This window comes from Enhydra lutris, unplaced genomic scaffold (genome assembly GCF_002288905.1).
Source record: "Enhydra lutris kenyoni isolate GAN:26980312 unplaced genomic scaffold, ASM228890v2 scaffoldscaffold8, whole genome shotgun sequence".
Lineage (NCBI taxonomy): Eukaryota > Metazoa > Chordata > Mammalia > Carnivora > Mustelidae > Enhydra > Enhydra lutris.
In genome coordinates this window covers 18,250,678-18,322,766 of record NW_019154092.1, presented here as the reverse complement: position 1 = coordinate 18,322,766, position 72,089 = coordinate 18,250,678, and positions in this window count along the sequence as shown.

The window sequence follows — 72,089 nt, the reverse complement described above, 5'->3', positions numbered from 1 at the left end:
ACTTGCATTCCCACAAACAGTGTAAGAGGGTTCCCCTTTCTCCACATCCCCTCCAACACATGTTGTTTCCTGTCTTGCTAATTTTGGCCATTCTAACTGGTGTAAGGTGATATCTCAATGTGGTTTTAATTTGAATCTCCCTGATGTCTAGTGATGATGAACATTGTTTCATGTGTCTGATAGCCATTTGTATGTCTTCATTGGAGAAGTGTCTGTTCATATCTTCTGCCCATTTTTTGATATGATTATCTGTTTTGTGTGTGTTGAGTTTGAGGAGTTCTTTATAGATCCTGGATATCAATCTTTTGTCTGTACTGTCATTTGTAAAAATTTGTATGAAACTAAAAAAGACCCTGAGTAGCCAATGCAATTGTGAGAAAGAACAAAGCTGGAGACATCACGCTTGCTGATTTCAAACTATATTGCAAAGTACAGTAATCAAAACAATATGGTATTGATATAGATCAATGGAAGAGAATACAGAGCCCAGAAATAAATCCACACATATATGATCAATTATGACATAGGAGCCAAGAACATACAATGAGGAATGCATAGTCTTTTCAATAAATAGTGTTGGGAAAACTGGACAGCACTATGAAAAAGAGTGAAGCTAGGCTGCTGTCTTATACATAAACAAAAATTAACTTAAAATGCATTGAAGAATTTAAGGGCTTAAACTGTAAAACTCCTGGAAGAAAAAAATAGGAGGAAAGCTCATTGATATTGATCCTGGCAATGATTTTGGGGGGGGGGATTTGAAACCAAAAACAAAGGAAACAAAAGCAAAAATAAATAAGTGGGACTATATCAAACTAAAAAGTTTCTGCACAGCAAAGGAAACCATCAACAAAATGTAAAGACAACCTACTGAATGGAAGAAAATATTTGCAAACCACGTATCTGCTAGGTGATTAGTACCCAAAATATACAAGGAGCTCATACAACTTGTAGCAAAGACCCATAAAACATAAATATATATGGGCAAAGGACTTGAAGAGACATAAATAAATAAATACATGCTATGGAGAAATCATTCATGAAAGGTGCCAAGGTGGATCAAGTCCCACATCTGGTTCCTTGCTCAGCGGGGAGCCTGCTTCTCCCTCTCCCTCTGCTGCCTTTCCCCCTGCTTGTGCTCTGTATCTCTCCATCTTTCTCGACAAACAAGTAAATAAAATAAAATTTAAAAAAGATAATATAATTTTTACCTTTGTTACTTTTGCTTCTTAGTGTTTAGGAGGAGAAAAATCCTCCCTGTAGCAGCTCAGTTTAAGCAAGCAGATTAGCTGATTAGAATTGGGTTTCAATTCTAAATCCCCAGGAAGGAGAACCAGATTGACAGATGTTAGATTATATATCCATCCCTGATCACTCAGTTTTGGCCAAGGTCAGGTTATTCAGCACATAGCAGGCTGATGGAGCCCATCTTTGTTGACCAGAGGCAGTTTCCAGTGAAGTGAGAACAGGAGCTGGTCAGTTACCTTAAACAATATTTACCATTATAAAATTGGTGTAAAAACTATTTAGAATTAAATAGAAAAGAGAAATATGGTATATTTTCCAACTTAATTCCTAAAACTAACTATAGTAGTAATAGAATAAACCCTTGAGAATTTATGACTTAGAAAATTTTACGATTGAAAAGACTTGAAAGAAAAAGAACTTGAAATGGGTATTTTATATCTATATTTAATGTTGGAGTAATTGGTGTGCTTAAACATCCAATATGAAGTCATAGAACTACAAAGCAAAATGAATTTATGGTTAAATATTGCATCTTGCTTTGTCTGAAATTACCTAAGTACTATATAGGTGTTAATGAATTCTCCAACTTGAGGAGACATGTAATGAAAATTGCATCATTCTTTGGTTCTGAGTGCTGCTGTAAGCAGTGATTTTTTTTTTCCACCCATACTTTTTTCCTTTAAATTGCTACCTTGTGCCAAATTAAGAGATATGAACTTGCAAATAGCTTCACTTTATGTTCTGCAATAATGACTAGACTCACCAAGGAAAGGTAACCTCAGCCACCTTTATGAAATTTCATATTTCATATTTCTTTTTATCACTTTATACTTGTGTCACTACAATTTGTTTTTTTCTTTGCCACATGTTAGAAGGAAATATCCTATGTCTGAGGGTGTCATGACCACTGTGTTTAATGCCAGAGAAGTTGTGATTAGCTGGCAACATGCCTGGAGGTCGTATTTTCTAAGTAACAACATGTCTTTACTTCTGGTTGGAGGGCAGTGACAAGCTTCTCTTTTTATCCTTTCAATTCTTTTCTCCTGGGCATTATAGTATAGCAGTTAGGAGTCTGGGTTTCAGAATGAGAAAGGCCTGAATTCAAAACCCTGTTCAGCCATGTACTAGTTGTAAATTCTTAGGTAAATTACTAGGCTTCTGAGCTTAGTTTCTTTATCTGTAAAGAGGGATAATAAGATTATTACAAGGATTAAATGGGATAATATTTGCAATGTGCTTAGAAAGAGCTTGGCACATAGTAAAAAAAGTAGTAAGGATGGTTAAAAATAATACTTACTATTATCTTCAGTGTTAGTTCTGGGGAAACAAATATGCACTAAGGCAAGGTCCTTGTCTTGAAGGAAGTCATAGACCAACAGAGTAGGGGACTCAGAAAGTATCATTGTAAATGTATCTTTATGTTGGAGAGGCGCTTCCAACTTGATAGTTCTTGATATGTCCATTAAGATCTACATTATTATTATTTAATAATCTATAAATAAAATTTATTCTTAACTTTAGATTTTTTTAAAAGATCGTATTTATGTATTTGACCCAGAGAGAGAGAGAGAGAGAGAGAACACGAGAGAGGGAACACAAGCACAGGGAGTGGGAGAGGGAGAAGCACTTCCCGCAGAGCAGGGAGCCTGATGCGGGGTTTGGTCCCAGGACCCTGGGATCATGACCTGAGCCAAAGGCAGGAACTTAACAACTGAGCCACCCAGGTGCCCCTTAACTTTAAATTTTAAGAGCATTATACTTAGAGCAAGTTATTGTAAATGACTCACTAAAACTGTAGGTGCTGGCATTCTTTCCCTTGTCTTAGTTCCGTTCCAGTCACACAGGCTTTCAGGCTCTTTCTTGAGTACAAGGGAGAGATAAAGATTAAAGAGAAGAAAAAAAAAGAAAGAAGAAGAAGAAGCCTAGTCAATCTAGGAGATTGCCCCTAGTACCAGATTTGGAGGTGGAGATGAGGGACTAAAATGTGAGATGCAAACCCAGGCAATCTATCTAGAATTGAGGCAAAGAGAAACAGGGTTAAGTCATTCAGTTGATACCCAGAGCCAGATGTTTTCCAGGCACCTGTATCTGGGGAAGAGGGAACAGAGACACTAGGAATTCCAGAAGTCTGGGTAGAAGTTCAAGCCAGCAGCCTGATCCTCTCACACAAACAGTTGAAGCTGGGGGTTAGGTGAGAGAGGTAGAAAGAACAGCGCTACCACTGCTTTTGCCCAGTGGTGTCCAAGCCTTTCTGACTGTTGATCTTTATTTATTTACAAATTATATATAGGTACCTGTATATAATTACTAGCAGCATATTAATGCATAATAAAGTTCTTTGTTAATGACAATTGCAACTTGAATTTTTGTTAATGACAAATTTGCAACTTTGTTAATAATAGTTACCTTTTTTGTAGTAAAAAGATTATTAAGAAAGCTTTGTGCAATTACTTTAAATTAAGAAGTAAAAAAAGAAGTAATTTAGAATTATTTTTGGCTGGCTTCTCAGCAGATTTGATTATACGGTTACTGTTTTTAATGAAGATAGGCTGATGAAGAAGAGATTGGGTTGCTTTTTGATGTTTGGTGTTGCACTTGCTTTGTCAGTGTTATATTCAATTTGACTTTGTATTTTAAAGTCATCATGTGAAGGTTAGGTTAGTAATTCATAATACACTTAATTGAGCTCACAAAGACAGAAACAAATTTCTATATACTGAAATTTAGTGAAAATTAGGGTTCCCTTTTTTTCTCTTTTAATTTTTAAAGCTCCTTTCCCCTCATATGACCATACATCTCATAGGGAACTTCTTCTTTTTTTTTTTTTTAAGATTTTTATTTTTTTATTTTTATTTTTTTAAAGATTTATTTATTTATTTATTTGACAGAGAGAGATCACAAGTAGACAGAGAGGCAGGCAGAGAGAGAGAGAGAGAGAGGGAAGCAGGCTCCCTGCCGAGCAGAGAGCCCGATGCAGGACTCGATCCCAGGACCCTGAGATCATGACCTGAGCCGAAGGCAGCGGCTTAACCCACTGAGCCACCCAGGCGCCCAAGATTTTTTTTTTTTTTTTTTATTAAATTTTATTTTTTATAAACATATATTTTTATCCCCAGTGGTACAGGTCTGTGAATCGCCAGGTTTACACACTTCACAGCACTCACCATAGCACATACCCTCCCCAATATCCATAATCCCACCCCCCCAACCCCCCTCCCCCAATTAACCCTCAGTTTGTTTTGTGAGATTAAGAATCACTTATGGTTTGTCTCCCTCCCAATCCCATTTTGTTTCATTTACTCTTCTCCTACCCCCTTAACCCACCATGTTGCATCTCCTCTCCCTCATATCAGGGAGATCATATGATAGTTGTCTTTCTCCGATTGACTTATTTCGCTAAGCATGATACCCTCTAGTTCCATCCACGTCATCGCAAATGGCAAGATTTCATTTCTTTTGATGGCTGCATAGTATTCCATTGTGTATATATACCACATCTTCTTTATCCATTCGTCTGTTGATGGACATCTAGGTTCTTTCCATAGTTTGGCTATTGTAGACATTGCTGCTATAAACATTCGGGTGCACGTGCCCCTTCGGATCACTATGTTTGTATCTTTAGGGTAAATACCCAGCAGTGCAATTGCTGGGTCATAGGGTAGTTCTATTTTCAACATTTTGAGGAACCTCCATGCTGTTTTCCAGAGTGGTTGCACCAGCTTGCATTCCCACCAACAGTGTAGGAGGGTTCCCCTTTCTCCACATCCTCTCCAGCATCCGTCATTTCCTGACTTGTTAATTTTAGCCATTCTGACTGGTGTGAGGTGGTATCTCATTGTGGTTTTGATTTGTATTTCCCTGATGCCGAGTGATGTGGAGCACTTTTTCATGTGTCTGTTGGCCATCTGGATGTCTTCTTTGCAGAAATGTCTGTTCATGTCTTCTGCCCATTTCTTGATTGGATTATTTGTACTTTGGGTGTTGAGTTTGCTAAGTTCTTTATAGATTTTGGACACTAGCCCTTTATCCGATATGTCATTTGCAAATATCTTCTCCCATTCTGTCAGTTGTCTTTTGGTTTTGTTAACGGTTTCCTTTGCTGTGCAAAAGCTTTTGATCTTGATGAAATCCCAATAGTTCATTTTTGCCCTTGCTTCCCTTGCCTTTGGCGATGTTCCTAGGAAGATGTTGCTGCGGCTGAGGTCGAAGAGGTTGCTGCCTGTGTTCTCCTCAAGGATTTTGATGGATTCCTTTCTCACATTGAGATCCTTCATCCATTTTGAGTCTATTTTCGTGTGTGGTGTAAGGAAATGATCCAATTTCATTTTTCTGCATGTGGCTGTCCAATTTTCCCAACACCATTTGTTGAAGAGGCTGTCTTTTTTCCATTGGATATTCTTTCCTGCTTTGTCGAAGATTAGTTGACCATAGAGTTGAGGGTCTATTTCTGGGCTCTCTATTCTGTTCCATTGATCTATGTGTCTGTTTTTGTGCCAGTACCATGCTGTCTTGATGATGACAGCTTTGTAATAGAGCTTGAAGTCTGGAATTGTGATGCCACCAACTTTGGCTTTCTTTTTCAATATTCCTTTGGCTATTCGAGGTCTTTTCTGGTTCCATATAAATTTTAGGATTATTTGTTCCATTTCTTTGAAAAAAATGGATGGTACTTTGATAGGAATTGCATTAAATGTGTAGATTGCTTTAGGTAGAATAGACATTTTCACAATATTTATTCTTCCAATCCAGGAGCATGGAACATTTTTCCATTTCTTTGTGCCTTCCTCAATTTCTTTCATGAGTACTTTATAGTTTTCTGTGTATAGATTCTTAGTCTCTTTGGTTAGGTTTATTCCTAGGTATCTTATAGTTTTGGGTGCAATTGTAAATGGGATTGACTCCTTAATTTCTCTTTCTTCTGTCTTGTTGTTGGTGTAGAGAAATGCAACTGATTTCTGGGCATTGATTTTATATCCTGACACTTTACTGAATTCCTGGACAAGTTCTAGCAGTTTTGGAGTGGAGTCTTTTGGGTTTTCCACATATAGTATCATATCATCTGCGAAGAGTGATAGTTTGACTTCTTCTTTGCCAATTTGGATGCCTTTAATTTCCTTTTGTTGTCTGATTGCTGAGGCTAGGACTTCTAGTACTATGTTGAATAGCAGTGGTGATAACGGACATCCCTGCCGTGTTCCTGACCTTAGCGGAAAAGCTTTCAGTTTTTCTCCATTGAGAATGATATTTGCGGTGGGTTTTTCATAGATGGCTTTGATAATATTGAGGTATGTGCCCTCTATCCCTACACTTTGAAGAGTTTTGATCAGGAAGGGATGCTGTACTTTGTCAAATGCTTTTTCAGCATCTATGGAGAGTATCATATGGTTCTTGTTCTTTCTTTTATTAATGTGTTGTATCACATTGATTGATTTGCGGATGTTGAACCAACCTTGCAGCCCTGGAATAAATCCCACTTGGTCGTGGTGAATAATCCTTTTAATGTACTGTTGAATCCTATTGGCTAGTATTTTGGCGAGAATTTTTGCATCTGTGTTCATCAAGGATATTGGTCTGTAGTTCTCTTTTTTGATGGGATCCTTGTCTGGTTTTGGGATCAAGGTGATGCTGGCCTCATAAAATGAGTTTGGAAGTTTTCCTTCCATTTCTATTTTTTGGAACAGTTTCAGGAGAATAGGAATTAGTTCTTCTTTAAATGTTTGGTAGAATTCCCCCGGGAAGCCATCTGGCCCTGGGCTTTTGTTTGTTTGGAGATTTTTGATGACTGTTTCAATCTCCTTACTGGTTATGGGTCTGTTCAGGCTTTCTATTTCTTCCTGGTTCAGTTGTGGTAGTTTATATGTCTCTAAGAATGCATCCATTTCTTCCAGATTGTCAAATTTGTTGGCGTAGAGTTGCTCATAGTATGTTCTTATAATTGTCTGTATTTCTTTGGTGTTCGTTGTGATCTCTCCTCTTTCATTCATGATTTTATTTATTTGGGTCCTTTCTCTTTTCTTTTTGATAAGTCTGGCCAGGGGTTTATCGATCTTATTAATTCTTTCAAAGAACCAGCTCCTAGTTTCGTTGATTTGTTCTATTGTTTTTTTGGTTTCTATTTCATTGATTTCTGCTCTGATCTTTATGATTTCTCTTCTCCTGCTGGGTTTAGGGTTTCTTTCTTGTTCTTTCTACAGCTCCTTTAGGTGTAGGGTTAGGTTGTGTACCTGAGACCTTTCTTGTTTCTTGAGAAAGGCTTGTACCGCTATATATTTTCCTCTCAGGACTGCCTTTGTTGTGTCCCACAGATTTTGAACCGTTGTGTTTTCATTATCATTTGTTTCCATGAATTTTTTCAATTCTTCTTTAATTTCCTGGTTGACCCATTCATTCTTTAGAAGGATGCTGTTTAGTCTCCATGTATTTGGATTCTTTCCAAATTTCCTCTTGTGATTGAGTTCTATCTTCAGAGCATTGTGGTCTGAAAATATGCAGGGAATGATTCCAATCTTTTGATAACGGTTGAGACCTGATTTAGGACCGAGAATATGATCTATTCTGGAGAATGTTCCATGTGCACTAGAGAAGAATGTGTATTCTGTTGCTTTGGGATGAAATATTCTGAATATATCTGTGATGTCCATCTGGTCCAGTGTGTCATTTAAGGCCTTGATTTCCTTGTTGATCTTTTGCTTGGATGATCTGTCCATTTCAGTGAGGGGAGTGTTAAAGTCCCCTACGATTATTGTATTATTGTCGATGTGTTTCTTTGATTTTGTTATTAATTGGTTTATATAGTTGGCTGCTCCCATGTTAGGGGCATAGATATTTAAAATTGTTAGATCTTCTTGTTGGACAGATCCTTTGAGTATGATATAGTGTCCTTCCTCATCTCTTATTATAGTCTTTGGCTTAAAATCTAATTGATCTGATATAAGGATTGCCACTCCTGCTTTTTTCTGATGTCCATTAGCATGATAAATTCTTTTCCACCCCCTCACTTTAAATCTGGAGGTGTCTTCAAGTTTAAGATGAGTTTCTTGTAGGCAACATATAGATGGGTTTTGTTTTTTTATCCATTCTGATACCCTGTGTCTTTTGATTGGGGCATTTAGCCCATTAACATTCAGGGTAAGTATTGAGAGATATGAATTTAGTGCCATTGTATTGCCTGTAAGGTGACTGTTATTGTATATTGTCTCTGTTCCTTTCTGATCTACTACTTTTAGGGTCTCTCTTTGCTTAGAGGACCCCTTTCAATATTTCCTGTAGAGCTGGTTTGGTATTTGCAAATTCTTTCAGTTTTTGTTTGTCCTGGAAGCTTTTAATCTCTCCTTCTATTTTCAATGATAGCCTAGTTGGATATAGTATTCTTGGCTGCATGTTTTTCTCGTTTAGTACTCTGAATATATCATGCCAGCTCTTTCTGGCCTGCCAGGTCTCTGTGGATAAGTCTGCTGCCAATCTAATATTTTTACCATTGTATGTTACAGACTTCTTTTCCCGGGCTGCTTTCAGGATCTTCTCTTTGTCACTAAGACTTGTAAATTTTACTATTAGGTGACGGGGTGTGGACCTATTCTTATTGATTTTGAGGGGGGTTCTCTGAACCTCCTGGATTTTGATGCTTGTTCCCTTTGCCATATTGGGGAAATTCTCTCCAATAATTCTCTCCAATATACCTTCTGCTCCCCTCTCTGTTTCCTCTTCTTCTGGAATCCCAATTATTCTAATGTTGTTTCGTCTTATGGTGTCACTTATCTCTCGAATTCTCCCCTCGTGGTCCAGTAGCTGTTTGTCCCTCTTTTGCTCAGCTTCTTTATTCTCTGTCATTTGGTCTTCTATATCACTAATTCTTTCTTCTGCCTCATTTATCCTAGCAGTGAGAGCCTCCATTTTTGATTGCACCTCATTAATAGCTTTTTTGATTTCAACTTGGTTAGATTTTAGTTCTTTTATTTCTCCAGAAAGGGCTTTTATATCTCCCGAGAGGGTTTCTCTAATATCTTCCATGCCTTTTTCAAGCCCGGCTAGAACCTTGAGAATTGTCATTCTGAACTCTAGATCTGACATATTACCAATGTCTGTATTGATTAGGTCCCTAGCCTTCGGTACTGCCTCTTGTTCCTTTTTTTGTGGTGAATTTTTCCGCCTTGTCATTTTGTCCAGATAAGAGTATATGAAGGAGCAAGTAAAATACTAAAAGGGTGGCAACAACCCCAGGAAAATATGCTTTAGCCAAATCAGAAAAGATCCCAAATCGTGAGGGGGGAGAAAGGGGATAAAAAGAGGTTCAGAAAAAAGAAAAAAAAAAAAAAAAAAAAAAAAAAAAAGAAAGAAACAATTAAAAAAAGAAAACCAATAAAGAAAAAATTATAAAAAGGAAAAAAATATATATATATTAGATAAACTAGTTAAAAAAACGTTAAAAAAAGAAAAGGGTAAAAGTTAAAAAAAATTAGCAGAAAAAGAAAAATAAATTGAAAAAGAAAAAAAATTAACTGCAAGGCTAAAGAATCATGGGGAGAAAGTCATGAGTTCCATGCTTTGCTTTCTCCTCCTTTGGAATTCCGCTGCTCTCCTTGGTATTGAAACTGTACTCCTTGGTAGGTGAACTTGGTCCTGGCTGGGCTTCTTGTTGATCTTCTGGGGGAGGGGCCTGTTGTAGTGATTCTCAAGCGTCTTTGCCCCCGGCGGAGCTGCACCGCCCTTACCAGGGGCCGGGCTGAGTAATCCGCTCGGGTTCGCTTTCGGGAGCTTTTGTTCCCTGAGCGCTTTCCGTAGAGTCCGTAGGGCGGGAATGAAGATGGCGGCCTCCCGGTCTCCGGCCCGGAGGAGCCGAGAGCCCGGGGCCCCACTCCTCAGTGCACCCTCAGAGAACAGCGCCGATTTACTCCCGTCACCCTGCCTCTGGCCGCGCTCTGAGCTGACCGAGCCTGCGACCGGTTCAAGGTAACCCCGAGCTTAGAGTCACTCCTCGGCTCTGTCTCTGTAGCCGGCTTCCCTGTTCTAATACCTGTAAGCTCTGCGACACTCAGACACCCCCGATCCTTCTGTGACCCTGCGGGACCTGAGGCCACGCTGACCCTGCGTGGGCTTCACCCCGGTTAAGCCTCTGGAGCGATGTCCCTCAGCGGAACAGACTTTGTTAAAAGTCCTGCTTTTGTGCTCCGTTGCTCCGCCGCTTGCCGGGAGCCGGCCCCTCCCCCCACGGTCTATCTTCCCGTCGCTTTGGATTCACTTCTCCGCCAGTCCTACCTTGCAGAAAGTGGTTGATTTTCTGTTTCTAGAGTTGTTGTTCTTCTTCTCTTCGATCTCCCGTTGGATTTGTAGGTGTTTGCAATCTTTAGATAAGCTATCTCCCACTACCTGAAGTAGTCTCAGCTGCTACTTCTCCACCATCTTGACTCCTCCCAAGATTTTTATTTTTTTTAATTTATTTGACAGAGAGAGATCACAAGTAAGCAGAGAGAGAGAGAGAGAGAGAGAGGAGGAAGCAGGCTCCCAGCCAAGCAGAGAGCCTGATGCAGGACTTGATCCCAGGACGCTGAGATCGTGACCTGAGCCGAAGGCAGAGGCTTAACCCATGGAGCCACCCAGGCACCCTCACAGGGAACTTCTAAACTCACCACATTAGAAGGATCCTTTTGTTTTTTTCTGAACTGATGTTGGAAGACATTGGGAGAAGTTAAGGAAGTAACACCTTGCTTCTTAAAGAAGGAGGAAGGAGATGGTTTGATGTGCAGGGCTGCAGAGAAGAAGAAGAAAAAAGGGGAGGATACGGGAAATTACCAATTTTGCAATGGCAGAGTACATACAACACTGCACACTCAATATGTCTTTCCTTGCCCCTTGCCTGTCCAAATTCTGCTCAGCTCAAGATCTACTTTTTCCAATTAGCCTGTACCAGAACATTTTCTAACAATGGAGACAACAATATCTCCCATCCCACGTGATCTTTTCCCAAGGTGACCTTGACACTCTTCCATTCACTCAAGAGGTTATATAGATGGCAAATTAGTGCATGAAAAAATGTTCAACATCACTAGCTATTAAGGAAATGTAAATAAGGACTACAATGAGATACTCCTAACATACCTAATTCAATAGCTAAAATAAAGAAAATAGTGACAATACCAAATACTGGTGAGGATAGGAAGAAACTTTATGGGTGGGAATATAAAATTGTATGGCCACCCTGGAAAATATTTGGCAGTTTCTTTTTTGTTTTTGTTTTTTTTTTAAAGATTGTTACTTATTTATTTAACATACAGAGATCACAAGTAAACAGAGAGGCAGGCAGAGAGAGAGAGGTGGAAGCAGAGGCCCCGACTGAGCAGAGGCCCTGATGCGGGGCTCAATCCCAGGACCCTGAGATCATGGCCTGAGCCAAAGGCAGAGGCTCAACACACTGAGCTACCCAGGTACCCCATTTTGGCAGTTTCTTTAAAAACTAAACATATATTTAACATTTAATCTAGCAGTGATACCTGGCATTTATCCCAGATAAATGAAAATTTATGTTCACAAAAGAAACACTTGACATAAGTATTCATGGTATCTTTATTTATAATAGCTCCAAACTGTAAACAACCAAAATGTCCTACAATAGGTAATTAGCTATGGAAATGGTGGCATATTGATACCAGGGAATACTACTTAGCAGTAAAAAGGAACCAACTTTTGATAAATGCCATATTTTGGTTGAATTTCAAGGACATTATGCTGAGTGAAAAACATCAATCTTAGAAGGCTACATACTATATAATTTCATTTATATAGCATTCCAGGAATGACTAAATTATAGATATGGAGACAAATTAGTGGTTGCCAGAGTTTGGGGGTGAGGAGGGAGGGTGTGGCTATAAAGGGGTAGCACAAGAGAGTTCTTTGTAGTGATAGTTCTGCATCTTAATTGTGGTGATGGTTCTGTGAATATAGAAATATGACCAAATGGATGGAAAATGAAAATGTCAGTATCCTGGTTTTGAGATTTCTTGATTTTGAGTAACTATAGTTACTAAGATGTAACTGTTGGGAGAAACTGAAGTGAAATGTATGTCAGACATCTCTGTACTTTGTGTCAATCTATAATTATCTCAAAATACAAAGTTAAAAGAATGGAAGAGACTAAATTTAGGTTAGATCCTCATCAGCCTTTGTCTTCATTCTTTTCCTGACCCTAAAAAGGCCATAGAGGGGTGTCAAGGGGGCACATATGAGAAATATTTTATGATTTCTCTTGTAAATTTTTTATTTGATTTCAGTATTATGTAAAATTGTGTTAATTTCCAAATATCTAGAAATAATTTGATTTCTACATATCTTATTATAATTGATTTCAAATTTAATTTCATTATGTAAGATTTATGGAAACCAAGAGTCAGATGGGACGTGTAACTGACTGAGCCACCCAGGCAATACTCCTGTTTTTATTTTTTAAAAAATCTTTTTTTTTTTTTTTTGACATCAAGTTGGGGAATCTGGACTTTCATTATATTTCTCTTCCTAGATGGTTCTCTGCAAGCATTCTGCAGTGAGTGAAGGGAAGTCAAACAAATTATAGTGTTCTTTACATTATTTTTCTCATAGTTTTAGCAATTCCTTACACTTGCTAAGATTTGTTACACTGAGCCAAGATTTGTTATTTCATTTGTTCATTCAGCAAATATTTTATTGAGCAGCTATGATGAGCCAGGCACCCTTCTTTTTTTTTTTTTTAAATGAGGTATAATTGACATATAATGCTATATTAGTTTCAGGTACAAAATAAGGATTTACTGTTTGTACGTACTGCAAAATGATCACTGCAATATGTCTACTTACCATCCATAATCATACATAGTTGTAAAATTTCTTTTCTGGCAATGAGGGCTTTTAAGATTTACTCTCTTAGCAACTTTTAAGTATGCAATATGGTATTATTACCTATAGTAACATGCTGTACATTACATCCCTATAACTTACTTATTTTATTCCTGGAAGTATGTGCCACTTGACCCCCTTCACTCATTTCATTTACCACCACCCCCAGTCCCACCTCTGGCAACCACCAATCTGCTTTCTATATCTATTAGCTAAGTTGTTTTGCTTTGTTTGGATTGGTTTTTGTTTTTAAATTCCACATATAGGTGAGATCATATGGTTTTGCCTTTCTCTGTCTGACTTATTTCATTTAGTGTAATGCCCTCAAGATCCATCGATGTTACAAATGTCAAGATTTCATTCTTTTTATGAGCTGAATAATATTCCATTATACAATTTCTTTATCCTTTCATCCACTGATGGACACTTAGGTTGTTTCCATATCTGGGCTATTGTAAATAATGGTGCAGTGAACATGGAGGTGAATATACCTTTTTGAGTTAAACTTTTAATTTTCTTTTTTTATTAATTATTTTAATTAATATATAATGTATTATTTGCCCCAGGGGTACAGTATTTTTTTTTAAGATTTTATTTATTTATTTGAGAGAGAGCAAGAACACTAGTGAGCATGAGCAGGGGAAGAGGTGGAGAGGGAGAAGCAGACTTCCCACTGAGCAGGGACCCTGAGATTGTAATCTGAGCTGAAGGGAGATGCTTAGCTGACTGAGCCATCCAGGTGCCCTTAAAATTTTCATTTTCTTCAGATAAATACTCAGAAATGGAATTGCTGGATCATATGGTAGTTCTATTTTTAGTTTTTTGAGGAACCTCCATATTGTTTTCCAGAGTGGCTGCACCAGTTTACATTCCCACCAACAGTGCCCAAGTGTTTCCTTTTTTCCCCCCACATCCTTACCAACACTTGTCATTTCTTGTCTTTTTGATAATAGCTCTTCTAACAGGTGTGAGATGATGTCTCATTGTGCTTTTGATGTGTATTTCTCTGCTGAGTAGTGATGTTGAGCATCTTTTCATGAACCCATTGGGCATTTTTATGGCTTCTTTGGGAAAATGTTATTCAGATCCTTTGCCTATTTTTACATTTTTTTGTTATTATATGAGTTTTTATGTATTTTGAATATTAATCTCTTACCAGATACATCATTTGCAGATGTTTTCTCCCATTCAGTAAATTACCTTTTCACTTTGCTGATGGTTTCCTTTGTGTGCAGAAGCTTTTTAGTTTGATATAGTCCCACTTGTTTCTTTTTGCTTTTGGCCTTTGTCTTTGGTGTGAAATCCAAAAAGTCATTGCCAAGACTAATGTCAAGGAGCTTACTATGTTTCCTTTTAGGAGTTTTATAGTCTCGCATCTTACATTTAAGTCTTTAGTTCATTTTGAGTTAATTTTTGTTTATAGTGTAAGATAGTGGTCCAGTTCATTCTTTGGTATGTGGCTGTCCAGTTTTCTCACCACCACTTATTGAAGACACTGTCCTTTCCCCATTGTATATTCTTGAAGCACTTGTTATAAATTAATGAACTATATATGCATCAGTTTATTTCTGGGCTCTCTATTCTGTTCCATTGGTCTATATATCTGTTTTTATGCCAATATCATACTGTTTTGATTACTATAGTGTGATATAGTTTGAAATCAGGAAGCATGATGCCTCCAGCTTTTTTCTTCTTTCTCAAGATTGCATTGACTATTCAGTCTTTTGTGGTTTCATACTAATTTTAGGATTGTTTGTTCTATTTTTGTGAAAAATGTTCTTGGAATTTTGAAAGGGATTGAGTTGAATGTGTAGATTGCCTTGGGTAATATGGACATTTTAACAATTTTAATTCTCCCAATCCATGAGCACAGAATATCTTTATATTTGTTTGTGTCTTCAGTTTCATTTCATTAATGTCTTACAGTTTTCGGTATATAGTTCTTTACCTCCTTAGATGAATTTATTCCTAGATTTTCTTTGGATACAAAGCTTGGTTGTTGATTTGAGATTTTCTTGTTTTTTAATATTAGCATTTAGAGCTATAAATTTACCCCTCTGCATCTCTTTCCTGCAGCCCATAAGATTTGGTATATTGTGTTTTCACTTGTGATTTATTTTTTGATTTATTAGTTTCCACAGTTTTGTGAATTTTCCAGTTTTCCTTCTGTTATTGCTTTCTAATTTCATACTGTTGTGACTAGAGAAGATACTTTATGATCTCTGTCTTTTAAAATCTTTTGAGACTTGGGGCACCTCAGTGGCTCAGTAGGTTAACATCTGCCTTCATCTTAGGTCATCCCAGGGTCTTGGGATCAAGCCCTGCATTAGGCTCCCTGCTCAGCAGAGTCTGCTTCTCTCTCTTTGCCCTTCCCCCCACTCATGCGCTCTCTCTCTCTCTCTCTCTCTCTCTCTCTCCCTCTCAAATAAATAAATAAAATCTTTAAAAAAATCTATTGAGACTTAATTTGAAGCCTATCATATAATCTCTTCTGGAAAATGTGCATGTGAAATTGAGAAGAATATGTATTCTGTTATTGGTTAGGATTTTCTGTACAGGTCTGTTAGATCTAGTCAGTCTATCATTGTTCTTTAAATCTTCTGGTTTTGTTTTTTTTTTAACCTTATCTTTGGTCTGGCATTCTATCCATTATTGAGAGTAGGGTATTGAAGTATATAACTATTCTGTAGAACTCTTTTTTCCTTTAATTTTGTCAGGTTTTGTTTTATATATTTTGATGGTCTGTCATTAGTTACATAAATGTTTATAATTATTCTATCTTCTTGCTGTATTAAAACTTTCATTAATATATAGTGTCCTTTTGAGGCCTTTTTTTAAACTTTTTTTGATTTAAAGTTAATTTTGTCTGATATTAGTATAGATATCTCTGCTCTCTTTTGGTTACTACTTGCATGGAATCTTTTTCCATCCCTTCCCTTTCAGTATGTTTGTGTCCTTGGATAGCATATACTTGAAATGTGTGGTTTATCCTAATGCCAATCTCTGTTTTTGATTGGAGAGTTTACTCCATTCACATTTAAAATAATTTTTGATAATGAGGGGCTTACATCTGTCATTTTGCTATGTGTTTTCTGTCTTATAGCTTTATTGTCCCTCATTTCCTATATTACTATCTTCTGTTTTTAGTTAAAATTCTTTTCTCATTTGCTCTTGTATATATTCTATAGCTTCTTTATTTGTGGGTACTGTGGGGATTACATTTAACATCCTTAAGTGTAACACTGTATTTTGAATTTAAAGTAGGTTAACTTCAATAATATATAATTTCTCTGTTACAGGTCTGTCCCCACCCCTTTCAATTGTTGATATACAGAATGACGTCATTATACATTATGTACCCTAAAATGTAAACTATTAATTATTTTAAATGTATTAATCTCTTAAATTGAAGAAAATAAGACTTGGAGTTGTAAACCAAAGTTGCAATAATACTAACATTTAGGCTAATAATTATTTTTTCCTTTATATGTATTAGTCTTTTAAATTATGTAGGATATTAAAAGTGCAGGGGTGCCTGGGTAGCTCAGTCACTGAAGCATCAGACTCTTGGTTTTTGCTTGGGTCATGATCTCAAGATTGTGAGATTGATCCCCACGGCGTGGAACCTAGTGTGGAGCTCCATGTCAGGCTCCCTGCTTAGTGCAGAGTTGGCTGCAGATTCTCTCTTCCTCTTCCTCTGTCTGTCTCTCCTGATGAAGTCTTTAATTTTAAAAAAGTTCCAAGAAAAAAAAAAAAAGAAAAGAAAAAGTGCAGTTACAAATCATCATTACAACAATATTAGCTTTTATATTTGCCTAGGTACTTACCTTTATTGAAATCTTAATTTTTCCATGTGGTTTCAAGTTACTGTCTAGTACCATTTTATTTCACCCTGCAGGACTCCCTTAAGCATTTCTTGCAGGGCAGGACTAGTGGTTTAATGACCCCCTCAGTTTTTGTTTATCTGGGGATATCTTAAATTTCTCCCTCTCTTTTTTTTTTTTATATTTTATTTTATTTTTAAATTTTATTTTTTATAAACATATAATATATTTTTATCCCCAGGGGTACAGGTCTATGAATCGCCTCTCCCTCTCTTTTGAAGGGCGATTTTGCCAGATACAAGATTTTTGGTTGACAGGTTTTTTTTTCCTTTTTCCTTTTTCCTTTTTCTTTTTTCTCTTTTTTCTTCTTTCTTTTAATACTTCTTTCTTTTAAAACTTTTTTTTTTTGGACCCATCCCTGCCTGCTGTCTCCTGGCCTCTAAAGTTTCTGATGAGAAAACTGCTAGCTATCTTTTTGATGATTCACTTCTCTCTTGCTGCTTTCATGATTCTGTTTTTATCCTTTGAAAGTGACTATAATGTGTCTCAGTGTGCACCTCTTTGAGTTCGTCTTACTTGAAGCTTGTTGAGCTTGGTGGATGTTTATATTCATGTTTTTGATGATATTTTCCCTGCCCCTTTCTCTCTCTTCTCCTTCTGGGACTTCCAAAATGTGTATATTGGTCTGTTTGATTTGTACCAGAGGTCCTTTGTACTCTGATTACTTTTCTTTAGCTTTACTTTTCTTTTTTTCTTTTCTGTTCAGATGATAATTTCCATTTTCCTGTCTTCAAGTTCCCTGATTCCTTTCCCTGATCAAATCTGCCTTTGAATCCCCCTAGTGAATTTTTCATTTCAATTATTGTACTTTTAAGCTCTATAATTTCTTTTTGGTTTCTTTTTAGGTTTTCTGTGTATTGCTATTCTGATTTTTTCCCATATGTCTTTTTCTTGACTTTGTCCTCATCTTCCTTTAGTTTTGTGAGCATCTTTAAAACAGTTGTTTTAAAATCTGTTTTAGCAGTGATCAGAGCATAGATCCCAATATTTGGAGGACAGGGTCATTTTTGCTCACTCTGGCTCCCACAAGCTATGTGCAAGCTGCTCCAAGAACATGTGCACAGGGCCTGCCCTATGACTGGGCTGTGAGATAGGTAGCTACTATTATGCTAGGAGCTGAGATTGGCCAATGTTAACTGTAAGTCTTTCCCTGGAAGTTGCAAGCCTTTAACAGACTGCAAAATTCCAAAATAGTTACACCAGACAGATTCTGCCTGTGTAATTATTATCTGGGTTGGGAAGACAGATTCCTGGTGCTTCCTATTCCTCCATCTTTTCAGAAATCTCCATTATATCGTTTTCTATATTATCACTCTTACCATATTTCTGTGCGCTAACATTTTATGTATGTATGTATGTATGTATGTATGTATGTATTTTTATGTAAATTTTGTTAACATACAGTGCAATATTGGTTTCTGGAGTAGAATTCACTGATTCATCACTCACAAACAACAACTGGTGCTCATCACAACAAAAAACCCTCTTTAATACCCACCATCCATCTGACCCTGCCGACCTTCTTCCATCAACCCTTAGTTTTTTTCTCTATCTTTAAGAGTCACTTATGACTTGTTTCCCCCTCTCCTTTTTTCTCTTGTGCTCTATTATTTTAAATATCTTTTGTTAAAAGCATATAGCTGAATTTAAGAAAGTGCCAGTTTTGGAGTCTCTGTTTTGTGTTTCGTGAGGTATCCCACTTAGTGATTATTGGCATATTTAGAATTATTTTTATCATCTTATTTTGAACTTCATTTGCTCCATTTTTCCTCTGATTTTTTTTCCTTTCTCACTTTCCTTCAATTAATTTGATCAATTTTGTTTATTCTCTCCCCTTCCACTGTTTTAATAGCTGTTTATTCTATAATTTCAGTGGTTTTCTTAAAGTGTATGTATTTTTTTTAAAAGATTTTATTTATTTATTTGTCAGAGAGAGAGAGAGAGAGAGCGAGCACAGGCAGACAGAGTGGCAGGCAGAGGCAGAGGGAGAAGCTGGCTCCCCACAGAACAAGGAGCCTGATGCGGGACTCGATCCCAGGACGCTGGGATCATGACCTGAGCCGAAGGCAGTGGCTTAACCAACTGAGCCACCCAGGCGTCCCAAGTGTATGTATTTCTTAACAAATCTAAAACAAATCAGTATCCTCTTGGTAAACAACATAGGAACCTTAAGTTACTTTAATTCCAGTTATCCCTCTCCAATGTTAGAGAGAGAAAAGATAGATTGCTTATAAATGAATAACAGTCTGATGGAAAATTTCACATCAGCATCAACAGAAAACAGCTGTGAAATAATATCTTCTGAGACCTGAGGTAAACTGTTTACTTGAAGGTTGTAACCACCTGAAATATCATTTAAGAACAAAACTCACAGATCTTTTTGAAAGAACACTAAGTGTATGTACTTTGATCAGAAGAAAACCAATTGCAGAACAAAGAGTGGGATGTAAGAACCGATGTTGATCAAAGAGACGGGTAAATGTATTGGTAAATTTTTGTAAGCACTTACTGTAAGATCTAATCCTCAGAATAATCCTTAGTTGGCTCCCCCTTTTTACAGATGGAGAAAAGAAGGGTGGAGAAGCTAAGTATCAAACTTGTGTGAAGTCACACAGCTAAAGAAGACTAGTGCTGGGAGAATGCCCTCTTGTTCAGAAATGCCATGAGACTCAAAAAGCAATAGTAGCAATCTGTGTTCATTCTTTAAGCTCACTTGTGACTCAGAGAATTTTTGGATCTATGAGTTCTAGAATGTATAAGAAAAATTCACTCAGGTGTTATCCTTTGAATTAAGGAGAACATGGAGCAAGAAGACCCACCAAAGATAAATTGTGACAGTTTATCTTACTTGAAATCCCAGTTGTACAGAATAATTTTTCAGTCACTTTGCCAGATTACATAAACTTTGAGAAATATTAAATAACTGATGGTGATATGACCATGTTAAGAAACAAAGGTGGAGGGGACCCTGGTCGGCTCAGTTGGAAGAGTGTGTTACTCTTGATCTTAGGGTCATGAGTTCAAGCCCCACGTTGGGTATAGAGATTACTTAAATAAATAAATAATAAATAAAGTTTATTATTATAAAATTTATATTATTATAAAATTTATATATAAATATAATGTATAATATATAATATAAATGTAATATATAATTTATTATAAAATTTATTATATTATAAAAATAAATAATAAATAAAGTTTATTACTTAAATAAATAAACTTTAAAAAAAAAGAAACAAAAGTGGAGAGAGAAGCTCAATTGAATCAATAAAATTACTCTTTGTAAATAGCAAAACATAGAGTTCCTCTGTATTCTAAACAATAAAACACATGTGTGTTGTATTTTATTAAAGATCACCTGATTTGTTCTCAAACCAGGCTTATAAGCTACAATGTAATCTTTTGAAATTATAGGTAATTACAAGAAGGCACGTTAAACCTCAGTTAATCACAGTTGTTTCAAAAGTATGTCCTCTCTCTTAACAAAGCAGTAACACAGCCAAAGCTTGGATAAACTGGCATTTCCCTAGATCACATGTTTCATTCCTAAACACAATGCCCCTTGTGTTTCTTTCAGGTGTCCATACTTTCTCTGAAAAATAGATCTCCCCTTCTAAAGCTTGAGTATTATCTGCTCTTTGTTTGAAAATAAATGCATTGTTCATGTGTGGACTAGTCATGCAGGTGTTTTACCTCTCTTTTCCCCGTCAGGCTGATTCTTAAAACCTTTCTTGAAATCTGTGCAGTTTAGTTAAACCTCTGACATTCACTTCTCATTGCCATTTCCCTTTATAGCCATAATATAAGCCCCAAATACAACCAGATCATCTTTCATTCCATTATGTTTACATTTTAAAAATTATCTCAGAAGTTTGCCAACACTACATCCTTCTCAGTTCTTGAAGGCTAACCCCAGGGCAAGGCCAGAGTTCTGATCATTTCAGGTTGCTTTCATTTTCCCTAAACTTCCAACTGCCGCCTTATGGTACAGATTTGCTCCTGTCACTGGAAAGAACTATCTGAAAGCTTTGCATGAAATTAAACTCCCTGAGGTGTAACCAAACTGAATAAAGCCATAGAAGCGTGTATTGAAACAACTCTTTTCCTGAGTAGGGCATGTGAAACACTGACATTCTTAACACAGTGAGGATTGGTATTGAATGTCAGGTAACTGATTCTGTCTTCTGAAGTATAGGATTTCAATCACTCCTTTTATTTTCAAACAATCACTTTCATGTTATTCCCTAGAGAATGAGGATGGTATGAATCTCAGATCACTGGATAAACTATAGCTGAAAAGGGAAAATGAGGGGTGGGGGACAGAATTACTTAAAGACTTCATCTATTCAGTGCAAAAGATAGTAATTGATATTACTTATCAAAGTGTAACCTAGAGTTTTAAGCAATTTATTATTGTCATTCATGTCTCTAGATTTTTTGCATAATCCCCATTCTCTGTCATTCTCTGTAACTCAAGTGTACTTTAATAAAACATAGTGCATATTTTAACATTTCATTATTCTTATTGCTTTCATGGCTAAGAGTTTAAAAATTTCACATTCCATTGTAAATGTTGGAAAGTTTATATGAAAATAGTGAATAATTATTCATTTTCATAATGAAAAGAAGTAAAGAATCTGTCTGCTTTACTGTTTCTAATTGGAATATTTTGCTTAACACAATGTGCTCAATGTGTTGATTAAGGAGAATGTAATACACATATAGTGAATATTATCACTTCTTTTGCCCAATTAATCAAATGTGAATTTAATTGTGAAACACATTATCCTCTTCTGAGTATCTGTAGCATTCTTGTATAATATGGCAACTCTGTTTTAAAAATGAGTACACATTTCTTCAGTTGTTTTAAAAAGTGGTTTTATAGAAATTAGCAATCAACCTCAAAATCAATTTTGCTTTATGTTTTTGGACTTGATAATGCTATAGAAGATGTTAGACCAAAGTTTGGTATTCGTATTTCATGTGGCAATTCTCTGAAACATGGTGGTGTGGAGTTCGTATGGACTATACAATGGAAGTCAGCATTATGTAAAGATAATAAGATTTTACTTATGAGGAGGTGCCATGCTTCTGGCCTTAAAGAAAGTGTTAATCAAGACATTTCAGTATTTTGAGATTTTGATATCAATGGCTGAAGTGAATTGGCAAAACATAATCTTTTAAAAAAAAAGATTTTATTTATTTATTTGACAGGCAAAGATCACAAGTAGGCAGAGAGGCAGGGGGCGGGGAGCAGGCTCCCCGCTGAGCAGAGAGCCCAATGGGGGCTCGATCCCAGGACTGTGAGATCATGACCTGAGCTGAAGGCAGAGGCTTTAACCCACTGAGCCACCCAGGCACCCCTATCTTTGAGTTTTGAACGACATTTTATTGTGGACATTTTCAAGTGTGTGCAATAGTAGAGGAAAAATTAGTCTGAACCTTATGTGACCATAGTCCAACTCTTAATAATTTTTAGTATTTTGCCTTTCATTTATTTCCCTTATTCTTTCAAAACAAATTTTAATGTAAATACCAGATATAATATCATTTAGCCTATAAATTATTCAGTAAGTATCTCCAATCTCCAACAGATGACCTACAGTGATAACCACAATGCCATGATCATACCTTAAAAAATGAATGATAGTTCCCATATATGATACCTGATCTATGGTCAAATTGTCTCAGTTCTGCGAAAAGTGTCTTTTATAGTTGCTTTGTTGGAATCGGTATCTGTGACAGACAGAATAACACCGTTCTCCCCTCATTAAATGTCCATATTCTAATCCCTGGAACCTATTAATAAATTATCTTATATGGCAACAACAACTTTGCTGTTATCACTAACGTAAGGATCCTGAGATGGGAATGTTATCCTAGATTATCTGGGTACGCTCAATGTAATAAGGGTCCTTATATGAAAGAGATAAGAAAGTCAGAGTTAGAGAAGAAGATGATGGCAAAGGCAGATGTTGGAATGGTCCCATTGTTGGAAGGAGGCCATCAGCCAAGAAATAGCCTCCAGAAATGTGAAAAGGCAAGAAACTGATTATCCCCAATAACTTCCAGAAGAAATGCAGACCCAATACCTTGATTTTAGCCATGTATGACCCATTTTTGGATTTGTAAGATTTGTGTTGTTTTAAACCACTAAGTTTGTGGTAATTTGTTATAGTGGCAATAGAAAAATACATGATCCAGTGTATATATTGCATGAGGTTGTTATAAGTTTCTTTTAATTTGTGATAATTCTACCTCTTTTTCTTTTCTAATTTGTTGAAGAAACTGGGTCATTCATCCATAGAATCTTTGCATTCTGGACTTGGGCTCATTTTTACCTCATGTTGTCATTTAACTTGTTATTTTATACCCTGTGTTTCCTAAAAATTGGTTTTAAGTTATAAAACCTTGTTTATAATCAACTTTGATTTGGGGGTAGGGGTAGGATATTTTATAGATGATGCCTTGTGCTTCCCATTATGAGGGGATAACTAACAGTTGTCTCATTGTTAGTACTGCTAGCCTGATCCACCCACTAGAAAGTTTCCACTAACCTCTTATCTAGGGATTTACCACTGATTGATGATTGTTGCTTATATCTGTAATTTATGAGGAGTTCCAAAATGGTAATGTATTATTAGCTGAATTTCTGTAAGAAAGAACTTACCCTCATCAACTATTTGGTTACTCTGGACTATATTTTATATATGAAAGCAGGATAAATTCTTGATTCTTTTTCTTCACTCATTCATTTTTCAGAACATTAAATTTGTGTGCCTTAGCAAACCTCTAAGGTAATGATGGTTTTAAAAATTAATTTAATTACGAATTCATGGATTTATATGTATTTGTTGAGTTTTGTTTTGTTGTTGTATTTGTTGAGTTTTGTTTTGTTGTATTTGTTGTGTTTTAATCAGTTGACAACAAATTATTTTTTTTGCTCAAATTGTTCTTCTTTGGCCAGTAAAAACTCTTCCAGGTAACTCTTGTTCCTTTTGATGTTATAAACAAGGTACTTTTGTTCTCTTGCCATTTTCACTCTGTCCCCACCCCTGCCCCTGAATATTGTTTATATTTATTTTTAGTTTAGCTTTTCATTAATTCAAATTGGAAGTAAAAGGAAATATGTGTATATTTTAGTATTCCTTCCTTTTACACAAAAGTTAACATACTATATAATATGATCTGTTCCTTATTTTTTTCAGTTAATAATATCTTCCTGAGATCCCTACATATAAGCATATAGAGAGATGCCTCATTCCTTTTCACAGGTGCATAGTATTCCATGTTTGGATGGACCACAGTTTAGCAAATCAGTTCCATATTGATTAATATTTATGATGTTTATATTCTTTGGTAAAGAACAGGAGAATCATTCCTCCATATACTTGCTGTGATGTTTTAGAATCATTCCTCCTTGGGACCTGGCTGCTTCTTTATTCAGTGGGTTGTGGGTCTGAGAACTGGCTCAGGATTTGAAACCAAGCAAGGGATTGCAGCTTTTTACTGGTAGATGTAGTTACCTTTGGCCTCTTGTTTCATCCATCTTTGATTTCTTTTCATCATTTAGATTGAGCAATGCTTTTGTTGGCTGCTTATTTAACTAGCTCTATTAAATGTATCTGTGGATACATTTACTCTGTGCTCTATTATAAAATAAATAATCTTTATAATATATTTATTATAAAATAAATATATCTTTCTGTGGTTCAGGCCTCACCACCAACCGCTCCCCACCAACTTCCACAATGAACTTGTTGTTCCTTGTGATAATTGTGTCCATCTTGCCTCTAGCAGCTTAGCTTTATCACCTAGCCTCTGTAAATTGGAAGCCTGTCATCCCATTGCCATTGATAAAGCCTAGTTCTATAACACTCTCTTTTATTCTCAGCTTTGACTATAGAGGATGGTCAGCACTGAGCTTGTCAATCATTCTGGTGCTCATTCTTCATCACTTTGGAAAACAAGTTGTCCTCTAGGCTCTCACATGGAACATATTTAGTTCTGAGTTTTTTTTTATTTTTACAGTATATCTATTCTGGCCTATTTCTGAGTCTTTTGATCACTTTTTACAACATTTCCTAAGACAATTCTGGCCTTTCCACTTCACTTAGTGTCGGCCCTTGATTTTTCTGCCTCCAAGTTTTATCCTGCCAGTACCATAGCACTGTCTTCTGGGGTTCTAGCCAACCTGCTAAATCCTTTGTTCTAGGAGAGTGCTCCCATATTGAGAAACTGACCTTTGTCTAACCTGATAGTCCACTTCCACTGATCCTTTTCCCTCAGAATCCAGTCTTACGTGTACTTTCCCAACTCTTGCTGGTACACACTGGCTAGATCCTCCAAAGCTTTTAGCATGTGGTCCTTTTCCTCCCTTGGCAGGCCTAGAACTTCCTCTTCTGGGTTATATGAAGTCTGATCCTCAGTATTTGTGATGGTCATGAGGAGAAGAGGGGTTTGATCTTGGAGGGGAGGGCATACTTTGTCTCCAAGCAAGCATGGAGGGATGGAAGGCTAGTTTTTAACTGAGAGGATAGGGTATTTATCTAGGCCAAGAAGCTTCAGGGAGGTGATCAGAGGTTCCAAGGTTTTTGAGTGAATTAACTCAGATATCCTCAGATCTCAACAGGGCTCTGACCATAACATCTTTCTCCACCAGGGACTTTGACATGTCAGACTTTGCGGAAGTCTGACAAGGCACTGGGCCTTTCTCTGGAATTCTGCAGCTCATAATTAAATCCTGAGCCTGATCCTCAAATTCTTCTGTCCTCTGCATTCAGGGGATAAGATCTCTTTGTTTGCTATTCAGGAGGATTTCTGAGTTTCGAGTTTTACGTTTCTCTTTACATTAATAACCATCCTTAGCTTTTGATTGTCTTTTCCCAGTTCATCAATGGCACTCAACAACAGTGATTTGATTCAGTTGTCCTTATAATTAGTATTTCCACAAAAGCCTGACGTATTACAGCTGTGATTAAATTCCCTTCTACTGTTGTCCCATTCTAGTTTACCACATGCACTTTTAACAATTGCACTGCGACAGCATGCTAGATACTATCTGTGCTCCATCTACCAGCACTGATGTGGTCCTCAGCTCTAAAATCCCATTTCTGAGTCTGCTTCCTTAGACCATTCTGGCACCAACCAGTTGGGTTCCCTGTGAAACAGATTCTGAGCAGAGATTTACATGCAAGAAGTTATTGGTGAGTGCTTTTCAGATCACAACCTTTGCAGGTGTTAAGTAACTATCAGTAATGCTGGGCCTTGGGAAGAGTTGAATCATGATGGAGTTGCACCAAAAGCCTCAGCCAATCCCTTGGGGACCTCTAGGGCTAGAGGATTCTTTAAAATTGTTTTTTCTTGAAGCAAGGAAGCAGGGTCCTTATACTCCTGAATAGAATAGTCACTAGATGTGGATAGGATTAGGAGGAGGCTCTCTTCAGCAAAAGATAATTTTTAGAGAGGATCTCAGCTGAGAACTATCTGCAGCCACAATCACAAGAGCGGGATCAACCATAGCCTATGTCATAAAGAAGGCATTGGGGTAATCCACCACAGCACCCACTATAGTGTTTTTGCAAGTATATTTTTGTAATAAATTCCTAAAAATGTAATTGCTTGGTTAATGGGAAAACATAGATGTCATTTTGCTAGGTATTGCCAGATTCTTCTCCATAGAGAATTATTTTGCATCCCTACCAGCAATATATAAGAATGCCCATTTATGCCTTGCTGATAGGAGTATGTCTTCAAACTTTTGGATTGTCTATGTGACAGGTGAGAAATGGTATTGCAGTGTAGTTTTTTTTTTTTTTAAAGATTTTATTTATTTATTTGACAGAGAGAGATCACAAGTAGACAGAGAGGCAGGCAGACAGAGAGAGAGAGAGAGAGGGAAGCAGGCTCCCTGCTGAGCAGAGAGCCCGATGCGGGACTCGATCCCAGGACCCTGGGATCATGACCTGAGCCGAAGGCAGCGGCTTAACCCACTGAGCCACCCAGGCGCCCCTGCAGTGTAGTTTTAATTGCAAATTTGTTCAATAGCAAAAACCTAGAAACGACTGACTATCCATCAACAGGGAACTGATCAATTAGATTACCATAACTACCTTCCATGTGGTAAAATACAGTCTATGAAGTAGGTCTGTATGTACTACTGTAGCAAAATCTTTAAGATATGTTAAATCAAAAATAATTTGAGGATCAATATATAGCATATAACCTCATTTGTGTATAAACAAAGGATAAATATATTTATATATTTGAATTGTGTATATGTATATCTCCTATTGGTTCTATTATATTAATATATATAATATATATCATATAATCATATAATTATATGATATATATATATCACCTATTGGTTCTATTATATAAATATAAAGTTATCTTTATATATATAAAGTTACATTTATATCCTTTGATTATATATAAAATTTGATATCAGGAATTCACCCAGATGATTATGGAGGCTGAGAAGTCCCACAATCTGCTGTCTGCAAGGTAGAGAGTCAGGAAAGCCGGTGGTGTAATTCAGCCTGAATTTGAAGACCTGGGCAGCAGGGGAGCTAGGTGTAAATCCCAGTCCAAGAGCAAAAGAACACTGATATTCCAGCTCAAATTCTCTGGCAGAATGGGGGATTTTTCCCTTCCTTTGCATTTCTATTCTATTTAGGCCCTCAATGGGTTGAATGATGCCCGCACACCCTGGAAGGGCAATCTGCTTTACTCAGTCTTCTGTTTCAGATGTTACTCCTATCCAGAAATACCTTCACAGACATACACATAATGGTTTTTTTAAAAAAGATTTTATTTATTTATTTGAGAGAGAGAGTGAGTAGGGAGAGGAACAGAGGGAGAGGGACCAGCAGACTTCACACTGAGTGCAGAGCCCAATGCAGGGCTTTATCCCACGACCCTGAGATTATGACCTGAGCCAAAATCAAGAGTTGGACACTTAACCTACTGAACCACCCAGGCACCCCCACACCCATAATGTTTAATCTGGGCATCCTGTAACCTGGTCAAGTTGATACATTATCTATCATAAAGGATTAGGGTACTTTTACTTTTCAGTTTATGTCTTCTGCTGCTGTTTGAAATGTTTATGGCAATTGGTGTTCATTTTATTTTACTTTTTAAAAATGATATTGCTATTCAGCCAATGACCATTCTCCTCTAGATGTTTTGCTCTCATTTCATGCCTAATCTACTTATTCAACCCCCTTAGGAAAAGATAACCACCAGAGTTAGCCCTCTTGACCACAGGCACTAGTATGGAGAGAGGCAGGCAGAGAGAGAGGAGGAAGCAGGCTCCCTGCTGAGCAGAGAGCCAGATGCGGGGCGATCCCAGGACCCTGGGATCATGACCTGAGCCGAAGGCAGAGGCTTTAACCCACTGAGCCACCCAGGCGCCCCTGATTTAGACTCTTGACCAGACTCACAACATCTACTTAGCCTCAGTTCATCCTCCTCTGGAGCTCCAGTATATCTAGGGATTGTGGTGGCCCAAACAATGGCTAGGGTTGTGCTTTCTGCGCAGTTAGTACAGAGCTGTTGTTTTCTGAGGAATACAAAAAAGTTGTGGGCAGAATGGCTTACAATTATCCTTTTTTGGACTGACTTAACTTCTATTATTTGGTCAAATAATCCAATTTAGTGTGCAGTTTAGTGGGTATAGGGGTATCCATTCTTTTCCCATTTCATATAGCATCATTTTCTCAGCAGATAATCTCACTTTCAAAGGACACATTATGAAGCCCAATTTCATAGATGAGCACTATGGCCACTAAAAATGCTGATGAACCTCCTGACATTTTGAGTGGAATAATTTTTTGATTTGATTTTTAAACTAGTATTTGGAATTAAAATGTTTACAAAGTTGCCTGTAGGAGGCCCGGATGTCTTAGTCGGTTAAGTGTCTGCCTTTGGATTGGGGCATGATCCCGGGGTCCTGGGATAGAGTCCTGCAGCTCCCTGCTTACTGGGGAGTCTGCTTTTCCCTCTGCCTGCTGCTCCCCCTGCTTGTGTGCTCTCTGGCTCTCTGTCTCTGTCTCTGTCTCTCTCTGACAAATAAATAAGTAAAATCTTTAAACAAGTTGCCTATTATAAGCAAATAAATGGAGAATATGCAGGTTAACAACTCCCACTTCCTCCCCCCTGCCAGTGATGCAGCAAACTAGGATTCTGATTTTAATAACTGATTTCAACCTAATCTGATGTCTCATCAGTTTTTTCCCCTAGGTAAAGCAGAAAAAGTGCCCATCATACAAATATTAAATTAATAAAAATCTTTTAAAATCCCCAAATACTGTGTTTATTGAATAGATAACTAAAAGCTAACATTAAGCTCCTGATGGGATAAATTAGATAGTTATAGCTTGACATGTTTTTCGTTTTAAATTTTATTTATTTATTTGAGAGAGAGAGAGAGGGAAAGAGTGAGCATGAGCAGGGGGAGGGGCAGAGAGAGAAGCAGACTCCACTGCTGAGCAGGGAGCGCAACGCAGGGCTGGATCCTAGGACCCTGAGATCATGACCTGAACCGAAGACAGATGCTTAATTTACTGAGCCACCTCAGGGCCCCAATGTTTCTTGAGAGCTTTTTTTTTTTTTTTTAAAGATTTTATTTATTTATCAGAGAGAGAGAGGGAGAGAGAGTGAGCACAGGCAGACAGAATGGCAGGCAGAGGCCGAGGCAGAGGGAGAAGCAGGCTCCCTGCCGAGCAAGGAGCCTGATGTCGATCCCAGGATGCTGGGATCATGACCTGAGCCGAAGGCAGCTGCTTAACCAACTGAGCCACCAGGCGTCCATTGAGAGCTTTTCATTTTTTATATAAATTAGGTGTCCTGAGATCTCTGTTGGAAATGGATACAAGTTTCTCACTATTAAACACAGGTTAGGCCATTGTCCACGTAGGTCATTCATTAATCTGATATGCTTTATTTTGTTTACATAATACGGGGTAAAATTTTAGCTCTTAGTTTTACATTCTGTTTATTCTTTGCTAGGAAGAAACATTGTTTTCAGCATAATGTTGTTTGTTGGTCTTTAATGGAAACACATTAAGGACCAGTAATAGCCAATTCTGTACTGTAACTAGACTATCCACTTCAGCCATATATTTCAGTTACAACAAGCCTTTTTTTTTTTTTTCAAAGATTTTATTTTTTTAAGTAATCTGTACCCCCAACATCGGACTCGAACTCACAACCCTGAGATCAAGAGTCACATGCTCTATTGACCTAGCCAGCCAGGCACCCATCCCATTTAAAAAAAAAAAAAAGTTTTTTTTAAGATTTTATTTATTTATTTATTTATTTATTTTTTAATTTTTTTATTTGACAGAGAGAGATCACAAGTAGGCAGAGAGGCAGGCAGAGAGAGAGGGGGAAGCAGGCTCCCCACTGAGCAGAGAGCCTGATTCGGGGCTCGATCCCAGGACCTTGGGATCATGACCTAAGCCGAAGGCAGAGGCTTAACCCAGTGAGCCACCCAGGTGCCCCTAAGGATTTTATTTATCCATTTGTTAGGGAGAGAGAGAGAGAGTGCGAGCACAAAGGAGAGCACAAGCAGGGGGAAGGGCAGAGGGAGAAGCAGGCTCCCCACCCAGCAAGGAGCTGGATGTGGGACTCGATCCCGGGATCATGGAATCATGACATGAGCCGAAGGCAGCCGCTTAACTGACTGAGCCACCCGGGCATCCCCCATTTTTTCTTAAAAAGATTTTATTTTTTAAAGTAATCTCTACACCCAACAGGCAGTTACTACAAGTTTTGATTGATTGTCCCACTCACCAGAACTTAGTATTTTCTTATAGACAAGATATTGATAAGCATCTGTTATAGTTTTAGCATTGAGGCCATTTTCTAGATTTTCCTTCCCAGAGAGCATTCTAAGCTCTTGAACACTGGTATAAGAAAAAATTAAGGCTCTTTATTATTCTGCCTGTCAATACCCTCCTTGTAGGCACCAAATCTGGCCAGTGAGAGGCAGTTTAGATTAGACATTGCCTGAAGTTGGGGCTTTTAAGGGGCTATTTGGGAGGAACTTTGAAAATAGGACAATCTTGTTTTTACTTGCAGCAAGGCAACAAAATAAATCTTTAGCATTCACACAGGGAAAAAAAACCCAAAAGAACTAATATCAGACACAGCTGTTTTCATGATAACAAATAAACCTGTTGTTTTCAGACCAGCTTCCATTGTTCCCGTACCGGATGTCTTCCAATTGTACACTCTGCCTTTCCTCTCTACCCTGCTTTGGGCTCTAAGAGTTTGACCTGTTTAGATGAAATCAGTGATTTTCCAAGTGTGGCCTAGGGAACTTATTAGAAATGCAGATTCTCAGGCCCTACCCAGACCTACTGAATCAGAACCCTTTGGGGGTGGGTCCAGCAATCTATTTTAATAAGTCAGCCTGCAGGTGCTTCTGATGCCTGCTAAGGTTTAAGAACCACTAGACTGCATGTTAAGCTCACATACCTTGTGGCTTCTGGTTGAACTTTAAACTCTTTCCAGTTACCCTATTTGATGTTTGAGGGTTCCCGGATCATGACTGATAACAGTTCTAACGCCTAACGCCATTTTGTTTTTGCGATGTCCATGTAAATGACATACTTTACATTCATGAATATCCACTCTTCCTTTACTTACTTCATAAGGCTGTTAGGAGGGCTAATGTGCTTTCCACAGTGCCTGGCTCACAGACCTTTAATATATGGTAGTTGTTTTTTATAGAGGCACCATAAACTGAAGGTCCCCCCACCCCCGAAATTAAGTTTTTGAAACCTAATCCCCAATATGAGGGTATTTGGAGGTGGACGTTTGGGAGGTAATTACGTCATGATGGTGAAGTTCCCACCATGGGATTAATGCCCTTTAAAAAGAGACCCCAGAGAGCTTTCTTGCTCTTTCTGCCATTGAGGACACAGTAAGAAGATGATCATTCGTGAACCAGGAAGCTGCCTTCTCACCTGATGCATCAAATTTCCTGACACTTCAGTCTTGGACTTCTAGCCTTCAGAACTGTGAGAAATAATTTTTTTTTGCTTATAAGCAACCCAGTCTATGATATTTTGGCATAGCAGCCCAAATCGACTAAGACAAAAGATGTTACAGTCTTTACTGTATGCAGTGATGAGATTCCAAAATGTTAATGTCTTAGCACTATTGCTTTCTCTTACCCGTTTCACTAGTGTTAAAGTTTATTTCTATACTGATTAACTGATTTCAGATGGAGGAATTATCAGAATCATAGAAGGGCTTAAAGTTTGGGATTCACTTATTATTTAAATATTAAAACCCATTTTAAATGGTCTGACCCAAAATATCATTAAACTCAATAATTAAATAATGATTATTATCTAATTTATAAAATGTAGAATATTTTTTAAAATGTAGAAAGTTTTACTTATTTTTTTAAAAAATATTTTATTTATTTATTTGACAGAGAGAGTGAGAGAGCACAAACAGGGGGAGCAGCAGAGGGAGAGGGAGAAGCAGGCTCCCCGCTGAGCAGGAAGCCTGATGCAGGGCTTGATCCCAGGACCCAAGGATCATGACCCAAGCAGAAGGCAGATGCTTAACCGACTGAGCTACCAAGATGCCCCTGTTTTACTTATTATTTTCCCTTCCCTACTCCCTTTCCTCTTCCCCTTCCTTCCTTCCTTCCTTCCTTTTCTCTTTCTCTCTCTCTTTTTCTTTCTTTCTCTCCCTTCCTTCTTTCCTTCCTTCTTTCCTTCCTTCCAAGTAGGCTCCATACCCAGCAGGAACTCAATGTGGGGCTTGAACTCATCACCCTGAGATCAATCATCAATCACCCGAACAGGTAGAAAATTTAGCAGAAGGGTGTGAATGGGTCTTAACACTGACATTTGTCTCAGGGTGTGTGTGACTTTTGTAGTCACAGGGGCTCCTGCACTCAGATGGGCTTCTGTTTGGTTTACTGAAAGCTGTTTGTGAAAAAAAATTTTTTTTTTTTAAAGATTTTATCCATTCATTCGACAGAGAGAAATCACAAGCAAGCAGAGAGGCAGGCAGAGAGAGAGTAGGAAGTAGGCTCCCTGCTGAGCAGAAAGCCCGACGCGGGGCTCGAACCCAGGACCTGGGATCATGACCCGAGCCGAATGCAGCAGCCCAACCCACTGAGCCACCCAGGCGACCCTGTGAAAAATTTTTTTAATAATGATTTTTTGAAAGATTTTTTTTTTTTTAATTTGTCAGAGAGAGAGCACAAGTAGGGGGAGCAGCAGGCAGAGGGAGAAGCAGGCCCCCTGCTGAGCAAGGAACCTGATACAGGACATGATCCCAGGACTCTGGGATCATGACTTGAGCCAAAGGGAGATGCTTAACTGACTGAGCCATCCAAGTGTCCCTCTGTTGTGAAATTTTTAAGAATTTTTGAACAAAGTATTTTACATTTTGTATTGGATTCAGTAAATTATGAAGCTGGTTCTTACTCTGCCATATTTATATTTGTTCAAGATGACTAAGTAAATATGAGCACTCGAAGAAAGTAGTGCTGATTCTTACTATTATTATACCTATTAGTAACTGCTTTATTCATATTGGTTTCTAGGTACAAGGTGCTAAACCCCAGCTCTTACAGTATTAGACAAGCATGCCTCTCTCAAGGACTGAACAATAGTACACCAGTATTACCATTTCTAGTCAAATGTGACAGATAAGGAAACAAATGAGATCCAGCACACAAAGTCATCATGGTTATGACAAAAAGACTGAGAGGCGGACTTCAGGCTCTAACAGTAATTTCTGTTTTATTTCATCCAGCAACCAAACTGGCTCAAAGCTAGAGACACAAATGAAAAATGTTTTTCTTCAGAATATTTTTTTCTTGAGAACAAAATAAGAAATAGGAGATGTTCTTTGTGGCTCAGCAACAGGTAAATACCATCTAAACAATACCAGAAAGTCAGATACTCTCTTCCCTGAATAACCTAAAATTGTTTCTGGAAGTAGAAATATCATGGGTTTCAGAAGAAACTTTCTGTGGGTTTGAGATTTGGCTATGAAATTAGAAGTGATTTCTGGTTAAAATTTGTTTCCTGGGACGCCTGGGTGGCTCAGTTGGTTGGACGACTGCCTTCAGCTCAGGTCGTGATCCTGGAGTCCTGGGATCGAGTCCCGCGTCGGGCTCCCAGCTCCGCGGGGAGTCTGCTTCTCTCTCTGACCTTCTCCTCACTCATGCTCTCTCTCACTGTCTCTCTCTCAAATAAATAAATAAAATCTTTAAAAAAAAAATTTGTTTCCTGAAGGAATAAATATCTAAATCGTGACATAAGGATGACTCAGAATGTCACTATTTCCATTTTTGGCATCCAACACACCAATCTTAGAAAAGGCTACATGTCCCAATTAACAGTCTTTTCCCAACTTAGTGAAGAGAGTCTATTTAATTATGGGTCTGCACTGCAGTCTTTATCACCATCTTTACTCTGTCCAGTCCTAGTGGGACATGGCTTAATATACAATTGGGTGCATTCACATAATTTTCACCATTGTATGTTCATAATAGAACCTTGCCATGGCAAGTCAAGCAATCTCACTACCCAAAGCAGCTGTAGGCTAAAGGAATGTCCGGGCTTGCAGGGACAAATATATAAGAGGCTTACAATGTGTGGGTAGAGTTGTGAGCCCTCTCATGCTGGTGCTTGGTTACATCATCTGCTTTCTTACACTTAGGACTTTTCTCCTTGTATTCCTTGACTGGACTCCACTAGAGGAAACTTAAAACATTCAAACTTAGTATCTACTTTCTCACTGGGTGAACCACCTAACAAGGGTTTTGAAGAAAAAAAAAAATTGGAGTAAGTGAATGATAAACCATTCGTTCCTCATAAGTCACTAAAGAGGATCCTTTTTGTAGTACCTTTGAAAGCACAGAGACTGTGATTAAATGGGCTTAGGGCATCACCTAAATAGAAGATTTTCTGTCATTCACTAGACTTTTAAAGGTCTTGTTGTAGGCAGCTACCAATATGCATTAGCAGAAATCCATACCTAATTTATAGAATTTATTAGTATTCAAATTCCATATTGTTCTGGCAAAAGGGCCTTTGAGTAACTAAATACTCCACATATGATTTCTTTGCAAAATGAAAGAGTTAAGATGAAATACACTTAACAGTTTGAACCCAGTTTGTCTCACTGTATATTGGATTCTACAGTGTAAAAGTGTCTATCACTAAACAAAGTTGGGGTGCATCCCAGCACCCTGAAATGTACAGCTCAATGATTTGAACATTCAGCTCTTCAAAATACGAGTAAGTCTATAATGGTACAAGTTGTGTATCATTAATCATTATTATTAACATTACCATTTATAATAAATAATTGTTTATTAATTAGATATTAAACAACCCTAGGTTTTTTACTTAGTGGTTTAATTCTATGAGTTCTATGAGAAATGTTGTATTTGTAAGACACAAATGTAATTTTCAGAATGAGAAATACCAAATTTCATGGAAAGAGTATGCTAATTATGTACTACTTAAGATTAGTGCCTATTTCTGGGGCGCCTGGGTGGCTCAGTGGGTTAAAGCCTCTGCCTTCAGCTCAGGTCATGATCCCAGGGTTCTGGGATCGAGCCCTGCATCGGGCTCTCTGTTCAGCAGGGAGCCTGCTTCCCTTCCTCTCTCTCTGCCTGCCTCTCTACCTACTTGTGATCTCTCTCTGTCAAACAAATAAATAAAATCTTAAAAAAAAAAAAAAAAGATCAGTGCCTACTTCTAATAAGTGTACTTCTGCCTCTGGACAAGATTGAGATGAGAGTATATTTACTGTCCTGGCTGACACAAAACAACAACAACAACAACAACAAAATATATAAATAGACAGTTTTCAGACACCAGATATCCAGTAGCAAACCGCAGTGATCCTTGAGAGAAAGGCAACAAATGAGGAAAGCCCTAAGAAGGGAGGAAGGTCATGTGAAGATGGAGGCAGAGAGTGGAGTGATGCAACAGGAAGTCAAGGAATGCCAGGGATTGCTGGAAACCACCAAAAGCTAGAAGAGAGGCATATGACAGTTTCTCCCTCAGAGGGTCCAAAGGGAATCAATCGTGCCAATACCTTCATTTTGGACTTGTGACCTCCTGAACTATGACAGAATACATTTTTGTTGTTTTAAGCCCCAGTTTTTGGTAATTTGTTATGTCAGTCCTAGGAAACTGATACACACAGTTAGAAAACAGACTGGAAAAAAATCAACAGTCCATCAGTGAGTTGTGGGAAATTTCAAGCAGTCTAATATATGTGTACCTGGAATCCCCAAAGAAGAGGAATAAGAGGGAGGAATAATAATAATAAAAAAAACTATTTGAAGAAGTAATAGCTGAAAATAATAAACATAGAGATTCAAGAAGCTCAATAAACTTTAAGCATAAGAATTATGACAAATGCTCACCATAATAAAAATGATAAAGAGAAAATGCTGAAACACAGCGATAAGGGGAAAATATCAAAGCAAAGATAAAAATAATATAAACATCCAGTTAAAAAAAAAAAAAAAAGGCACAGTATGGGCCCTGGGTGGCTATCTGTTGAGTGTCTGACTCTTGATTTTGGCTCAAGTCATGATCTCAGGGTGGTGAGTTCCAGCCCGGCAATGGGCTCCATGCTGGGTGTGGAGCCTACTTGAGATTCTTTCCTTCTCCCTCTGCCCTTTCCCCACCCACCCCCAGCATGTACATTCTCTTGCTCTCTCACTTAAGAAAATAAAAAAAAGACACATTATGTCCAGAAGAATAAGGTATTCTTTATTGACAAGTGGACTTTAGTGATAAGTAAATCCTAAGATAATCATTTACACACACACACACACACACACACACACACTAGAACAAAGGATTGTAACTAAATATCAGGGACGTAAAGTGGAATCATAAAAATCAATTCAAAAACTATAAAAGGAAAAAAAGGAGGAAAAGGGTACTGAGAGTAGATGGGGCAAATATAAATAAAAAACCAAATAGTTGTTAACAAATAGTTAAACAACCAAATTAATAGTCATATTAAATGTAAATGATCTAAAAGAAGCTTACTTTAGATATAAAGACATAAAAAATATTAAAAATGAAAGATTGGAAAAAGTTATAGCATACTAACACTAATCAAAAGCAAGATATAGTGGCTATAATGGTATCAAACAAAGTAGATCTCAGAGGGAAGAATATTACAAAGGATAAAGAGAACCATTTTATAACGATAAAGGGGACTATTGTCAAGGGTACATAATAATCCTAAATATTTAAAAACTTAACAACACACTTGAAAACATACGAAGCAAAAACTGATAGAACTGACAAGTCCACAATTTTAGCCAGAAATTTCAATACTCTCTCCATATTGGTGGAAAAAGAAAAATACCATAACAATATAGAAAACTTGAAAATTGAAACAGAGGGAATATTTTCCAATTTATTCTATGAGGACAGCTCTATTCGGATACAAAAATCACACAGACATTATAAGAAAGCTATAAACCAATATCCCTCAAATACATGGATCCAAAAATTCTTAAAATTTTAGCAAATTGAATCTAACAATATGTTAAAAAGTTAATAAAATATGTCCAAGTATTCCAGGAGTGCAGTGTTGCTTTAAAATTTGAAGATTGGGGTGTCTGGGTGGCTCAGTTGGTTAGCATCTGACTCTTGATTTTGGTTCAGGTCATGATTTCAGGGTCATGAGATAAAGCCCCATATCAGGCTCCATGCTGGGTGTGAAGTCTGCTTAAGATTCTCTCTATCTCCTTCCCTCTGCCCCTCCCTCCCACTTGATCTCTCTCTAAAAATAAAATAAAATAAAATAAAATTAAATTAAATTAAATTTCAAGGTTAATAGATATATACTATCCATTTTCCTTTTGTACTCAGATATAGCACATGCCAGTTTCCTAGGTTGCTTCCTCTGAAATTACCATGTCTTCCTAAAAGTCTGACTAAACCTGAAAAAATTGTTCATCATAGGGTGGAATGGAAGTCTTTTTTAAAGACATTCAGGCTTTAGTCGGGCAAATCTTCTGGCTTCGCTTTTTTTTCTTTTTCTTTTTTTTTAAACAAGCATAGCAGGATTCAAGTGAACTAGTGAAATTTAACACATTACTGTTTAAGAATTTCTGCTGTGATACTCTTCTACTGCTTTGTAAAAATTATCACCAACTTATTGGGTTAAAATGGCATATATTTATTATCTCACACTTTCTGTGGTCAGGAGTCTGGGAATGGATTAGCTGGGTCCTCTGCTTAGGATCTCACCAAGCTGTAATTAAAGTGTTGGCTGGGCTGCATCCTCATCTGGAGGCTTGTCTGGGGAAGAATCTGTTTTCAAGCTTACTCAAGTTGTTGGCTGGATTATTTTCTTTGTGACTGCAGAACTGAGGGCCCTGCCTTCTTGCAGACTGTCAGTTGGAAGCCACCCTTAATTCCTACTAAATGTCTGCAGGTCCTTGTGGCTTCTTGCCACGTGAGCTTTACCAACATAACCATTTAATTCATAAAGCCAGTATAGAGAATCTCTAGAATAAGTCTGCTAGTAAGACAGAGTGGTACATAGCACAATGTAATCACAGGAGTAACAGAACATCTTCATTATATCCCATGATCTTCATTATAGTCTATTGGTTAGAAAGCCACACACAAGGGGTGGGTATTAGACAAAGTATGAACCCTAGGAGAGAGGATCATGTGCAGTCTATTCACAGTCTGCCTGCATGTAGGTTTAAAGGACTTCAAGCAACAACAGACTCTTTAAAACAAAACTGAAGCAATAATAAAGTAATAATAATTATAAATAAAATAAATTGAGAGATATAGGAATTTGGATTGAATGATAAATTTGTTGGGCTCAGTTTTGTTCAGAGATCATTAAAAAAACTATAAGTTTGATAAGTGATACACATTAATTGATTGACTATTCAGACTTCTATAATGGTCCTGCATAAATCTCATCTTTCAAATTTGGCTGCAAGTTCTCAAAAGCAGATCGATGCCATTTTCTACTTCTGTGGTATTCACAGTATCTTTTAGTATGTTAATGAGAGCATGTAGGAATTAAGTAATTTCATTTGAATGTTTACAGACACATAATGAATGAGTTCATTACACATTTAAAAACAAAAGTGCTAAAAAAAAAAAATCCCACCAAAAGTATTTGGCCTTATCTATTGGTCAATAAAATATTGGTTGAGTACAGCTCAGTTGGAAAATAATGTGATTTGCTAGATTTAGGATTCATTTTTAAAAAACATTTTTATTGGAAAAACAGAAACATATACAAAGTAATAGGATTAGGATTTATGTTTAAATTTTTTTAAGTTTTAGAAAATTTGCTTACTTTATGAATTAGCAAAAATTCAATATTATTGCTATAAAAATGTCACTATCATTTATTTGCATTCTTGTATGTTTTTTAAAAAAGGAAGTTGTTACCAGAAATTGCATTCCATCTATGCTAAAACCTATTGTGAATAGTCTTTTAATTTATTAAATTTTTTATGGTAAATTTCAAACATGCAAAAGTGGAGGAAAATAGTATAATAAACCTTCAAATGCCATAATTGAGCTTCAGTAATTGTCAAAACTATGGACAGTCTTGTGTCATGTATACCCTCGGTAACTTCTCCCTACCTTGTATCACGTTGAAGCCAATGCTAGGTCCTGTATAATGTCATTTACAAATGTTACAGTATAAATATCTCTAAAATATACTTATTACACTTAAAAATTGGTAGAAATTACCTACTATCAAATATCCAATTGGTGTTCAGTTTCTCCAAATATTCATTTTTTAAAAACAATTGCTTTGTTTGAGTTAGATTTCAAACAAGGTCCACACATTGTTCTTAGTTGGTATATGTCTTAAATCTATAGATCCCTTTTCCTTTTTTATTTGTTATGTTTTGCTTTAGATCCTTTGATATAATTTCTATCTTGAAGGTGATTAGAAACCTTGGGAAGTTACTTAATCTATTCCCTCACTTTCACGTCAAGCAAGATCACACCTAAATTACCTTAGAGAGATGCTATCTGAGAAATTTCCATTTTGATGAAATCAGCTTTCTTGGGGGTGTCTTCTGAATTGAGATATTCGAAGCTATCGAGATATTTTGCAGAAGGGGGCTGTCTACATGAATTTAATGTGCACAATAGATTGGACTGCTGGAAAGACTTCTAACTTTTTCCTTCAACTCAATTAACTAGGATTCACTTTTGTCACTAACCTGGGAGGAGGTTTTCTTTGTTATATATGGGAGGTTATTATGAAAGTATAAAGAATGCTTTGCAATGGAAGGGTTTGTCCAGGGATGATGTGTCCCTACTATGGACCTCTGAAATTGTTACCTTAGACAACAATTCAGTTAGACAGTGTTTATATGCTGCTTTATATTATCAAAAAGTAGTTGGCATTTTCCTCAGAATTCTGGCCAAATTCCAACTCTGATAAATACATTCTACTTCCCAAAATTTCGCTTGCAGTTTCAAATAGATTCTTTATCCATAATTACCTGTCCCATCCTGTTTTGTGGTATTGAAGTTCACCTATTAAGCAGCTGCTGCTTTTGGCACCAGAAGCTTGTACCTTTGGGATTAGAGGAAGGGATCCTGGCAAATTTGGCAGACAAGTACGTGTATATGTGAGTTTGGATGACTTTAAGGGCCTAGAACTTAAACTTATCCTCTAATATGAAAAAAACTGGAAACTTTCAGAGACAAAGGGAAAGAGGGAGAGAGAAATATACAGCCATTCTAGAACTATGGGGCCTTTCATTTGCTCAGTAAAATTTCATTAAGAAGTTTGTATGTCTGAGGCATTGTTCTAGGTTTTGTTGGGGATACACAGGTGAAGTAGATTATAGTTCTTGCCTTAAAGAAGTACATAGTCTAGAAGAGTGGATGTTCTCATAATATTCATCCGAGCTAATTACTCTTTTTCAAAAGTCTTCCTTATAATGGATAAAAACTTGAGCAAGTTCCCTACTTCCTTAATCCCAGGTTTTCTTATCTGTAAAATGGAGATAAATCTCCACCTCAGAGAGTTTTGTGAAAATTTTATGACGTAAAGCACTTAAACTATTGTCTGTACATACTAAGTGCTCAATGAATATTAGTTACTGTGGATTTCTAAATATGCCCCTGGGGTCAGCTGTCAGGGAAATGTTAATGCTACTGAAGACTGTATTGAGTTGTTCCTATAGATTCAGGTATCTCGACTCTCAGTTACGGAACCATGGATGGACAGCTTACTCATCCCATAAACACCAAGATTATAGGAGAATTCCACATTTGGGTGCCTAGAAGGCTCTAAGTCTTTCATTTACTGGTTCTCTGGTAAAGATCCTAAAGGGTGGGAGAAGGAATTGGGATATTTCTTTTCTCACCCCATTACCTAACTGAAAATCCTGAGTGGTGGTAGGGACCATGATTTGGAAATTCAGACCTTTAAAGCTGTTACAACAGGAGAAAATAAAAACTTTACTGTTTGACATTGGCACATAGTCCAAAGTCCCTCCCTATTTAACAAGCTTTTAGCTTTCATATGAGACATAAGACACTTAAGGGAAAAAGTATTGCCACAAGGCTAATGATGACAACGGCTGCCAGCACACCTTCCATCAAAAGCAAGTGAAGACTTGAAACAAATCTGAGCTCCGGTTTGTTTTAGAAGCATCACTATGACATGCCTGTGCCGGCAGAGGCTCAGAATGCATTCCTTAACACTAGGACTCTAAGATGTACTGGATGCCAGAAGCCCAGTGGTAATGAGAGAGCAGCTGTGAAGCTTCATTCAGATGCTGTTCTTTCATTGTGGGCATGCTTGCTCTGAGAGTTTGGTGCAGGGAGCCACAAGGAAGGAAGCATCAGTTCCTTTCCTTCATCAGGGGTTGTAGTCCAACTAATAACATTCATTTGTTCCTTTATCCTTCAGCCATTTACTGAATGCCCACTATATTCAAAGGCCCTGTGTTGGTGGTGGTTAAAGCAAGGAAAATAATATATTTAGGGCTGACAGTAAATTATAATCTTCATATTCTATTCTTCGTGTCTTTTGAAGAAAATCTATCAAAATACTTTAAACTGAATCAAGGGGTGCCTGGGTGGCTTAGTTGGTTAAGGGTCAGACTCTTGATCTCAGCTCAGGTCTTGATCTCAGTGTCATGAGTTTGAGCCCTGTGTTGGGCTCCATGCCGGGCATGGCGCCTACTTGAATATAAAAATAAAATAAATGGAATCAAATCAACTAGTATACATAATATGACTACAGGGTAATGAACTTGATTCTTTTATAATGAGAATGTATTATATGTAGAGCACCATTCTGGGTACTGAGGAAATCCTAAAAATAAAATGGTTGAACTCTAATAACTAGGATGGTGTGGAAGCAGATGTCTTCATTAGCTTTACAAAGAGGCATCTGTGTAGTGTGTGTGTGTGTGTGTGTGTGTGTGTGTAATACTCTGCTTAGAAACAGACAGACCCTTTATAAGTCTTAGCTTCCTACCTATGGATCAAGTTGCTAGCTCATTCTAAAAACCCTAAATTAACAAGTTGTGATCTCAACCTTCCCAGTTATTTGTGGGCCTTCCATGTCCATTCTTGCTGAGATCACTTTCTTACCTTCAATTTGAGTAACTGGTGGATACCCATCCTACCCTTTTTAGCATTTTAAAAAAGATTATATTTCTGTACATATCTGTGGGACAAACAATGTATATTTGTTGTCTTCATTTAAAGCTTTGTTTTTTACATGTGAAATGAGAGGGGTCCTTAGGAAAGGTTTGTACAAATTCATTTTAGATCTGTGCTGTCCATCAAAGTTTTACTGAATAAGGAAGGAATGCTTTACATGATCAAAACGTTCTGTATTTCTAACTTCTAAAAGTCTGTGAATATAAGTTTTATTAAGCTGTTATCAAATTAATATGATAAGATAGAATCTTAATTTTTGTTCTCCTTAATCCCTGAAAATCCAGTTATGTTCATTTGTAGCAACTGTTATCTTCCTACCATATATCCTTAAGGCAGTAGGTAATTTTCATTCAACTATTCCTCCCCACTTTTAGATAATTCCATTGTACCTTGAGATATATGAAATTTATTCCTATCAGCGGTTTCTGTGTGGTTTGTCTTTATGTGTCTTCTTTAATGTCTAGGCTTAATAATCCATATTCTTTTTTATTCTTGACAATTGCATTTGCCTGATGTTATGCTTAGCCCTATAACATATATTAACAAAGATATTATTTCTGCTTACAAAGAATTAGCATTCTATTTGGGTGTACAAGACATATGCCTTTTGGGAGAAGTGGCTCCTGCCTATATTTCTTTCATAAAAATTTTATTTTATGAAAGACCATAATGATTTTAAAAAATGTAAGTAACATTGTAAAACTAGGCACATAAATAGAAAAATCTCTTTAAATGATTCATCATTATGGATTGATTCAAAATATTAATGGCACAGATGTTCTTTAAAAATAGTTCTTTATTTCGGGGCGTCTGGGTGGCTCAGTGGGTTAAGCCTCTGCCTTCGGCTCAGGTCATGATCCCGGGGTCCTGGGATTGAGCCTCACATCGGGCTCTCTGCTCAGCAGGGAGCATGCTTCCTCCTCTCTCTCTCTCTCTGCCTGCCTCTCTGCCTACTTGTGATCTCTCTCTCTCTCTGTCAAATAAATAAATAAAATCTTAAAAAAAAATAGTTCTTTATTTGTGTCAGCTGCCATTCAGTTGGCTAGTCTTTGGTATATTGGGACTCTTTATCCTGTCGTTTGTTGCTTTAAATAGCATAATCAAATGGTCCAGCCAGTCAGGGATTCAAATTGCTGTCAAGCAATGCAGTACTCTTCTTTTTCTAAATACAAATTTTGTCTTCATATAGTTAAATGTTTTATAGTCTGTCAGCCTAATAAGGTAGAAAACAGCAGAGGAAGTAGAAAGCACATGGCTAAATGTTTTTGGAAATTATTGGTGAGAATGCTTCTGATTTCTGAAAATAAACATGCCTCTGGTAAGTCAATGGATAACATGTGGTTGAACTAGGTTACTTATAGTTAGGCAAATGGAAAAAAAAACAAACAGCAGCGTAATGGAAGCAGTACTGCAATTTTAATCCTTTGAAGGTGCAGGCACAATCTTTGCAAATGCCTGCGAAGTTTCTGGTTCTAGGTAAGATGGAGCAAGCAATTCTACCTTACCTCTCCCTTTAAATTCATCTATAAAACCTTGACAGAATGCATTTAAGACCTCTGAAAGGTAACTAGTAGTAGGCAGACGGTAGAAGAAAAGAATTCAAAACACCACCAAATAGGATGAGATCACCATTTCTTATCCTCTGGTAACCTCCAGCCTAAACATAAGGTAACCCCAAATCAAGAAGCAGGCATCGACGTGGACAGAATGAGTTCCAGGAGAAAACCTCTAGTAGTAGCTTAAGGAACAGAAAAAGGATCAGTTGATGCTAAAAAAAAAAAAAAAAAAAAAATTGATGGGAGATTCCTGCTCCTCCTTTTCCTCTTTTGAATCTCTTTTCTTTCCATTCTTGTGTGTTCCAGCCCTTAGGCAATCATGCTGTGGTAGTGGCAGTGGCAGCAAGAAGAGCTGCATGGGGGCCCTCAGCACCTAAGACTGAGGGAGAGGAACATTCCTCTCTTATTGGAGGAGAAGTAGTCCCAAAAGAGTGAGGTGAATATTGATTTTTTTTCTTCTTTTTCTGTTATTCGCTACTTGACCCCACTGAAGGATCAACCTCAGGAAGTGTGGAGAGAAGTCCAGCTTCCTGACCAGATAATTGAAAAGGGAGCCCTAGGATACCCAGACATACTAGGGACATAATAGAGAAAGTGGAATCTGAGAAGAAAACCTGTAAAGTTGTCTATGAACTCTTGGGCTCATTCTAGAGCTGTGTATGCATGGATCTGATCCTAAACAGCATACTAAAGACTGAGAACTGAACTACAGGATAGGACACAGCCCAAGTCTCAGAATGGTCATGGGGTGGCACACACATGGAATGTTCAGTGCCATGGAATGACACTGAACACCAGGAAAATCTCAACTTGCATGAAAATTGACAGATGCTAGTCAATCTGAGCAATCTGAGAATTGACAGATGCTAATGTGTCACAGCTGCTGGAATTACCCAACAAAATATGTTCAAAGAGGTAAGAGCATACATTTCTTTTTAAAAAATAAATATTTTATTGTGGTAAGAACATAACACGAGATGTACAGACTTAAGAATGTTATAAAATAGGGGCACCTGGGTGGCTCAGTGGGTTAAACCTCTGCCTTCAGCTCAGGTCATGATCTGAGTCCTGGGACCAAGCCCTGCATTGGGCTCTCTGCTCAGCAGGGAGCCTGTTTCCCCCTCTCTCTCTGCCTGCCTCTCTGCCTACTTGTGATCTCTCTGTCAAATAAATAAATAAAATCTTAAAAAAAAAAAAAGAATGTTATAAAGTATACAACTAATACATTATTGTTGTCTATACAACAGTGTTGTTACAACAGATCTCTAGAACTTATTTACTTAACTGATACATTATGCCTGTTGATTAGTAACCCCCGTTTCCCTTGTGCCTAGCCCCTAGAAACTGGCATTCCATTATTTGAGTCTATGAATTTGACTATGAATTTCTATGAATTACATTAGGTAGAATTATGTAGTATTTGTATTTCTGTGACTGGCTTATTTCACTTAGCATAATGTCCTCAAGGTTCATCCATGTTGTCAAACCTACAGATTCAAAAAGTTCAGTGAATCCTAACCAGGACAAACCCAAAGAAATCTATGCCTAGACACATCACAATTAAACTGCTAAAAACTAAAGACAAAATATTTTGAAAGAAGCAAAATTAAAAAAAAATGTATTATTCAAATAACTACAGTTATTCATTAAAAATTATACAGGCAAGGGGTGCCTGGGTAGTTCAGTCAGTTAAGCACCTGCCTTTGGCTCAGGTCATGATCCTGGGGTCCTGGGATTGAGCCCTGTATTGGGCTCCATGCTCAGTGGGCAGCCTGCTTCTCCCTCTCCTTTTGCCCCTCCTCGTTCCCCTGCTTGTGCTCTCTCTCACTTTCTCATTCTCAAATAAGTTTAAAAAATTATACAGACTAGAAAAAAATGGGATATTTTTAAAATGCTGAAGGAAAAGAATTGTCAACCAGAATTTTTCAACCAATGAAAATATACTTCAGGAATGAAGGTGAAGTAAAAACATTCTCAGATAAAGGGAAACTAATAGAAGGTATCACCAATAGACCTGTCTTAAAAGAATTATTAATTGAAATTCTTAACACAGAAAGGAGACGATACCAGAGGAAAGTTTGGAGCATCTGGAATGAAGGAAGAGCAATATAAATGGCAGATATCAGGTTAAATGTAATGGACAATTTTTTCCTTTTCAGTTGGACAAAGTATTATTGATAGTCAAAAGAAAAGCTGTGGGGCGCCTGGGTGGCTCAGTAGGTTAAAGCCTCTGCCTTTGGCTCAGGTCATGATCCCAGGGTCTTGGGATCAAGCGCCACATCGGGCTCTCTGTTCAGTAGGGAGCCTGCTTCCCCCCTCTCTGCCTGCTTCTCTGCCTACTTGTGATCTGTCTGTCAAATAAATAAATAAAATCTTTAAAAAATAAAAGAAAAAGAAAAAGCTGTAACAGTATATGATGGGGTTTTCAATGTATGTAGATATAACACACAGACAATTACAACATGAAGTTGGGAGGGTTAAGTGATCTATATTGTGGAAAAATTTCTACACTGCATTTGAAGTGGCAAAATACTGATTCTAATTAGAATGAGAAACCTTTAGTATGTATGCTGTAATACCTACAACAGCCAACACACAAACTATACAAAGAGAAAAAGTAAAACAATGAAACAAAACAAAACAAATGCATATTGGATAAATTAAAATAGAATACATAAAAGTACTCAAATAACCCAAAAGAAGGAAGGGAAAGGATAGCAGAGGAAGGAAAAAACATAGCAAAGAAAGAGTAAGCTAATAAAATGATAGGCCTAAATTCAAACACATCAATAATTGTATTAAATGTAAATGGTCTAAACACACCAATTAAAAGATAATCAGAATGGTTAAAAAGACTTTACCCAACTATCTGCTATCTACAAGAAACTTACTTCAGGTATAATGATACAGAAAAGTTAAATGTAAAAGAAAGGAAAAAACATATCATGCAAACACTCATCAAAAGAAAGCTGGAATAATTATAGTAATATGAGATGAAGTAGACTTCAGAGCTAACAAAATCACCAGGGATAAAGTGAGACATTGCATAATAATAGAAAAGTCAATTCACTAAGAAGACATAAAAACTTTAAATGTGTATGTACCTAATAACAGACTTTCAAGATACTTAAAGCAAAAAATGGACAAAATTGAAAGAAGTAGATAAATTTACAATTGTATTTGAGACTTCAATGCTTTTCTTTCAGTAATAAAACTAATAGGCAGAAAATCATTAAAGCTGTAGAAGAACTGAACAACTGTATGAACTAACTAACATTTCTAGAATTTGTTAATCCAATAACAGTAGAATATATATTCTTTTCAAATGAATAAGGAACATTCACCAAATAGACCATATCCAGGTTCATAAGACATAAGATCTTCATAAATATAAAATAATTGAAGTCATACAAAATAGTTCTCTGACCACAGTAGAAATAAACAAAGATCAATCACAGAATTCTTGGAAATTTAATGATTTCTAAATAATCCTTGGGTGAGGGGGGCTGGCTCGGTCCATAAAGTATGCGACCCTTGATCTTGGGGTCATGAGTTCAAGCCTCATTTTTAGTGGAAAAAAGGTCCTTCTGTCAAAGAAAGTCTCAAGGCCAATTAGAAAATTGGGTGGAACAATTGGTTAAGGATTTGACTCTTGATCTCAGCTCAGTCTTGATCTCAGGCTCATGAGTTTGAGCACTGTTTTGGGCTCCACATCAGGTGTGGAGCCTACTTAAAAAAAAAAAAATATTTTGAAAACTAAATGTAATTGAAAGTATAACATATATGTGATCTCAGGGTCCTGGGATTGAGCCTCATGTGGGACTCCCTGCTTGGTGGGGAGCATGCTTCTCCCTTTCCTTCTGTCTACTGCTCCCCCCCACCATTTGTGCTCTCTCTCTCTCTGTCAAATAAATAAATAAAATCTTTAAAAAAAAAAAAAAAAGAAGAAGTCCTCAAGTTACAGATGAAGATTGAAGCCTGGAAAGATGAGATCTTGCTTGAGTTGAATCATGTGAAATTGCTGTTTTAATAAGTCAGAATGGTCCAAGACTGGCCATTTCTTCTGTTGCAATCTAAAAACAATCATAGTGTACATTCTACACCAGGATACAGAATTCTCTTTGAGTGTGATAAAAAGAAGGGAATTAATATGTAGAGTGAAAATGAAACATCAAATGGGTTAACCTTCAAATTTTAGGAGAGAAATCATGTCTGCTCCTGTGGCTTTATCAATTAGTTACATGTAGTCAGGGACACATTTAGATCATAGGATATAAGGTAATGTTTTGTACTGATGGCAGGTTGAAAATTTTATAGAGAAATCATTGCCAGATTTTTTATTTAAGCTCCTGCACTATACAAATTTCCTTGCTTAGTGTTTTGAAATGAGATTTAAAAACCTTTGGCCAAGTTTAACTGGTATCACTATATCTCAAAGGGCCAGAATTTCTCAAAGGATTCCTATTCTCTGAACACTCTAGATCCTACCTAAAATCATAAAGAAATGTAACTGAAAGTAAGAATTATTTTGTTTACTCTGTTCTGCCTTCATAGGAAGCCAGGCTTGCCATGGAACTGCATTTCATTTTCAGAATGAGCTTTCAACAGGAAGCATTCTGCTCATGCATGCATGATAGGAGAGGAATGTGCCCTGAGATGATATTTTTACCTAAGAGATTTGGCACAGGGATTTCTTTGGGAAATCTCTTTATGGTGTTTTTCCCCTTGACACATGTGGTCTACTTGGCAGTTTTCTTCATAAACACATACAGTTCAGCCCAAGCCATTCTGTGGACCTTTCTCTCCTTGTTTTCTCTTGTTTCTAGAACATTTCTGATGGGAAATTTCATGTTAGTCTTGGGGCCAGAGGTGTTATCAAGTTCTTAGAGTATTCAGAGGTTTCTAATCTTAGGATTTGGGCCCTTTTAAGACCCATAGGTGAAAAAGGAACACAGATGCAATTTCCTAGACAATCAGAGTAAATGTGTTTTTGTTTGTTTTACTTTTAGATTAGGTAATTACGTTGGCTCTTAACTTGACTTCAAATGTTCAGGTAATTATTTCTGCTTTCCGTTTTTCTTTATGTCTACTGAAGAGAATCAGCAGTGAGAAATGGTTTAAAAATATTAGTCACATGTTTCGGATTTTTTTTTAATGAACATAGATTTCTTGGACAGCCTATCTGATAATTTTATAGTCAGTTAAAACCACTGTTTTATGGCTGTCTGCAAATATAGCATATGTTGATATCCATAAATTCCATGAGCTAGAATTGTCTGTTTTGTTCACTGTTGGATCCTTACTTAGTACTCTGCCTGGCACATAGTAAGGGCTCAACAAATACTTGTTGAATAATTGAATGGAACTAGAAATTTTAACGTTGAGCTCTGAAAGAGGTAGTTATCTAAACTTACAAAAAGTAACCCAATGACATAATCAAATATGGAGGATTAAGAGAATATAAAAATTGATATTCTGACATAAAATAGTTTAGAGAGACAGTGCCTTTGGGAGATTTTAACCCCAATTCTTATCCTTCAAATCTGGGTATCCTTGAGCCTCAGCATCTGAAGGAAATGTTAGAGATCATCAGATTTAATTACTTATTTGAGAATAGTCATCCAGCCTTCAGTTGAACACCATCTATAATAAAGTGACTCAGTACTCACTAGTTAAGACAGAATGCACTTTTTCTTAATGGGGAAATTCTGATGCTAGAAACTTTTGTCCTATTGAGCTAGAATTTCCATGCATTGGCACTGGTTCACTTTCTGGACCATATGTAAAATGCCTGGTGGCAGGCCCACCATAACCAAATTAAGGGTATATCCTTACATCAGCACTAGTTTAGATTTATTTTGAGGCAAGACCCCAAACACAATTTGCCTCCCCAATTCTTGCCTCATGGTATGACTTGATTAACATGCCGAGCACCACCTGGTGTTCTTACTGCATGCATTGTGGGAGTATAAATTGTTAACACTTCATTGGAGAGAAGTTTGGCTCTACATATGAAATTGTGCCATTTCATCCAGAAATTCTGTTTTTAGGAATTTACTGTAATAAAATATTTTCAAAGTTGTACAATAATAGATGAACAAAGATACCTATAGGTGGCCCAGGTGCTTATTATAAAAATTTTTTTTTAAAAGATTTTATTTATTTATTTGATAGAGCAAGAGCAAGGGAGAAAGAAAGAGAGACAGGACTCTATCCCAGGACCCCAAGATCATGACCTGAGCTGAAGGTAGATGCTTTACTAAGCCACCCATGTGCCCCTAAAAATCTTAAAACAATTTAAATTTTCATCAATTAGAGATAGATAAATAAACTGGAAATAATTCAATGGAAAAGTATTATGAAAAAGAATGAGATAGAGGTATGCATATTCAACTGAAAGATGTTCATTATATATTATTAAATGAAAAAACAAATACCATAAAAGCATGCATTTTTGTAAAGCTTTTATTTTGTAAAATAATAGTAATAACAATAATACATCTAAATATATCAGTCAAAAATTTGAAAAATTATATGCCCAGCTGGTAGCACTAATCCACAAAGAATAGCATTATGATGGACTCTTAAGTTTTTACTTGATATATTTCTGGGGTCTTTGAATATGTAAATGAACAGTTATTGCCACTATAATCAGAAAAAAAAAAAAAAAAAAGCAGACATTTGAAAATGTCACCTGGAAGAATTTTATACTATTGGGATTGGAATAGGCTTTAGATTGCATAAGAAAGGTCTTTAGAATTAATCTAACCTAACACCCTCACTTTACAAATAAGAAAACTGAATCCTACAGATGTGAAATGAGTTACCCACATCCACCAAAGCAGTTAGTTAGTAGCAAATCCATTTTTAAAACAGAGGTCTGGGGGCACCTGGATGCCTCAGTAGGTTAAAGCCTCTGCCTTCAGCTCAGTCATGATCCCAGGGTCCTGGGGTCGAGCCCCACATCGGGCTCTCTGCTCAGCAGGGAGCCTCTTCTCCCCCCCTCTCTCTGCCTGCTTCTCTGCCTACTTGTGATCTCTGTGTGTCAAATAAATAAATAAAATCTTTAAAAAAAATGTAAAACACAGGTCTGGCACTCTTGGAATTATACTGCAGTGTCTCTTAATTTTTTTTTATTATTTTTTAAAGATTTATTTATTTATTTACTTCACAGAGGGAAAAAGAGAGAGAGAGAGAGAACACAAGCACGGGGAGTGGCAGGCAGAGGGAGAGGAAGAATCCAGCTCCCTGAGGAGCAGGGAACCCCATGCAGGGCTGGATCCCAAGACTCCAGGATCATGACCTGAGCCTAGGACCCTAGGATCATGACCTGAGCCAAAGGCAGATGCTTTACCAACTGAGCCACTCAGGCACCCCTACCACAATGTCTTTTAAAAAGCAGTACAGATTTTGAGAAAAATAAAATATAAAAGTATTTACTTATAAATGTCTCCATATGTCTTCTTTTTTTTTTTTGAAGTAACTCCTCATTAGAATGAGTAACAACTTCATAAATTGTGATAGGTTTCTTTTTTTTTTTAATTTATACAGACCTGCATGTTATTTAAGAGATGATTAACACTAATGTTCTAATGCTCAGAAGAGAAAATTAAAGCCTAGTGATTTATGGAAGATTCCATAGTGCATTAGTAGTACCGCTGGAACTTGAACCATAGTCTCAGGATTCTGTCAATGACTTCTTCATTTTGCCACATTGCTTCCTGCAAGTTTGATATACATTTATTAAATATCCATCACAGTGCTGGATACTGCTGCCAGAGATGCTGGGCATAGCCCACACCCCTGAAAAATAAAATGTGCCGATAAAATGTTCATTCAAGAGACTTAAGCATAGGTAAGAACAATTATGTTGAGAAAACCTAATGAACTAAGCCTCAAGGTATGATCAAATTCTTTCTCCTAAAATTAAAAATGGTGCATATGAGAACTTTTTACCTTAATCCTAATTAAGAAATTCAAGCCATTTTATACAAATATATAAAGCATCACAACCTTCTCAAAGGGAAGGTTTATTTATATCCCTTAGGAAATGGAAGTACAGAGACATTAGTCACAAAGAATGAGAATAACTCTAGGATCCCTATGTTCTGGGTGAGTCTCAGAAAACCACACCTTTCATGCATCCAAATCAACTTTGGACCACTCCTAGAATCCTGGACATATCTGGAAAGTGAGTAGTTCGTTGCACTTTATTTTAGGTTAAGTCAACCACAAACCTGGGAGAACCTGACTCATCTGAGCGGGGTCCACCAAACTACGGCTTCTAATCTAGGTTTACTCCACCAGAACTGGCAAACCATTTATTATTCCGTGGGTGAGGTTGTATGAATCAACAGCCGAGTCAATAGCAGTTGAATGGAAACCACAAAATTAAAGGTGTTTTTGGCACCAAAACCCAAAGTAAAAGTGCTGATCCAGGAATGACAATCTCTAAACATTTTCAGACAAGTTAGGAACACAAGTAAGACCAGCTCTGGGCAGATCCCATTTGTGGGACTGGCAGCAACGGCACAGTGCATGTTTACCTGGGCACTGAGGCCACATCTGCCCCTTTGTGCTCCGGTTATGTTCTATGCAAATTTTAAGTTACAAAGCATTTTGTTCCAGGTTTATTTTCTTAGTCATCTTCAGACTCTGCTTTGCTAAACAGGTTACCTTCACTGCAATAAAAATAAATAAGTCTTTTATTATTAAAAATAATTAAGTCTCGTAAAGTTTTAAAACATTCTGATTGCTTGTGGAAATGCAGATCTTTTCTCCTATAGCCCTTCAGGTTTTCCAAGTGCGTTAGTTCAGGTCCTCCAAGAAATAGATCTATGGGGGAGTGAGCAGGAGAAGGTGGTGAAAGTTCTTCAGGTTGTGTAGAAGAGAGGGAAGGACAGAGGATTGAGTACGAAGTGTCTCAGAGGGTGGTTCAGTGCCAAGAAACATTTGGCCGGATTGATGGGGAACCTGAGATCACATTCACCAAGGAGTCCTGTGTATTGCCAGAACGGGCCTGCCTCAGTGCCTCTGCTGTGCTGCCATTGGCTGGGAGCAGGCCACAGGAAGTGTGGCCTTGGGGCAAATGCAGTGGTGGATCCAGAGGGACCGGATCTGAGTCTGTCAGTCAATTATGCTCTCACAACAAAAGGTCTGAGAAGAACATTTTCATGACTGACACAGGGCAACCCAGCTGCTAATGATTTTCGTTCTTCACAGGTCAGCCGTATTTGTGTATTGCAGTTGAAAACAGCTGAAAGGAAGAAGGCTAAGTAGGCACTTCTGAGGTATTTTAACATCATTGACATGATCACTTTTCATTTTTTATTCTGCAGAAGGAAAACTAAGTAAATGTATCTGAACAGTTTACATGATGAAAGTAGAATAACAAACCTAACTCAGGTTAGATAACGTGGACCCCACACTTCCATTCTGTCTGGTTCCCTAGTGGCTTTTTCGACCCGATGTGTGTGGGTGTCATTTTGCTGTGGTATAACTGAAAGTTTCAGCTCATTCAGATGATCACACTACCAATATCACTGTGGAATTTTGGACCTACTGAGAGAATGATCAGAAACAAAGTTCTTCTCCTGGTGTGTAATGCAGTGTGACTGCTTCAGACAGAGTCTTTCAAGACTCCTGCTTCATGCAAGTAGTTTTATCTTCTAAGTAGCTATTTGCCCTGTTTTTCTTCTTGCCCATGTTTTCTTTCTGTCTTTATCCACCTCAGTGTATTATTAGAGTCCAGATACCATACCAAAAAAGTTCGGTAATTATCGGTGAGATTGATAATAATAGTGTTATTGCCATTTGTCGATTCAGGATGTTTCTCCAACTCATGTTAGGTATCTTCAGCGTGTGTCTTGTTAGGTAATTTCTTATACAGCTAGAGTGTGTGCTTTTCCCCTGTTATCTTGATAAATCATGATTTTTCTAATTTCTTTCCAAGTTTGTTCTTTCTGTGGGTAACTCTTGTTTTTCCTTTGGTATTTTGGGAATAGTGGCATATGTTGGGCAGAAAAACTAAGACTGGTGAAACATACCTTTGCATATGTCCTCTGTACTTTTGGGACTCCTTTGTTCTTAACATATTATCAGGAGAAATTCCCCAGATGCCTGTATGGCGAAGCTAAGCCTGATAACTTGGTACCTATCCATCTATCTCCAAAGACACCTTCGATTTATAATGGAGATAAGGCAGAGACAGGAGAGATTACTTCAGTGAACCCTGTTCAGGGCTGTAGGAGTTCCCTGAGTCTAAATGAATAAAAGCTATGTGATCTTAGGGTCAAAACAGAAACTATGTGCTTGAGTTAGCAGTTGGGATATGCAGGTAAGCTGATAAATACTATTAATTTTGGGTTCTCAAACTGTACTAGATAGGGCTATAGACCATATGTGGTTTTTGAAGCTTATTTATCTTTTGTGACACAACTAAGACTATCTTGCCCTTTTTGTGATTTGACAGCATATTGTGAAACATTTTTTATGTACCGTCTTCTGTACTCCTTTTTCCTCATTACTTAATCCAAATGGTGTAAGCAAGGAGGCACACTGAAGAAGCCAAGGGAAAAGAGGTTGAGAAGATCGGCTTAAAGAATTAACCACCTTAGCTTTCTTGGAGGGTTCTGGCTTTCAGATTACTTCATTTCATGCCTCTCTGTTCTCTAATTCCTTTCTTCTCCCTTCCACCTCCCCCCAACCCCCTGCCTCACACCCTACCCCCAGAGAAATAGAACTTAATCTAACAAAAAAAATCACAATGCCATAAATAGCAAATAAATTCCATGTGGAAGTTTCATGTTTTTGAAGTGGGAAAGGAAATTATAACATCTTTTGTGTTACAGGGGAGAAGTGCAAGTAGGGATAACAGGGAAAGAGGTCTGATGATGGTTGGGAGTTAAGAAAAGAGTAAGAACTGTCATGCTGTTGGGGAAGAAGTATTGATTTAGGAGCTATATTATCTTTATATTCAAAGGGTTATTTTCATCTCTGTTGCTTCTGATGGACCTGTTTATAATTTTTCTCCTCTCCCTTTCCACCTATTTAGCTATCAAAGCAGCTTTGTTAAAGGAGTATTTCATTTTCCTAAAGGAGGCCTCCTAGAACAAGATGAATCATTGCCTCCTGAATATCAGCATTTGAAATTAGTTTTTCTTTATAAATGCCATTATCCAGAGAAAGGAAAGCCAGTCAACAGAATGTCCTAAACAAGACGAGGGAAGAAAAGACAGAAATCGTCTTTGAAGAAGTTGATGCTTTCTCTTTAAAAGGTGTTTCTCACTTGGCCTTTCTGATTTTCCCGCCTCATCCACGACTATTTCTGTTTACTATACTGCTTCCTACTCTTTTTTCTAAACTATTATGCTGAAATGATCCAGAATTCTCTCTCTTTCTGACTAAAGTGAGTCCCCGTAGGCAGCACTTAGTTGGATCATTTTCTCTTTACTTTTAATACATTCTGGCAGTATCTGTCTTTTATTGGCAAATTTAGCCTATTTATATTTAAAGTGATTACTGATAAAGAAGAACTACTTCTGCCAAAACTACTTTTAATACATTCTGGCAATATCTGTCTTTTATGGCAAATTTAATCCATTTATATTTAAAGTGATTACTGATAAGGAAGAACTACTTCTGCCATTTTTCTATGTGTCGTGTGTGTATATATATACATATATATATATATATTTGTTTGTTTCTCAGTTCCTCTAATACTGTCTTCATTTGTGTTTGATCTTTTCTTTCTACTGTATCATGTGATTCTCCTCTTATTTCCTCTTCTGTATAGACTTATAGTTATTTTCATAGTGGTTACCATGAGAATTATAATTAACAATCTTACATTTATAACACTATAGTTTGAATTGATACCAACTTAGTTTCAGTACCATAAAAAACTGCTCCTGGGCATCTGGGTGGCTCAGTTGGTTAAGCATCTGACTTCAGCTCAGGTCATGATCCCAGGGTCCTGGGGTCAAGTCCCGAGTTAGGCTCCCTGCTCCACAGGAAGTCTGTTTCTCCTCTGCCACTCCCCCGTAACTCATGCTCCCTCTCTTGATCTCTCGCTCTCTCAAAAATTAATAAATAAAATCTTAAACAAACAAACAAATTGTGCTCCTGTACAGCTTTGCTTCCTTTATGTTATTGTCACAAATTTTATCTTTATCCCTTGTGTACCTATTAACATGGAATTATAATCATTTTTCATGAATCTGGCCTTTTAAATAAACTTGACTTTTTATTTAATTTTGGCATATCCTATAGGAAAAAAAGAGGAGTTACAAACCAAAAATAAAATAATACTGCCACTTGCATTTACCTATGGATATAGTTAACTTTACTAGAGTTCTTTATTTCTTTATGTGGCTTTAGTTACTGAAGGAGTCCCTTTTGTATTTCTTGTAGGGCCAGTCTATTATTGATGAGCTTTTTCAGCTTTTTGTTTATCTAAAAGTGTCCAAATTTCTTCTTTACTTTAAAAAATAATAATAGTTTATTCATTATTGAACTTCACAAGAATGAAATCATAGAGTATATACTCTTTGTGAAAGGTCCCCCAATAATGGGTCCATGATTAAAGGAGCAAGACTGATACAAAGCGAAGGTCAAGCAAAGCTTTATTTTGCACCAAGCATCAAGAATCAAACTGAACCGGTCAGGGCCGTGTCTTACAAAGAGGCGACCCCTCCCTGCCTTACAGACTAACTTTATAGAGCAAAGGCCATGTGGTTGGGTCTGGCCACACACAGGTGGCCAATGAGATTGTAACACACAGAGAAAGCTGCACAGTCATGCTAGCTCACACATGGGTGGCCAATTGAATTACAATTTACCCGATAGTAGCTATTTGAACTAGCCTATCACCTTGGTCAGAATTGGCACCCAAAAGGCACCCAAAAGGTGGGGCCCACACTCCTTGGTAGCTAGGGAGACAGTATGCACGCTCTACTGATTGGATGTCTCCACTTGACCCAGCTCATCCCTGCATTCGGGCGTTATCTCCACCTGACTTGACCCGCCCTTGTATTTGGACTTTGTTACCTGGGACTGGTTTCCGGGACTTGCTTTTAAGTAAGTTCCCCTGGTGGGGGGCAGGGTCAGTTTAAGTTTTATTGCATAAACAAAATCACTGTTCAACCAGATGGAATTGCTCTGGTTAAATAGGCCCTTACATTTGTGTCTGGCTTCTTTTGCTTAGGTTTTTTTTTTTAAGAAATCTCTGTGTCCAACGTGGGGCTTGAACTCATGACCCCAAGATCAAGAGATGCATGCTCTACAGACTGAGACAGCCAGGTGCCCCTCTCCTTCAATTTTGAAAGATAGTTTTACTAAATGTATAATTCTTTATTGGCAGGTTCCCCCACCCCTTTTAGCTCTTTAAATAAGTCAGCTCAATACCTTCTAGATTCTGTGGCTTCTAACAAGAAATTAGCTATTAACCTTTTTAAGGATCCCTTAGATATGACAAATTACTTCTCTCTTGCTGCTGTCAAGATTCTTTCTGTGTCTTTGGCTTTCAACAATTTTATTATACCATGTCAATGTGGATCTTATCCTATATGTGAAGTTTATCACTTGGACTTTGATGAGTTTCTTGAATGTCAAGGTTCATATCTTCCCTCAAATCTGGGAAGTTGTCCCAGCCGTTATTTCTTCAAATGTTCTTTCTGCTCCTTTCTTGTTCTCCTTTCCTTCTGGATCTAACATTATGTGTATGTTGGCATGCTTGATGGTGTCTCTGAAGCTGTATGTTGCTCTGCGTTACTATTTGTTTTCTATTTGTTCCATATGGTTTTTGCTTCTCCCCCCCACCTTCTTTTGAATTAATTGCATATTTAAATTTTTTTGTTTTATTTTGCTGTATTTGTTGTTTTATTTTTTAGTGGTTGTTTAGTGTTTCTATCATGCATTTTTAAGTTATGATAGTCTACCATCAAGTTATATTGTACTACCTCCGTCATTCACTTGTAAGGATTCTTGTAATTACATTGAGTCCACCCACATAATCCAGAATAATCACCCCATCTAAAGATCCTTAACTTAATCACATCTGTAGGGTCCCTTCTGTAATGTAGGATAACATATTCACAGGTCTTATGGATTAGGATGTGGCTTTCTTTGGGATACTCAGCCTACCACCCTGTTGTGTAAAGTATTGATGTAAATCTTCTTCTTCATTCCCTCCCAATAAAACACTCATTAAGTAACTACATGCAATGATTATCTTAAACAGAAATGTTTCCACGTGGACAAAAAAAAAAAAGTTTAGAAGAAAAAGCATAGTAGAGAAGAATGATCCCTGAACTTGAGTTCTTGGTCCCCATCTGTTTAGCAATAGCTGTTTGTTTTTTAAAATAACCTACCTCTCCAAATCTCTGTTTTCTTGTAAGGAAAAAATAACTAGGGAAGTCTCTCAGATCCTTCTGTTTCTATAATTTGATAAATCTTGTATGTCCTGTAATTTGATTAAAGCAGATATGAGGGCCACCTGGGTGGCTCAGTGGGTTAAGCCTCTGCCTTCGGCTGGGGGCATGGTCTCGGGGTCCTGGAATCGAGCTCCGCATCAGGCTCTCTGCTCAGCGGGGAACCTGCTTCCTCCTCTCTCTCTGCCTACTTGTGATCTCTCTCTTTCTGTCAAATAAATAAATAAAATCTTTTTTTAAAAAAGCATATATGAAATGTGCTTATTGTAGAGTAGATTCAAGGTTTATAGATTTTAGAGGTTCAGTTCTTTAGATAAAAGAGACCTACATTCTGCTTTTGCTACCAGAAAAGAACTGTAAAACTCTAACTGCACATGAGGTAACATAACCTAAACAAAGCTTCTGGGGAAGGCCCAGGAGTCAAAGAGCAAGATGAGAAAAAAGACAAAGGGTTGGCATAATTTCAGTGCTCGGGAGGAAAACCTTCTAGCAGTGTTCCAAGAGAATCCAGCTAAGGTGTGGGTAAAAGCCCCATCATCAAACACTTGCAAAGCCTTTCCCTGAGGTCATGCAGTGGAAAAACATACAGAAAATGACTCAGAGCCTTAGCTGTGTGTGGGAGCCACTGAAATAAACTGTCAAAGAGGAAAGGTGGATTGCAACAGCTTCCACCAATGGTACTGTGGCAGTATACAAATGAGGTATAGAGCGGAGGTAGAGGTCGTAGTCAAAAATATTGTCAGTGATCAAGGAAGTGCCTGCAGGTTACTAATCAGCATGTGGGACTGCTTGCCTAAAGCAGGATGGCAGGGAAGATAGATCTTCTGGGACTGCATCAGCTATCCAGGGGCCACAGTGAGAAACAGATTTCATTGTGGCAAGAGAGCCAGAAAAATCTTCATTCTTGATCTGACCCATCACCTGAGAATTTTCAGCATGTCTGCTAGTGGGTAACAGTTTCATGTTTGACAAAGCAGGGAGCATGCCAGCCACGCTTCATGTTGAGTTTAATGAAGAGGTCTGTTTTTTTTTTGTTTTTTTTTTGTTTTTTTTTTTCCAGAGCCCTGTCAGAGACCACGAGGGAACACAGACAGAGTAGAGCAAATCAGTGGATCATTAGAGAGGGGACTGATTGCTTGACTGGAATAATTTGAATAGAACTGCTGAGGACAAATGTCCATGTGGAAGGAGAGAAAAATCTTTCATTCCCATGCTAAAGAGAGAGGGAGTTATAGAGAAAGATTTTTGATGTTTAATCCTACTATAAGATTATAGAAAATTCTTCTTAATAGCTTTTTGGTGAGTATGCCGTGTATTATGTTAAATGCCTGGAACATGTCACTAAAATAAATTTCTTTCAGGTGGTTTTAATCTTTAGTATGTGGGCATTAGATTAGCAGGTTGTATGGACTATTAATTCTATGAGGAATTTGAAGAAAAAATTAGTAAAATCACTTGTAAGCCTGGATTGTTCTAGCGATTTGATCAAAATGGTATATTTGGTCTGTCTGAACAGAATATTTGTAATGCCTTTTGATATGAGAAAGAGGGAAATAATGCCAGTGGCATAAAATAAATGCTGGACCCCCAAGCAAAGAATAGGCCTCCTTGTGGCTTGCTTATTGGCAGAATAAATGACTTCTTTTGGTTGACCTTACTTCATGGTTGGTTGCTTCTAAATTACATTCTCAGACCAAAATAGGGTAGAAAACATGATTAGAGGCTTTGCCAATTATGAGTATCATTGTAAGGCAGAACCTGTTTTCTTTTCAAGAATTAGAAAATTCTCGTGGGATTCAGAGGAGCTAGGGATACAAGGAGAGAGGGTCACAGAAAAATCTTTCTGGCTTTCTCATAGCAATAGTAATAGTAGCAAAATCAATCTTCTGGCTTGGCAGTGGCAGTGGACTGGTTTGCAGTAGTAGTTGCAACAAGACTGAATTTACAGGATAGTAGTGTCAGCAATGTTAGGGATGATGGTAGTTCCCCACAACTGAATTACTGGAGGCACTTGTTCCCCATAACTGAATTACTGGAGGCAGTTGTGCAACCCATAGTGTTTAGTGTTCTTTGGCATTAGTTGTGACTGCTTCATGGGTTGAGTTTGGTAACATAATTTTGGCCTTCATTTCTTGCTATGTAGCTCTAAGTTTGGTTTTCCAGACCTATTTATTTTGTAAGCTGTCTAATGTCCTTTTAATAGATATTTTCACTTTAGTTCTGCTAGACTTTGGTTTGCTGCTTGCAACTCAGAACCTGATGGGTACTTCTGGGAACCTTGTGAAAATATAGATTCCATGTCTAGACAAAAACAATCAGAATATCTGGCATCGGGGCACAGGAATCTAATTTTTTAAAGATCCTGAATCAATCAGTACTTTTTTTTTCTACAGAAAGTGACAGAACTGAATTCAAACCAGTTTTTTCAAAAATGGTATATATTTATTCCCGTAATTTAGAAGTCTATGGAGTAGATATTTAGGCAATACTGAATTCAGAGTTAAAACAATCCCTTCAGGTTTTGGTTTCTCTATCTCCTGGTTCTGTTCCCTGTGGTGTTTTCTTCAGTCTAACATCCCATGTAGTCGCAAGGTGGTGGTAGCAGAGACTTCAGGCTTTATAGCCTCTCACTTTATGTTCTAGTAGACAAAACACTTATCTTTGTCCTGGAAGCCATGGCTCTGATGGAGATCCATGTCTGAAACCATCATTGTGACTAAGGGAATGGGAAGTTACAGTTAATTGGCTGAGTTTCCTGTCACCTCTGGAGCCAAGATTATCTCAGGAGCAAATTTTCTCTTTTCCCTTGGCTGATAGTATCAGCTTTTTGCTAGCCATGAGACATCCTCATGCTTGCAGTTGAGTTGTATACTCATTCAGTCATTTATTCATGATTAGATTGAATTTATGAGATGTTATATTAGACCAAGGGGATTTAAAGTTGACTATGATGTGGTCCTTCTTTTCAAAGAGCATCGATTCTAGTGAGGGAGACACATAAGTTAAATAGTATTTAAATCCTTTTGATTTATTGAATATCTATTGACTGCTTGGTATTATTTTAGTGCTAGGGATACAGCAGTAAAATAGAATAAAATAGAGCTTACATTGTGATGGAATAAGACAGAAGGTAAAACAAGAAACAAAGTACAGGAGATAGTGACAATTACAATTGATAATAGTCAGAAAAGCCCACTTTGAGAGGGTGGAGGAGATGTGAAGAAGTGAAGGAGTGAGCATGTGTATATCCTCAGGAAGAACATACTAGAAGGGGAAACATCAGGTGTAAAGGGCCTGAGGCAGGACCATGCTTGGCCAGTGTAGTTGGAATGGAGTACTGGGGAGAGTTGTTGGAGGTGAGTTTAGAGAGGTAGTACAGGGGCTAGATTATGTAGGGTCTTATAAATTACTGTAATATCTCTGATATGGGAATAATTTGGAGGTCTGGAAATAATTTCTGAGCAGAGACATAATATACTTTTTTTTGTTTGTTTTAACATCACTCAGGTTGTTGTATGAAGGGAGATGAGATGGAAGTTGGGAGACCAGTGGGGGGCTGTTACATAATCCAAGTGAGACAGAATGAGCTGACCAGGATGATGAGGAGGAAGTGGTTAGATTGTTGGATTGAAGGCATATCTTACAAGATTTGCTTGTGGATTGAATGTAAGGTGTGAGAGAAAGAGGACTCAAGGATGACTCCAAGGTTTTTTCCTTGAGCAACTGGAAGGATGAAATTGCTATTTACTGAAAATGGAACATTGCTGAAGGAGTTTGGTAAGATGCCTATTAGACATTCAAGTGCATGTGTTAAGTTGTCAGTTGGGTATTCTAGTCTAGAGTTCAGTATAGATGTTTGGGATGGGATTCATATTTTGGCACTGCTATCCCTACAGGTGTAATTTAATGTGTGAAATTGATAACATCACCTAGAAAGTGAGTCAATGGAACACAGAAAAGAGCACTCCAGGTTTTTGAGATCAGGCTGATGAGGAGAAGCAACAAAGGGGATGAAGTTGTAGCTGCCAGTAGACAGGAGAACAAAGTGCTGACTAGAAGCCAAGAGAAGAAAGTCTTCTAAGAGAGAAGGAATGGTCCATTTTTTTAAAAAAGATTTTATTTATCTGTCAGAGAGAGAGAGAGAGAGAGAGAGAGAGAGGAAGAGAGCACAAACGGGGGAGCAGCAGGCAGAGGGTAGAAGCAGGCTCTCCACTGAGCAAGGATCCTGATGTGGGACTTTATCCCAGGACCCTGGGATTATTACCTGAGCCAAAGACAGATGCTTAACCAACTGAGCCACCCAGGCATCCCAGGAATGTTTGATTTTATCAAATGCTACAACCATTCTAGGTTAGTAAGATGAGGACTGAGGGTTGACCGTTATTCATGGCTATGTTGAGAACATTTGTGACTTTGTCAAGAGTTATTTTGCTAGAATATTCAAGATGAAAAAACCAACTTAAATGTGTTCCAGAGATAAGGGAAGAGTGGAAGGGGTGACAGTGGGTATCAACAATTTTATGATGATTTGCTATACAGAAGAGCAGAGAGATGGGAAGGTAGTTGGAGGGGTTGTGGGATCAAGTGAGGGCAGTATGATAAGTGAGTATAGGTGTGGTGTAGTTAGGCTGCTTTGGAAGTACATAGGAAGATCGCTGCAGGAGATGTTAGGATAGCCGTTTGCAAGGAAGGTCCAGGACTTAGTACTAACAGAAGATGAAAAGAAGATTTTTTCAAATGAGGGATATGTTTGAAAGTACCTAAGTGTAACACAACATGATGTTTGGCAAATTACTTGTAATTGGGAATGACTGAAAGAAAAGGTCATGAGGTAAATTGGTAGGATATTAGGCTAAAGGATAGTCAGCAAGACATCTTGAAGTGAATTTACTTTTTGAGTAAAAGCAAACTTGTGAAATATTTTAAGTAGGAAAGTGAGGTGATGAGATTTATATTTTCCAAAGAGACGCCTAGGAGCAGTGCAGAAGATGGATTGAAGTGAGGATAGATAGACAGGAGATTGTTGCAGGAACCCAGGTGAAAAGTGATAAAGGACTAAATTCAGTCAAATGGCAGTGAAATTAGAAGGAACAGATATGCAAGATGAGAAGAAATTAGGATCTACAAGAGTCTGACTGTTTGGAGGTCAAGGAGTGTAGTATGCAAAGAAGAAATATAGCAGAACTTTCAGGATGATAGGACATTAGCAGAGCTAACAAGAGGATTAGTTATAAAATACTATTCTAGTTTTGATATGTTGAGTTTAAAAGATATGTGGGAGACTTTAAGTTGACAAATGTAGTAGACATTATGAATTTGGAGTTCCAAAAAGAGACTTGGGCTGGAAATACAGATTTGGGAACCAAGAGACATAAATGTTGACTAAGTCATGCATTTGAATGAGGTCACTCAGAGAGAGAGTGCAGAGCAAAATTTCTTAATCTGAAGTTTGCTTAATGTAGCTGGAGGAAAACATCCAACTGTGCTGATGGGTCTCACTTTAAAACTATGACTGTATGTTTTAAGTGATCCTTCCAATGCATGCAGCAATCTTATTCTCAAACCTCTAACAACCCTTCTTTTCTCTTCACACTCAGCTGATGATTTTGCATCTAATTGACTGAGAAAATAGGAACAATCATAAGAAAGTACTTCACCTTCTCACCACCAAATCTACTGGTTACTGTGCATCTGTACACACATAGCTTTTATTCCTGTTGCAACATGAAAACTGTTCCAGCTTCTAACTCTTGTTGTGTACTGGGTCTTGGCCCCTCTTTGACTCAAAGACTTGCTTTTGCAATCATCCCCTTTCTCTTTTGCATCATCTATTTTCTCCTCTTTATTCATGATTCCCATCCAAATGCTGTAATACATCCCCATGGGGAAAAGATCTCTCGTGAGACTCACATTCCTATCCCCCACCATTTCTCTGTTCTCCTTTATAGGAATTCTCTTGAAAGAGATGTCTATAATCACTCTCTCACCTCCCATTATTTCTGGAATGCATTCCAGTCAGGCTCTTGTTCTCTGATTCCACTAAAACCAATGTTATGGTTGGTAAAGATCTCTTTCTTGCCAAGTTCAATAGACAATTCTTAATCTTCTTCTTACTCAACCTCTCAGCAGCATGCAACACAGTTGATTACTCCCTCTCACTTGAAACACTTTTTTGTTGTTGCCTTCCAGAACCTATTATTTTCTTAGGTTTCTTCTTACCTTACTAGCTGCTTCCTTCTCAGTCTCCTTCACTGGGTCTTTCTATTCTTACTGAAATTGAAAGGGTGAGCTGAGTCCTCAGCTCTCCCTTCTCTATTGCTCTTCTCTTGAGGTGATCTCATCCGAAGTCATGGCTTTAAATAACATCTGGTCAAATATCTGTCTCAGAGAGGTCTTTCTTCTCTATGACTCTCTGCCCTGCTTTGTTTTTCTTCATAGCAATTATCACTATTTGAAATCACGCATATATTTAAACGTATTTGCTTATTGTCTGTCTTCCCTATGAGAACAGGGTTCTTGGCTGTTTTGTTCTCTATTATGTGCTCAACAACTAGAACAGTGCCTGGCACATAATAGGCTCTGAAAAAATATCTAATAAATGTATGTTCTGAAGAGATTTCTATAGCTTTTTTCCACCCCAAAGGGAAGAAAATTAGTTTCTAGAGTGAAAATTAGTTTCTAGAGTTTCTAGAGTGAAAATTAGTTTCTAGAGTTTCTAGAGTAAAAATTAGTTTCTAGAGTGAAAATTAGTTCTAGAGTTTCTATAGGAACCAAAGAAAAACAGCTGGGGAATATAACTATTTTAAGAGACAAGGAAGAAATAGAATTCTGAAAAGGAGACCAAGAGTTAATAGAGAGAAAGAATTGGGGAAGACTATGAACCAACATAAGCAAAATTTTAAGCTAAAGAGTTAAGATAAAGGCAAAAGAGAATGTAGGTTGGATAAGGAAAGGACAAGTGTAATTTCATGCAGCAAATGAGAAACTTCTGTTATTTTGGACCTGTGGAAAGAGGAACAAAGAAAAGTATGAAATCCCAATATGGTTGTGAGACTTTGCTCGGAGGGAGAGGTGGTGCTGGAGGTAAGAGGTGGTGCTTGGGGGAGAAGTAGGGTACTGTTCTAACAAATACCTAAACATGTGGCAGTGGCTTTGGGAGGGGTACTAAATAGAGACTGGAAGAGTTTTGAGGTGCGTGTGAGAAATACGGATGTTAAGGAAAACGGTGGTGAGAGCTCAGAAGAAAAGGAGTAGAGCTAGAGAGAAAGCTTCCACCTTCCCAGAGAATCCATAAATAATAACATGTGTAATGTTGATAGATATAAGGACATTAAGGGTCATTTCTGGTGAAGTGTCAGGTAGAAATGAGTAACATGTTATTGGAAATGAGAGGAAAGGCTGTCCTTGCTGTAAAGTGTCAAAGAACTTGGCTGAATTTTGTTCATGTTCCAGTGTTGCGTGGAAGGTAGAACACCTGAAGAGGTGCAACGTGTATTATTGTAGCTGGCTGCTTTCCCCTTCCTCTAGATTCAGTTCAGGTTTTGCTCTGAATCAAAATGGTCTGCAAACTGGCCCTTGCTAGGTAATTAATTGTCAAGATAGTTTATTTTCTTATTTCCGGAGGGAAGGAGCATCTTCTGGGACAAAGGGGATTACTGCTTGAGTGAAAGGCTACTTGGCCAGGAAATGACTCTGCTCTCTGCCTGACCCAGAAAGGACAATGTGGTGTATGTTGCATTCCTGCCTCAAAGGGAGGTTTTTAAGCATAGAAATGTGGAAATGGGCAAGTAATTCAAGGGCCTCAGGGTAAGGTAAAGGTGCCAAGGCTACCCAGAGGTGGGAGTTTATAGGAGGCAGAAAGACATCCTGAGGACAAGTTTATACAAGAATGCTCAAGGAGGGACATAAAAGGAGGTGAGGCAAGAAGCCTCAAGATTAACTTGGCATCTTGCAAATCTTTTTGAGAAAATCCCCAACTAAGGACTGTCAAAAAGCCTTCCTGTGCTGTCCTCAGATGCTTGCACTTGCCCCAAACCTGCTTCCTTGCTGGATGTGCAACACAAACCAGTCTTTAGATACTCAGCCTTGGCAACATTTGAAGTAAGTAATTTCTCCCTTAGCACTTCCCCCCGGGTAGGAGGGAGGACACTGATGAGCATGTGTGGGCATGGTTAATACAAAGGTGTGACCCTTGCAGGTAATATTCTAAGGAGAAAAGCAGAGTGATTTCCTTCCTGCAGACATTCTCCCATTCCCCCCCCCCCCCGCCCAGCCCCAGCATGAACAATTTTGGAAGTTCTGTCAAATAACCAGATGAAATGTTCTCTATTTTACTTGCCTATTGAGATATATAAAGCTTCTAAAGAAAATGATGCCTTTCAGAGAGAGGTGGGTTAGCAAATGTGCTGGGCTATTGTTCTTTATTTGTTAAACTTCCCACTAGGGCAATTAAGGAGCCTATTTAATACTTCTTTTTTAAAATTTTATTTATTTATTTAAAAAAAATAACATAATGTATTGTTTGTTTCAGGGGTACACGTCTGTGAATCATCAGTCTTACACAATTCACAGCACTCACCATAGCACATACCCTCCCCCATGTCCATCACCCAGCCACAACACTTCTTTTGTTAAAAAAAAAAAAAAAAAAAAAAAAAAGCACTGGTATCTAAAACCTGCAAGAGATTATGCTTTTGCTAAAGGATGAGTATTATTTAGCCTTTATGAAGTACCTGCAAAATTCTTAACAAAGGTATGTTACACTGGCTAAGCTCCAAAGATGAGGCTAGAAATATTAACAATATTGCTACAAATGTAGTTCTTACCAATGTGCCAAAATTTTGTCCATAAGGCTAAGGCTTGTTACCATTTGTAGGTATTTACTACTAATGTACCTGCCATACCTCAGTCTGATGAAGAGCAGCGGTAGTTTGTTAATGCTTTTAATGACATAAGTTATTTAGATAGTGTCTTACAATGCAATTATACAGCAATTAAACCTAGTCTAAGAAATCATGCCTACCTAGCAAAGTAAATTTTGTTTGGACAGTTGTGTGGTATCAAGAAGAATAGTGTGCTTGCAGATTTTTTCTTGCCAGCGAATTGACAGGTTCTAACTGAACTAGAAAGATTTACTGTTGAATACCGCACAGGATAATAGAGACAATGTGAATTCCAAGGAACTGATAAGACTGTGTTATATATGCAAGAAATCTGCTGCTTATAAAGATGATTTTTGCAGGAAACATAGTAGTCAACAAAATAAAAGGCTATTCTTACCCAGTATAGTCGACCCTTAAACAATATGGGTTTGAACTACATGGGTCCCCTTATATGGGGATTTTTTTCAATAAATATATTGGAAAACTTTTTGAAGATTTGCAATAATTTGAAAAAACTTTAAGATGAAAAAACCTAGAAATACCATAAAAATTAAGAAAAATTTAGGTGTTGTTGTAAGAATAACGTATATAGTACATATACCATACAATATGTGTTATATGAACATTCATATCATTTGCAAGGCTTCCTGTCAATAGTAAGCTAATAGTAATTAAGTTTTTGGGGAGTCAAATATGACATATGGATTTTTTAAAGTAGGCTCCATACCCCAAATGTGCCTTGAACTCAGTAGAGTTGTATGCTCTGCTGACTGAACCAGCCAGGCCACCCCCATACATGGATTTTTGATTACATGGGAGGAGGGGTTGGTTCTTCTAATCCCCGTATTGTTCAAGGGTCAACTGTAGTCCGGTTTTCTTAATTTGTGGCTGTTAAAATGTGGTCTCTGGACCAAGAGCATCAGCTTCACCAAGAACCTTATTATTAATGCAGATTCTCAAGGCCCTACACAGACCTACTGAACAGAAACTCTAGGGCTGATCTGATTTTAACCAGTCCTCTAGGTGATCCTGATACATCCTACAGTTTGGAAACCACTATCTCGAACCCAAATCAGTACTGGGGCCCACAGTGTTTGAGTTGGTTGTGGAAAATCCAAACTGAGATTTTAATAAATGATTAGATATACAAGAAAGACATTTGGTAATAGAGCTATAAATTAAGAGGCTTATAGATGTATAGAAACCAAGAGAGTGGATAGGCTCATATACTAAGAGTATGTGGAATGAGAAAAGGTCTGAACACGATCCCCAAAGAACAGAAAATTTAAGAGATAGTCAAAGGAAGAGCATGCTGCAAAAGATATTGAGAAGAAGTAATCAGAGAGGTAGAAGGAAAACCGGAAGGGTGTGTCAGAATAGAAACCAGTGGAAGGATGTTGAGAAGAAGGAGTGGTCAGCCACCACAAATGCAAGAGTACAGATGAGACTAAAGTTCATTGCAAATATATATCATTGCATTTAGCAGTAAGGAATTTGTTGCTGACTGGCTGAGAGCAATTTTTGCTGGCAAGGCAGGGTCAGAAACAATTTGAAGTGGTTAAGTAGTGAGTCAAAGTAGAGCAAATGGAAATAGTGAGTCTAGACAGATCCTTAAGAAGTTTGGCTTGGTATGAGAAAAAGGAATGTGACTCTGAAGGAGGTTATTTATTTATTTTTAAAAGACGGCCTAGTCTTGTTGGGAAAGAGTTAGTGGAAAGAGAAGAGTTAGAAGATAGTGACAGTGAACAGGTGAAAGCCTAAGTTTCCTAAGAAGGCTAGAGGAAGTGTGGTCTAGATCACAGAGCAAGGGCAGTTAGCCTTAGACTAAGGCTAACTTAGTCTGAGTTAGCCTTAGAGGGGGGAGGAGGGACACTTTTCCATTGCAGCTGGAGGGGAGAATTCTGATGTTTTGAGTTCTATAATGGAAAGCCGAGGAATTTATCATCTAATGATTTTATTTTCTTATGAAATGGGATAAGTGACTATTTACAATGAATGAGAAATTGTCTTGGGTTGGGAGTTTGAGGAAAGTAGAGGTATAGATTTTCTGATACTGCAGCCAGAGGGGAAAAATAAAATAATGAAAAAAAACCCCACTGCCAATTAAATTGTAAGATGCCCAACAATTTTAGAGATGTTAAAATACATAAAACAGGGCTCCTAAAAACCAATCAAGTAAGTTCTAGATTAGATGCAGAGAAAGAATTTATACACATTAATACAAACAGAAGACCCGAATAGAATTTCTGATATTGACTTGAAAATAAACAATGTGGAAGCTATATGAACATAACATAGCAAATAAACCAATAAATGATAATAAGCAAAATATATAGGAAAACAGACTGAGGAAGCACCTAGTCCAGAAAACATATCAATAAAAGGAATGGAAAAAATTTCTCCATGAGTGTTTTGTACATAAAAGAATTTAATAAGAACATGGCATGCATATAATAAGTTTTCACATAGTAGAATGAAATGAAAAGGAAGGTCACAGAGCTAAAAACCAAACCAAACCAAACAAACAAACAAACAAAAAACCCCAGAGGACCAACACCATATAGAACTAACTTATCCGGTAGGGTAATGAGTAAAGTCGACGTGGCTTAAAACTGAGCTATTGAAGTGGAGGAAACGCTCGATTGAATAAAAGCAAACAATACTTTAAAATAATTAGATAGAAGATAATGTAGAGGAGACAAAGCTGCTATGGCAGAAAGATAATTGGAGACCCTAAAGTAGGAAACAACAAATAGCACAGAAAATGTATACATAAATCTATAGAAATATATTATATATAGTAAGATTCAATGTCAGAAGATAATGGTGGGAGGGAAACCCAAGAATGTAATACCCAGTCATGTTTCCATTCATGTATATAAAGGTAACAAGAAATTATTCCTGCACATTCAAGAACTCAGTGAATACAGCATATATGAATCCTCATTGGGAGGAAAAAAGAGACTATATGCTGAAATACTGACAACCAATTAATAAATTAAAAATACAGAACTTACCAATGGAAAGAATGTGGTACAAGAACAAGCAATGATTATGAGATCTATTTAGATCAGTTTAAGGTTTAGCAACCATAAGAATTATGGCTGTAGAAGCAAATATAATTGTTACAGAACCTGAAAGTATGGATGTAATAACTAATGAAAATAAAATTGTAGGAGGAAGTGAAAGCTTGCTAGTTTTCTTACCTTGCTTAAGAAGAAGTCAATTGATGCTGTCCATATTAAACATGTAGTTTAATCATTATTTAATGATTTAAACTGTATTTTATAATTTTTTCATAACATTTGAGAAAAATAATCCTTTAAGAAATAATATATTTTGTAGTGATAAAAACAGCTAAAGTTCAGTAATTATTTTAGTACACTTCATTTTCTTCTTTTAAAATCAGTGATAGATTTAATGCTCTTATGAAAATGTAGTATGTTTAATATAATTCTGTTTTAATGCATTTTAACTGATCTGCTTATATAGTTAGTGTTTATCTAATGTACATGCCTATGTGTATAGATATAGAAATATCTAGGATGATTCTCATAGTTGGAATTACGGTCACGTAATGAAAAAAGTGGTTATTTTTGGATGGCAAGATTTGGGGATGATTATTTTACTTTCTTCTTTATACTTTTTGTATTATATAAATTAGTAAGCATTGATTTAAAATGTCTCATTTTAAAAAATTAAGAATTTATAGAAAAGCACAATCAAGAAAAGTCACTTATAATTCTACCACCCAGAAATTTTTAGTTATTATTTTGTTACATATCCTTTCAGACTTTTTCCTTAAGATACATACATGGTCGTACATGCATACACATTATCTTTAAACAAGTTAGTGTTCACACTATTTTTTAATGTGCTTATTTATTATATGTGGACATCTTTTAATATCAGTAAATGTATCCACACCATTATGTAAAATTTCATTGTGTGTCTATTACATAATTTATTTTACCAGTCTCCTAAGGAGATATTTAGAATGTTCAATAATTTTCAGTATTTTAAAAACAATCCTAGATGAATAGCTGCACTCATATATATAATATTTGAACTCACTATAAATAATTTAATTATTTATTAAGATAAGCTCCTAAAAGTAGAATTTCTGGGCTTAAATCTGTAGGTTTTGGGGAGGAGGGGGGAAGCAACTTGTGTGTGTATGCACGTGTGTGTGTTTGCATGCTTGTGCATGTGTGTGTGTGCAACCAGACATCAAGGAGTGTGCCGCAGACTTTTCCACTAGAAAGAGTGAAATGTTCATCTCCTGAGGTCTGAGAATAGGTCTTTAAATGCCAGCTGCAAGTGTGAGTTGTCTTTGATTTTCGTATTTTATCTTAAAAATTCATGCTGATTTTTGCACTCTGTTAAAAAAATCCAGTGTAATGTGTTATGCCTCTAGATCTTTGCGTGAATTTTACATTCCAGGAAAGTGTGTGAAGAATATCCTGCTGCTCATGTAACCCTCATGACACTCACTGCCCTATTTTTTGTT